This window comes from Ceratotherium simum, chromosome 26 (genome assembly GCF_057802395.1).
Source record: "Ceratotherium simum simum isolate JZ-2026a chromosome 26, ASM5780239v1, whole genome shotgun sequence".
NCBI classification, from domain to species: Eukaryota; Metazoa; Chordata; class Mammalia; order Perissodactyla; family Rhinocerotidae; genus Ceratotherium; species Ceratotherium simum.
Window position 1 is genome coordinate 3258182 of NC_141925.1, and position 64166 is coordinate 3322347.

General features: G+C 44.9%; 3 protein-coding genes across 11 annotated transcripts; 1 reads left to right on the forward strand and 2 right to left on the reverse strand.

Moving 5' to 3' along the window:
- Nucleotides 1-9318: 9318 nt before the first annotated feature.
- Nucleotides 9319-22363, reverse strand: ZSCAN32 (zinc finger and SCAN domain containing 32). Of its 5 annotated transcripts, XM_087449516.1 has the most exons (7): nt 22317-22363; nt 20197-20736; nt 18673-18838; nt 16580-16674; nt 15907-16030; nt 11658-12140; nt 9319-10899 (listed from the first exon to the last, which is right to left on the reverse strand). In XM_087449516.1, exons 2-7 carry the CDS (start codon nt 20560-20562, stop codon nt 10040-10042), a joined length of 2094 nt encoding a protein of 697 aa, XP_087305642.1. In that variant the 5' UTR covers nt 20563-20736; nt 22317-22363; the 3' UTR covers nt 9319-10039. The 5 variants fall into 5 exon arrangements, with proteins under 5 accessions (XP_087305642.1, XP_087305643.1, XP_087305644.1 ...); XM_087449517.1 differs by lacking the exon at nt 22317-22363 and having other exon boundaries at nt 11658-12137; nt 20197-22308; XM_087449518.1 differs by lacking the exon at nt 22317-22363 and having other exon boundaries at nt 11760-12140; nt 20197-22308.
- Nucleotides 22364-22609: 246 nt separating this feature from the next.
- ZNF174 (zinc finger protein 174) lies at nt 22610-29632 on the forward strand. 3 transcript variants are annotated; one of them, XM_087449527.1, is made up of 5 exons: nt 22610-22661; nt 23134-23799; nt 24836-25058; nt 25325-25390; nt 28230-29632. In XM_087449527.1, the coding sequence occupies exons 2-5, from the start codon at nt 23392-23394 to the stop codon at nt 28829-28831; spliced, it is 1299 nt and encodes a 432-aa protein (XP_087305653.1). In that variant the 5' UTR covers nt 22610-22661; nt 23134-23391; the 3' UTR covers nt 28832-29632. The 3 variants fall into 3 exon arrangements, with proteins under 3 accessions (XP_087305653.1, XP_087305652.1, XP_087305654.1); XM_087449526.1 differs by lacking the exon at nt 22610-22661 and adding an exon at nt 22708-22966; XM_087449528.1 differs by lacking the exons at nt 22610-22661; nt 25325-25390 and adding an exon at nt 22711-22966 and having other exon boundaries at nt 28230-29624.
- A 19744-nt stretch (nt 29633-49376) lies between these two features.
- ZNF597 (zinc finger protein 597) lies at nt 49377-58090 on the reverse strand. Of its 3 annotated transcripts, XM_087449536.1 has the most exons (5): nt 57970-58090; nt 57677-57762; nt 56453-56579; nt 54472-54503; nt 49377-50033 (listed from the first exon to the last, which is right to left on the reverse strand). In XM_087449536.1, exons 2-5 carry the CDS (start codon nt 57707-57709, stop codon nt 49986-49988), a joined length of 240 nt encoding a protein of 79 aa, XP_087305662.1. In that variant the 5' UTR covers nt 57710-57762; nt 57970-58090; the 3' UTR covers nt 49377-49985. The 3 variants fall into 3 exon arrangements, with proteins under 3 accessions (XP_087305662.1, XP_087305660.1, XP_087305661.1); XM_087449534.1 differs by having other exon boundaries at nt 49377-54503; XM_087449535.1 differs by having other exon boundaries at nt 49377-54503; nt 57932-58078.
- Between the last annotated feature and the right edge of the window lie 6076 nt (nt 58091-64166).

Genomic DNA, 64166 nt, shown 5'->3' on the forward strand with positions numbered 1-64166 from the left:
AGGCGTTGCAACCTGCAGGTCCCACAGGGGGGTGGTGGACTTCTCTTTGGGACAGTCACCTCTGACTAAATTTAGCCTAAGAACAGCTACTTCCTTGATCAGACCACATTCCTTATTTTGTTCCTGTTCTTATAGTTACATCCATGTTCTACTCTCATGTACAACCTCAGGAACAAGGACCTTAAGGATGCACTGTAGAAGTTTCTAGGTGGCTGAGGAGACATATGACTAGGGCTACTGAGAAGTACTGCTCTCCCCTTCCTTCTTGTCTCAATCAGACCCTGCTATCTCTCTCTCCTGTCAATGTAGCCATCTAGTTATCCTGCCTCTGAATAGGGAGGCACCAGGATACCTCAGAAAGTTCATGACACTAGGAGCGCACAGAACTGAGCATTTTGGAATACTCTGTGACTAATTAGCTATGGTAGCCAGTGGATCTCTCTAGCACTCTGTTTCATCATCTTAAAATGAATATAATAGCTGACAGGAACATTGTAAGGATCAAAATAGATAATGCATGTGGGAGTGCTTAGAGAAAACTGCTCAGTGTTATACTTAATCAAAGATGGAATACTTTCCCTAAGGAGGTTTATCAGTCTTTCACATCCCACCTCCCTACATCCATGTCCTGATGGGACGCTAGTCCTTCGTTGTGCAACTAGAATCTTCATAAATGATGAATGGGTAAAGGGGGGCCAGAACAAAGGCAGAGAGACCAGGTAGAAACCTCCAGTATTCTTTCCCTCACACTCCACATCCCAATCCATCAGCTCCCTCTTCAAAATATATGCAGAATATCCCAATCCAGAATAACACACACTATGCATGTGAAAATTAAGAGTATTTGAATCTCCAACAAAAGAGAAATGATTGAAGATTGAATATATTATGGTACCTGCCTAAATCCATCAGTTTAAAAAAAGATGAGGTCGATATATTGAAACAAAAATCCCAAGATGTAGTAAATGACCAAAATTACAGATTAAAGTTCAGCAAGATACACTAAAGAATTATTTCCTCTGGAGAGGGAGTGTAGTTTGGAGGTAAGGGATGGAGAGATTTCATCTTTAAGTGAGAATGTTTTGTGGTACTTAAGAAATAATAAAAGCTGAGGGAAAAAACGTTGGGTTACAAGCAGGTTCTTGTCCTACGCCTGTCATTAGATAGTCTGTCTCTGTTTCCAGGTCTGGAAGATTGAAAGAGTAATAATATTGACTTCATAGGATTGGTGTGAGGATGAATTAGTATGCACTTGTTTAGAACTGTGCTCGGCACAGAGCAAGTGTTACATTTTTTTCATTATTGTCGTTGTAAAATAGGGTGTGAGCCCAGACGGGGTTGGTACAAAGAGCCATCGAAGTAACACAAGCGGAAGCACCTCGCAAACAGAACAGCAGTAAACCCGATAAGAGGGATTAACGAACGCCCAGATCCAGGGCCCGGGTTGTCAAGCAGCGGGATTGGTCCGAGGGTATGACACAAAGAGGACCCTGTGTCCTCATTGGCGAAGACTGCTGTCAATTACCGGCGGAAACCAGGTGTAGAGGGAGGTTCTTTTAGTGCATCGCTTGCATTAGGCCCGTCGCTCTTTTCGGGTTTAACCCTTGCGCATGCGTCTGGCCTTCTGGAGGTCCCGGGGTGCCCCACGGCAGCTTCCGGTCTAGAGTGTTGGGAAAGATGGTGTGGCTGGTGACTTGTGCGTGTGTGCGAAAGGCTTCTTCTGATGGGGCGAGCCGGAGCGTTGCGGCTCCTCTTTCTACCCTGCCACTCTCTTCTAGCTCCCTGAGTCCTGGACGCGAAGATTAGGAGTGGCTGTGGGCTGGGACTTCCTGCCTTTGTCTGGGGGAGGCGTGGGGACTAGGTCACCGGATGTGCTGGCCCTGTCGCCCTTGAGGCTCCTGTCCATTCCGTTTCCCGTGAGGACTCCTCTGAAAGGCTCTGAGCCTCTTGCCCTGCGGTTTACGTAATAAAACGCTCGTTTGCTGAGACCCTATTGCGTCGTTGTGCGCCCTTGTGCTGCGCGGTGGGGACAGGAAGACATCTCAGACACGCTCCCTGCCCTCAGAGAGCGCCCAAACTGGTGGAGTAGATAAACCAATCAGAAACAAATTCTGGTGTTAGGTGCAGTAGGAAAAGGCGCCCTGAGAGTTACAGACAGCGCCGAGGAGTTCAAAGCGTTAGGAGGCTTCAAGAAGGTCTTGGTGGTCCTGTGGGTTTCTTGCCTTCTTTGATGGTGCAATCCTTGAGGACATAAAATTTTCCTTATTTCTACATTTCTCTCTTTTTTTTTTTTTTCCTATATTTCTGACGCCTGGGCTCAGGTGCCTTTCCTCCCATGGTTGAGAGGAGTGGAAACTGCAGACTCTCTTGTTCAGTTTCCATGGACAGAATGAATTGGGCCTTAGGGAAAGAGTATTCTAGACAGGAATAGTTTAGTGGGCAAAGGCACTAAGGCTGGAAAGGACAGAGCCTGTTTCAGGACCTGGGACCGGTTCACCTATGCTGGACTGTAGAATGTGTACTCTATAGGGTAGTGGGCAGTGAGGCTGGAGGAGTAGATAGGGCCTTGAATGGCAGGGAAAGCCTTGCCATCTTGGAGATCTTGGGTTATTTCAGTGTCAAAAGGAAATCTTGAAGGCTTTGAGGGCTTTGAGCTGAGTAGTTATACAACTGGATTAGATTTCTAGAAAGTCCAGAAGTTGAGATCTGCTCTGTAGGAACACCAGGTGGACAGATGGAAGTCTCTTACACCAGCCTGGTCTAATGAGATATGCCCCTAGACCAGGGGTTTACAACCAGGGGTGATTTTGCCCCTCAAAGACATTTGGCAATGTCTGGAGTCAATTTTGTTGTCACAACAGAGGGTGATACTGACATCTAGTGGGTGGAGGCCAGAAATGCAACTAAACATCCTAGAATGCATAGGACACTCCCCACCCCACCCACCCCCAACAAAGACCTGTCTAGCCCAAAATGTCAATAGTGCCAAGGTTCAGGAATCCTGACCTAGAGTGATAGTAGTGAAAATGGAGAGGAGACAGATGTCAGAGACATCTCACCCAGAAACCAGTCTTAGTCTCCATTTGTATTCTCTATAATGCTTAAGTACTTGACATCCAGTCAATTAATCACGTCTGATGACCCCAGTCTTCCTCATATTTTTTTCACCCATTCATTCATTAGCCACATATTTATTTAGCAGCAGACACTATTTGAGGTGCTGTGATTCAGCAATGAACAAAACAAATTTCCTGCTCTCCAAGAACCTTACATTCTTGCAGGAGATGACAGATATTAAACCTATAAATACATGTCAAGTAGTGAGATATGCTATGAAGAAGTTCCTGTAAGATGGAGTTTCTCTTACTACCACCACAGACCATTAACTCTGCACTTTCTAAGTGCCAAGCACTGGGCGAGATGATTTACAAATAGCATTACTAATCTTTTTCTCTATCCTGCAAGGTAGGTATTGTTATTCTCAGATGAGAAAAAGAGGCTCAGAGAAGTTGAACAATTTGCCCAAAACCAGTTGGTGTGGAGTTGAGGTGGAACTGGAGACTACATCCACCTGATGGTCAAAGTCTATGCTATTTCTATTAGGTAACACTGTCTCATAGGTCAGGCTGATTTGAATGGAGAAGAAATTTATACCTTCCTTCCTACGCTTAGGAAAGTGAAGTAGAAATGAACTCTCACTTTGACTTCTTTCTCTTTCCAGAGTGAAGGTTTTATTGGAGAGGCCTAGCTGGAAGTGATTCTTCGGAGTTGAAGGAACTGAATTTTGGGCCACACATTGGCCTCAGTTGGAAATGAATTCCTCTTTATGGCTCACATTCTCTCAGGTGGCTGATGGCAGAACCTGACCTCTCAGAGGGGTTGGCAAGTTGGATTTCCAGTTCTTGACCATCTGCACAGGGAGATCCAAGCCTGGGTGAGAATGTGCCATCTAGAAAGCATTGAGAAGGCAATGACCTTGGTGCAGGATTTGGAGTGAGAACCCTGGAGACCAAGGCAATGGTGAAAAGGGGAGTCTGTAAAGAGAAAATGGATATCAGGTTGTAGAGGGCCTGGGTTAGGGGACAGGCAGCTGGAACAAGGTAGAGAAACTTGATTTTGCTGCTGCTTCTTAAGTACTTATTTTTCTGATTGGTGTCCTTGCCAGCTTTCCTAAGAGAACAGACTCTTTCCCTTTTGTAGGAAGGAGGGTGGGTGGGAAGCGAGGTTGGACCCTCACCAATCACTGAGTTTTCAGTAGGTCTCTGCTCCCAAGAATGAAGGAAAGGAGATATTTCTCCTCTGTAGAACTCAACCTTTCTCCTCTGCAGGTTATATCCACCTGAACTAGCTCTGCAAATGAGAATCTTCCGGTTCCTGAAATGCCTGCCCTAAGATGGAGGGGTTACAATGCCCAGCAAGCTGTGGGAACTTTGCTTGAGTCCTCCGTGTCTGATTCACACCTCTCCTCAAAATAGATTAATACAACTGGATTTCTGGTCAGGAGAAGACCAGAGTAGGACAAGCTGAGGGCTGAGAGCAGTGCTGCAAGGCATAACAGAGCTGTGGGGCTCGGGGTGGAGGACTGCTGCAGCCCTCCCTGCACTGCCCTGAGCAAACAGGACGCTGATGTGCTCTCTGCTACTGTCAGGTGTGGCACTGGGATCCTGACTCTTCTACTCCCTACCCTGCCCAGCACCACATACCACACTCCTCATTCAAGTTTTTAGCTCTGAATTTCTGGGAATATCTATTCCTGTACCTTTCTTCCCTTGGCCCATAGGATAATCTGGGGTGGAGTTGGGGAGGTAGGGTGTCAGTGATGGGGTTTTATTTCCAGGTGATGGTTTGTGTGCTCCAAGAAGAGCCAGCAACCCTGGGGTTATGTGGGGAGTTGCCAAGCTTTTTGGGGCCCATGAAGCTCATCCTCAGGGGCTTTCCCAAGAGAAGAACCAGAACTCATGCTCAGACCACTCAGACCATGGGGCCTTAAAGAAGAACCCAGCTATTTAAAGAAAATGGTGAGATACAGAGTCTCAGGCTGCAAAAGGAAGAGGCAGGAAGAATCCAGGGATGAGAGTTTGTCAGTGCCCATGACATCATAGACATGACCTTATAGTTCTGTTATGACCAGAATTGGGATGCAGATGTCAGGCTGAGACGGCTTAGTTCCATATGTAGGCTATGTATTCCTCTGGTCCTTCTTTCAGAAAGCCTCATTCCATGAGAGCTCTTAGAAGGGTCATGTATGAATCAGGTCTATGTTTTGGGGCATTCATGGTGACCTACTGCCACCCAAGGAAGAGAGCCTGATCTTAGTTTAGACTGATAAGAAAGTTTTCTGAATGATTACGTGGGAGCTAGGTCAGCCTGGACAGGGTGATCCTGAATCAGAAGACACTACCAGAGGAGTGAAACTTTCCAAAGAGAAAATCCCATTTGGACCTGTCAGGCGGCTTGGCCATCAAGGAAAATGAAAATACAGCTGAAATGATCCATGGCCAGGTATCTAGTAAGAAGCCAAGGTGAGAGGGCAAGGGAGAGTGTGGATGAATGCATGAAGCCCCACTGTGTACTTGGTAACCCCAGGAGCCCCAGAGAGTATACTAATTCTACATCTGACATGTGAGCTTACTGCCACTGTCTCCTGTATCTGGGTGTGAAGTCTTGACTCATAACAAAAATCCAACTGGAGATTCCAATGGACAATGCCTTGATGGCTAACCATCGATGACCTCCGATGGATAACACCTCGATGGTAAGGGGGACTGTGTGACCATCCCCTCTAACAAGTGAGATCTCTGATGGGTCTCCTTTCTTTCTTTCTTTGTAATGGGTCTCTTTTTGCCTTTTCTACCTTCAGGCTATAGAAGCTTCTTAGGAACCATGACTAGTCTATACTGTGTAATACCTAGCTCTTAATCTAGTGCCAGGCATAAGAGCATGCCTGGGAGATAGCTGGTGGTAATGGGTGTGACATGAAGCCTAAGCTGTGCCTGGGTCCTCCTGAGAAGCACAACCAGACTGCCCTGATGGTATAAGGTCTGTGTTCCAAGGTTGCACAGAAATTGTTAGCCAGAAAGACTATCGAGAATGACAGACTGAAGTAATTAAAGGCTTTAGAATTGATTTCACCCATGTTCAAAATCCAGCTCTTTCACTTTAGTCATTATGCAAGTCACTTAATCTATCATAGCAGGTATGTAGGGGGCTACCAGGAAACTCAGACTTTACTTACAATTCTCTGTAAATCCCAAATTTATGAAAAACTCCAGAGGTGGCACTAGAATGCCCAAGTATATGGGGAATGCCTGAGCAGCTTCAGGAGCACAGCTTCCTCCAGATACCAGAGCAGGGCAGCACCAAGTTCAAAATCTTTCAGGCTAAATACCCTACTACAAGGAGTCGTGGGGGTAGTTGCTAGAGTTCTGTGTTCTCCACAAGTAAAGAACGCTCAGTCCTTCTCTTTGTCTCTACCGCAAAGTCAAGCCAAAGATGAGCAGCAGGACTGCAAGGAGGCTGGAACTGATAATGGTGAAAGTGAGCATTCGCATGCGATGAAGGGAGCGATGAAATGGCTACACTCTAGCCCAGGATCCCAGAAGTCCTGGGCTGTTCCCAAACTGACTGGTAAGCTGGTCTCCTCCTAGGAGAGGCATTAGAAGAGCTGGCAAAAAGGAAAGTGGGCTAAGGAGGCTTCAGGGGCCCAGCTCTTGTTTTGATTCTGACCATCCATCCACCACCTTAGGCTGAGAATCTACAGTATATGTGTGACAAGGATGACAATCTGTAGGCTTTGCCCTGCTTCTCTGGGTTGTGAGAAGATCTGATCCAGCCTGTAGGAAGTGGTTAGGAATCCCTGAGAAAAAGGAATAGTGTCAATTGAAGAATTGTATCAGTTAGTTAAAATGTTTCAGTGAGAAAGGGAGGTATAGAAACTATATGGAGAGCCCCAGTATTTGATTTATAGGGGGAAGACTAACTGGCTTTTTAATGGATATATGAAGGGCTGAACCAAACCAGGAGGGTAATGTTACACATCAGAGGAAATCTATAGAGTTTAGGGTGCTGCCTCTTGTATATGTACTTCAAACTCATTCTCAACTGGTTAGTGTGGTGATCAGGCTGCATTAGGCAATGGGAGGCAGACACTAAGGTAACATATCAACTGTAGGAAGCAGCTACCACATGTGGGGTTGGGGGCACATAGGGAAAATGTTGGGTTTATCATAATTGGGAAGCTTGCAAGAGAGGTCCTGCAGACCTGGGACTCAGATCTTAGAGGGGTGCTGCCTGACTGGTGCTGGTACAGGTTTCCCCTGCTATCCGAAAGTAAGATTGTTGCTATGAAACCTTTCGTAAGCCAAGACAGGTCAAAGCGAAGAGGCAAATACCATTAATTTATATGAGAAAAATTTTTGAGCGTTCCCAGACCCAAAAAATAACCTACCAAATCATATAAATAACACATAAAACCTAAAATAAGACAACATAGTGAAAGCAGGTATGATAAATACACAGCCTGTATAAAGTAGAAATAATGTACGTACAATGTAGTTTCACTTACCAGAATCGGGAAGAGGGTGAGCACATTGGAAGGCTGAGAAGTGGTGGTGGTGATGCTGGTGTGTTAGGCTCAGCTGTCAGAGGTTGGAGTAGTGGGAGGTACAGAGGAGACTGGGGTGTAGGAGAGAGAGGAAGAGGGTCGTCTATTAACATCTCATTGCCGTCTGAATCCATCACTAACATCTACACCTATGTCTGCTTGCCTCCAGTGGAAGGTCAAGGTTACTTGTCCACCATGCCTGATGTTTCAGGCTTGAAATAAGACAGTATGCTTGACTGCTTAGCCACTGTAACAGCTCGCTGCAAAACAAACACTGAATGCTATTTTTGCTTTTTGCCTTTTTTCGCAGAAGCGAAAATCCTCTTCAGATTTCTTTTGGTTAGCAAAAAGAGGTACTGATATAGGTCTTTTGTAAAAGGGAAGTGCTATAAAGCAAACTTTCAGATAGCGGGGGAAACCTGTACTTCCGAGGAGTCCGATGAGGCTGGTTTTGGAAGATACAGTGTCTACTTAGTTCACGCCTTTGTATTTGGCTCCTACTACAAAACCAGGTAAATTATAAGCAATCAAATATTTCCTTTATGAATGTATAAATGCATTCTACAGTTCTTACCTGTCTACTCCAGTCCATCCAGAGTAGCTGACAAGCAACGTTTGGGGGCTTTAGTACTCTGTGTTCCTTTTCCTACCTAGTGGATTAGAGGATAAAGCAGTCTGGAGGGTGGAGGCAACATAAAAATGCAGAGTTCAACAGTTGCATCCCAGTCCCCTGCCCCAGCCCCAGCTGACCCAAGAGTGGTAGGAACCTGCTAGTGAGGCCTCATTGAGTACCTCTACTTCCTTACACTTCCATTGACTTTCACTAGCTCACCTCATTTATCAAATCCAACTTATCTGAATTCGTATCCAAAGCCCTTCAGTAATCGATCCACCCCCGGGGCTGTCTCCCTCTTCCCCACCTTGAATCTCCAGTGATGTCAGGCTGACCCAAACTGGTCACATTCAAGCCCACCTCTCCGCCTTTGCCCAAGCGTTTCAAAAACGTTATTCTTTCCTCTGTGTAGAGCAGAAGTAAGTATGTGATGCTGGGAACTGGCCTGCATAGCTTGTCCTAGGGCCACACTCCAGAACAGTGTATGTAGAATAGCCCAGGCAAGCTTCAACCTGAGGAAACACTGAAGTATATTCTTACATCCTGCCTTTGCTTCTCCTTCTTCCCCAAAAGTAAAAAAAAAAAAAAATTTGGCTGAGGTACAATGTACATTCTCCTTTGCTCATATTTAATTCCTCAAAAAGGCTCAAGCAGAGACCGTGACACTTGCTTTTTACCATAGTTTAGTTAAGGTAGTAACACCCTGTACGCGGAGGCCAAGAACCATGGACAACATACCCATCTTTTAACACTTTTTACCCATGGTGATTTTACAGAAGCTTAAATATGCCCTTGATTGGAATCAGCAAGTTTTAAATTCTGTTCTTGGTGCTCCTCACACCCCCCCTTCCTTTCACCTACAATCAGAGCCTCCAGTAGCCCCTGTATTTTCCTTACTCCTGTGATCTCCCTTCTTAGTGACAGCTCTAACTCTTCCCAACCCAATTCTATTCCTCCTCTCCCCATTTCCTACCCCTTATTCCTTCTCTGCATGTCCTACTGCCTTGAAGCAGGTTCTACACTTAGATCCCCTTCAGGACCCTGCAGGCTTCTGCATGAGTGTGTTTCTACTGGAGAAAATTACAACCAAAGGCCAGGGAAGTGGAGGGAGAAACACTTTTATTTTCAGCAGAAATAGTAATGCTTATGAACTTGTAGAAACCATTTACTGTAAGAGACAAGAAACCAGGAACTGGGGTGGGGGTGATGCTAAGATGAGAAATCTTACAAAGATTAACCTACATGTTACACTTGCTCTAAGATAAGTCGCTTAGATTTAATATTACCCACTGGCTTAACCTATCCTTCCTCTCCTTTGTTCCCATTTTGGTGGTGGCTGGGTTACAGAGTAGTGATCTTCCCTGAAGGTAGCAGTAGTACATAACAGTAGGGGCATAGAGGTCAATTATTGGTTTAGTATAGATCCAGGCTGTTAACTTCTAGGTGTTGCTTCCCACCATGAGAAACAAATCCTTCCCTGGCATGGCCCAGAAACACTTTTCAGGCCACTGGCCACCCACTGTCTGTTCAGAAGAAAGATACCCTGGTTTCCTCGCAGGACTTATGGATCCTAAAGCCTTCTTACCTTTAAGCAAAACTGAAGTCCAGTGAGACAGGACTTTGGAGTTGAGGGCAGAGCTAGAAAGAGTTCATCATTCTTATCCTGATTCTTACTGCTGGGCAGGGTTCTTAAGTGCTTAACTGGTTTTCAATGACTCTACTGCTAAGCCAGGGATTGGCTAGTAGAACTCTCCATAAGCAGAAGGAAGCTCTAAGGAACATATGTTGACCTAAAGAATTAATCTGTCAGGTTTCCTGCACACTCATGGCATCTCTCCTCCTTCCTGTGATGTGAGTATCTCTTTCATGTGTACCCCCCAATGGCGGGTGAGGGCAGAGTTCTTGGTGAAGCTTTTTGCACAGTGAGAACACCTGTAAGGCTTTCCCCCAGTGTGGGTTTTCTGGTGGGCCCTGAAGTGAGAGCTGTTGTTGAAGGTTTTCCCACACTGAACACACTTGTACAGGCTCTCCCCAGTGTGGACTCGCCGGTGGGTGCTACACTGGGAACTGTTGTTGAATCTCTTTCCACAGACAGTGCACTGATAAGGCTTCTCCCCAGTGTGCGTCCTCTGGTGGACAACGAGGCTGGAGCTCTGGTTGAAGCTTTTCCCACATTCCCCACACCAATAGGGTCTCTCCCCTGTGTGAGTTCTTAGGTGTGCCGTGAGGTTGGAGCGCTCACTAAAGCCCTTCCCACATTCACTGCACTTGTGAGGCTTCTCTCCTGTGTGGACTCTCTGATGCCGAACAAGATAAGAACCTCGGCTAAAGCTTTTCCCACATTCGTGACATTGAGAAGTTTTTTCCAGTTCAGGAGCTGGCTGGTGGTGAGAGGGAGAACTCTGAGAGCACTTTCTCCCACACAGGAGATGTGCACAGGCCTTCTTCCAAGTAGGAAGTCTCTGGTGACTCATCCTCTCCTGGGATGGGGGTTTCTCCTCACTCTCCCCCGGAGAACATCTATGTTGCCTTCTTGACATTGGTTCACCCTTCCAGCCTCTTTTTAGCTCAGAGTGCCAAAAAACTTCACTAGACTTTCTCTGTAAAGCCTTGTTCATGTCTGCTTCCTCTGAGTCATTCCATTTCAGATTCTTCTTTTTAATCTCATTCTTGATCTCAAAATCTGAAAGAACAGAAATACAATGGACTGGAGAGAAGGAAACAAATGGAATGAGAAAAGAGTTACAATAGAACTACATTAAGAAGAAATCCTAATTAGATTTCTTCATGTGATTCAGTCTTCTGCTAATTAAAAGCCTAAGTTTCTCTTTCCAATTGCAATATTTTTAAGGTCCAAATTTGTGGTCACAGGCAAATATACCCTAACTCCACCAACTTTTCTCCTATTTCTTTTTGGATGATCTGACACAATGATAAAACTGAAACAAAGAGTCAAGTTCTGTGTCATCTGTCAATCTGTCTGTACATGTATCCTCAATACTTCAATGGCCAAGTTTCTGTGAAGAGAAAAACAAAAGGCCACCCTGAATGGCCAGCTCAAACATGAAGAAAGCAAGTTGCTGAGTAGCTAGCAAGTGCAGCTTTAGGTCATGAAAGGAGGATCAGTGCTGGAGGAGGAGGGAAGGAGAGAGAGTCTGGGCTGGAGGCCTAAGTGGCAATCTAAGGAAGCAAAGTATGTGGAACTCCATGGGAAAAAATGACATGGACTCTGTGAAAGAGGATGACAAAGGCAAAATTGGAGTCTAAAGAGCAAGGGAAAGAATCTTCAAACACCATGAAAACCAAGACTCCCTGGCCTGTATCAAGTCAACACCAAGATGATGACAAGGCCAGGAGCAGAAATGGCTCCCTCTTCATTGCCAGGCTAATGGTCTCTAAGTGGACTTTCCACCCTTTGACTGTCAGAGCCAAGAGTCTTACCAAGTCTGTTTGGGAACAGGACTGACAGGTCAAATCTGCTAACTTCCTGGCCAGGATCCCTGAAGTCCTTTTCATCCCCTGCTGCAGCACCCACAGTGGTACCTTCTCCAACCTCTGTGGGCTCCCTGTTCTGCAGACTCAGCTCTCCAGCCTCCATATCACTTCCCTCTTGGCCAGGAACAGCATCACTTGCCACAGTTGCTGCAGAGGACCAGGAGCTTGAAAGGGCATCCATTTCCTCATGAAAGATACAAGGCTCAGGCACATGGCCTCTCCTCACTTTGTGGTAACGCGACTGTAGGATTTTGACCTTAGTGCGACACTGCTCTGCGGTCCGCAGAAAGCCCTGCTCCTGCACTTGTTCTGCTGCGGCCCTGTAGATCTGGATGATCTGCTCACGGGTCAGGGGTTTTTCATGAAACTCAGAATTACTGAGAACGGCCAGGAGTGTCTTGGTCTCTTCATAGCCCCAGTGCACACCTGCTGCCAGGGCACAAGAAACACAGCGATCAGATCAGAGAGGACCAGATACCACAGTGCAGGCTTTTAGCAGCCCAAGAACTTACATCCTAGTTTCTCAAACTATGCCACAACTGGCTGCTGTCATTCCTGGGAACATATCTCACTGTGGGCTTTTTTCCTAAAACAAAAACTTTCAGTGTAGTGGAAAAGACATCCTCTTCAGCTGAGAAGGAGTTGCAGAAATAAAGCTGCCTTTTTTATTTCTCTTTACCCTGAATCCCACTCATTTCCCCTGCGATATGACTCACGATAAGGGTAGTGCTTGCCTGCCTCCAGTTGTGGGAATCCCTGAGGGCCTACGGCCGCATAAGAGGGCATGGTGAACAGGCGAGACTCGGAGGGAAGCAAAGAGTCAGAGGAGAGAAGAGCTGGTTATAGGATACTTCTGCCTACTGCCACCTCTGATGCCCGAGTACCTCTTGATCTGACCCATCCCCAACTATTTATATCTCCTGTCATCAGTGTAGATGCAAGAAACTAACTTACAGCACTTACTATCCCAAGCTGAGAATAAGAAGTAAACGTCTGAATGGAGCAGACAAGATGGCTAGTTGCTCCAGACCACTGCACACACTCCTCAAAGGGGTGCTTGTCTGGGCCGGTCAGTGAGGGCTCATTTGTCTAGAGCTGTCCCGGCAAGTGGGTTCTGATAACATCTGGTCATGATGCTCCGAAGGGCACGCAGCAGCCCCTTCTCATCACCCTCTCTCCTCCACTCTGCTCTGAGCCATCATCTCAAACCTGGATAACTGCTGTAGCCACCTACCCAGTCTTCTTGATTCTACTCTTGACCTCCTACAGTCTATTTTCAACCCAGCTGTCAAAGTGGGCCACCTCCTTCACTCAATTCAACTAACATGTATGAGCACCTACTATGCCACTGAGAAATGCAAGTATCAACATGACATGGATTCTGCCTTCAAGGAGGCCACAGTCCTATGAAAATCTGTGTAACAAAAAGGAGACACAAACAAATGTTTAGGTAAAGGGCCAAATACATTGAAATACTCAAAGTGATCCTTTTGAAAGTGTTACTCCTCTGCTCAGAAACCTTGCAAAGCCACCCCATTTCACTCAGAAAAAGTCCAAGTCCTTACAAAGTTCTATATGTAGGGCCACAAGGCCTGAAACAGTGCTTCTCAAATTATCTGCGAAGAACCAGGGTTTTTTTTTATTTTTTTTAGAAATATAATAAACATGCAGTTGGATAGTACAGTGATGTACAGTGATGAAATTTTTAAATGCTTCCTCTCCATTTCAGTTCATGTCACTTTCAATAGCACTGCCCCATGTGACATGACTCTGATCTTGTTTATTGCTCTCATCCTCTCTCAATCTGCACTAGTCACACTAGCCTCCTTGCCTAGACTCACTCCAGCCTCAGAGCCTTTGCACTGGCCATTCCCTCTGTGTGTTACACTCTTCCCCCAGAGAGCCACATGGCTTGTTCCTTCTCCTCCTTCAAGTCTTTGTTCCAATGTCATTTTCTCAATGAGGACTACTCTGACAACTCAAACAAAAACTGCAACCCACCCTCTGCCCCTGCACTCTTGATCACTCTTATTCTGCTCCATTGTCCTGCAGCTGCAATGGAACCTGTTAACTAGACTAAAATGACAGCCTCTTGAATTCACACAATGGCACCTGCTAGGACATCACCCACTTTCCATAGAGAATACAGCACTCATTCCCCAGGCTAACGTCACCTTCATTCTTTTATGTTCTAGTGACAAAATCTAGATATAGCACCTAGCCAGACAATTCACTACTTTCATGACAGAAACACACCTGGCTTTGGCTTTCCAATTTCAAAACTCAAACGAAAACTCCCTGGGTTATCCAGACAACATAAAAGTTTAGGTCCTACTTTTCCCTCTGTGTAACCTGCACATGGCCAAATGAATGGCTTCACACTGGTACCCACTATAGCCTTTATCCCAATGTACCCATAGAGTGAAGGAACAGGAACCATCTTCGATTCAGAGCTGGAAAACATGGCCCCGTGTGGGGATGTTTGCTTATAGGTGATCAGTACCAGAACACACGTGCAGAGAGGTCCTCACTCAGGTGGCTCTGGAGCAGGCTGTAGGTGCCGGGGCTCCCACTTTCCTTGACTGGCTGCCTGCTGTCGGACGGGTAGCTATCTGAGCCCTCCACCATGTCCCTGTACCCCAACTCTTTCCATTTCCATGGGCCTTGACCTGGCCCTTTGGCCTCAACAGCCCCATCTGCCAAGGTCCTGGGAGAACTGGAGAAGACCTGTGAGGCCAGCAGAGCTCCCATTCTTCCTGAAAGGCACAGTGCTCTGGGTTGTGGCTTTGCCTCCCTCGACAGGAACTGGCCCAGAGGCTTCTGAACTTGGTTCAACACTGCTCCAGAGTCTGGTGGAAACCTTGTTAACACAATAGCTCAGTGACTTCCCCGCGTAGCTGGCTGCTTTATTGGTGCACCTGGAGTTTCTCATAAAACCGAGGCTCACTGAGAACACACAGGAAAGTCCTGGCTTTCTCAGCAGCCCAAGGCATGCCTGCCACTTTCCCGTCTGCCGAGGCCAGCTGTTTCACGTCACCCTGATTTTTTCTTCCCCCTCTGCTGGCGTCTCATCGGCTTCCACTCGTCTCACTTGTGCAACTCAAAATTCTTCCTTGCTCTGTAGCTATGAATATGGGGGGTACAGGTCCCTAGTGTTCTTTCTGATCCAGCCCAGAGATGACACGTGGACCATGACTGGGAAACCCTACAAGTGAAGAAGCAGGGAGGAGACATCAAGGCCCAAGCCAGCTGCAGAGCATCTGTCTGTGAATCTGACATTCAGGGAGGCTGCACCGAGGAGCAGCAGCTCAGATGGGACAGAACTCATTTGAGGAAGGCAAGAGATCAGTCCTGAGATTTTTGAAAAAGGGCTCCTGGTGCCTCCCAAAGGGCCTGAGCGCAGAAGTAGATTGTCACAGTCAGGTTGTTTTTTGTTTTGTGTGTGTGTGTGTGAGGAAGATCAGCCCTAAGCTAACATCCATGCCAATCCTCCTCTTTTTGCTGAGTAAGACTGACCCTGGGCTAACATCTGTGCCCATCTTCCTCCACTTTATATGGGACGCCGCCACAGCGTGGCCTGACAAGTGGTGCATTGGTGCGCACCCGGGATCCGAACCTGGGTCGCCAGCAGCGAAGCGCGCACACGCAACTGCTACACTTCGGGGCCGGCCCCAGGTTGTTTTGTTTTTTAATCTCCTCTGCCACTCAGGACATAGCATAGCTGTGTGTGTGGGCACACATTCATTCATCTCTCATCTGTTCCTCCCAGTCTATGGCTTCTGTCTGTCTCCTGTGCTGTGTTTCTCTTGCTGTCTCTCTGTCTCCCCTCCCCCTCTATCCCTTATCTCCCTGCACTCTCTGTCCCCATTGCTTTCAGTCTCATGCCCTCTCCCTTGTTCTTGCTCACTGTCACACATGTTGTCCATCCCTGTCGTGAGCCCTCTGACTCTCTCACTTTCCCTTTCTTTCAGTCTCTGTGTCTCTCTCTGTCTCTGTCACAGTGTCTGTGTTTTCCTATCTCTGTGTCTCTTGCCTACTCTCAGTATTTTCCTGTTTATTTCCTTCTTTCCCTCTACCTAACAGGCTCCCCACTGCCTCTGCGTGTCTCCTTCCTTCTTAGATTCTTTCAGTCTCTCTTTCTCTCTGAACAACTGAACACATCTATTCTGGACCTAAAGGGAATGCAGATCCTTACCCAGCGAGACATATCTGTCATTCTTCTGCGTAACACCCCTGTAGAGGGCCCTCTGTGCAGGGCCACAGTGCGTCTGTCCTTCCTGACAGAGGGATATGGCGCTGTCCTCACACATGATTGGTCCCTGTAAAGACACCGGAGTCTGCTGCTACTGATAAAATAGCCCTGCTCTAGCCTGGGGTGGGGCTAGACAGGACCACAGTCATCAGATCAGGGGCTGGGCAAAGTAGAGGGAGGTCAAGCCTCCGAGGCAAGGATCAGAGTAAGGACCCATGTGATGATGGCAGAGTAGACAGAATAAGAAAACAAGCCAAGGGGCCGGCCCCGTGGCTTAGCGGTTAAGTGCGCGCGCGCTCCGCTGCTGGTGGCCCGGGTTTGGATCCCGGGCGCGCACCGACGCACTGATTCTCCAGCCATGCTGAGGCCGCGTCCCACATACAGCAACTAGAAGGATGTGCAACTATGACATACAACTATCTACTGGGGCTTTGGGGGGAAAAAAATAAATAAATAAAATCTTTAAAAAAAAAAAAAGAAAACAAGCCAAGAGAAGCTCAATGGACCACGTGAGCCATCTTTCTAGCATCTCGGGAAAAGTAGGGGTTTTAGGGTGACAGTGAGTGCAAAGTGACATGGGAACTTCAAGATACAAAAGGTGTCAACCACAGCTCACCTGGGCCCCTTCTATCCAGAGCACAGCACCTGTCTCCTGGTCTTGAAGACCCCTCTTCTGGGGAAGGTTCCTAGGAGCCTGCGGAGTAAGCCAGGCTGGGAGAGAAACAGCCTCTGTTAGAGGGCAGCTTCTACCACAGCCACAGAGAAGCGTTTCTGAGTGGGGTCCCTGGGACAGCAGCAGTAGCATCTGGGAACCAGTCAGAGATGCATATTCCCGGGCCCCACCTCAGATCTACTGAATAGGAAATGCTGGGGGTGAGGCCTGGGAATCTGTTTGAACACGCCCCCCAGATGAGTCTGTAGCACACTGAAGTTTGAGGACCACTGCCATAGCCAATGACCTCTCCATGTGTTGAGAAGCTCCTTTCACGAGATTCTTCTTGGCATAATAGCTTTAAGAAAAAGAAAAAAGTTTTTTTTTCATTCTAAAGAAATATGTGCACATTATAGAAAAAAAAAATTTTTAATAGAATATTCAGAAGGAATCTCCCATGGCCCCAACACCCAGAGATAAACATAGTACTGTTACAAATACCACAGTAACTCAAACCTTTTATTTTTCCTCAGACCAAGATAATATATTCTTTCCAAGATCCCCAAACTTCAAGAGTCCTACAAAGGAAATGGTTCATTTTGGTGAACTTCAAGGGACACTCAGAGTTCTGTGAGGTTATAACACTTGGGATCTGAGCAGCCCATGGGCCCGGTGAGCAGAGGGAGCAGCACCTGGAACACACTGAGTCCTGCCCCATTTACTTAGACCTTAAAGCCACAGAAATCACATACCACAGAGCATAGACGTTCCCAAGGAAAAAGGAAATAAATGCTAAGTGGCAAAGTTTACAAATATATTGATAGAGTATTTACCTCACTCAAAAATTACAAAAGCAAGGGCCAGCCCCAGTGGCCTAGTGGTTAAGTTCAGCACGCTACACTTTGGCGGCCCGGGTTCAGTTCCCAGGCGCAGACCTACACCACTCTGTTACCAGCCATGCTCTGGTGGTGGGCCATATACTGAAAAATAGAGGAAGATTGGCACAGATGTTAGCTCAGGCCAAATCTCCTTCAGCAAAAAAAAAAAAAAAAAAAAAAAAGCAAATAAAACTCACACTATTTTTCATGTCATCAACAGAAGCTTACCAATTTAAACAGCATGAAGACAAAAAGTTTTCCTCTAGGATTTGAGTTATATAAAGATGAGCTGCGTTTTAAAAATTACTTAGCAACCTGTAATGGCAGCTTTCAGTTAAGGAAAAAAGGCAGCAGTGGCCGTTAGACTATCTAGAAATGTACGCAGCCAAAGTGCTTCACAGAAAGAGACCTCTAAAGATAGAGCCTTGGTTTGGCCATGCAATGAAATATTAGTCAGCCATAAAAAGGAACAAAGTGGTGATACAGGCTTGAAACACACTAAGTGAGAAGCTAGACATGAAAGGTCACATATTGTAGAATTCTGTTTCTATGAAATGTCCAGAACAGGCAAATCCACAGAGAGAGAATGACGAGAAACTGCTTAATGGGTACAGGGTTTCCCTTTGCGATGATGAAAATGTTTTGGAACTAGATAGAGGTGCTGATTGTACAATATTGTGAATGTACTAAATGCAACTGAATCATTCACTTGAAAATGGCTAATTTTATGTTATGTGAATGTCACTTCAATTTAAAAAAATTGTTTTAATCAAAAAAATTTTTCTAAAATACTTAGGACCAGTATAAATAACAAATACAACTTTGGAAAAAAGCAAAAATAATAGAAATCTGTTCTGGAAGAACTTAAGCTGGATGGGAAAGGGGGTTTAATGTCTTTAAGTATATGAAGAACTGCTATGCAGAAGGTGAGGGTAAACATGTTCCTCTTTAATATGCCTGATTCAAAAGGAATAGAATTAAATTGAAATAAAAGAGAATTAGGCTAACACATAAATGATCTCCACCCCTATTTCACGTGCTATTACCATCAACTAAAATTTGAAATCTTGTCTTTTGCCTATATTTCAAAGGCATAATCTGGAACCAAGGGGCAGACTGCATTTCCAATAGATGATTGTTCTTCCCCCACCTCAGCTGAGGGCAGAGGCTTCTGCTTACCTTCTGACTGTTCACATGGTCTATGGTGTGAGCTCTGTGACCCCTTCAAATTCCGTTCCCCTGGATGAACCCTCTGTTTCAGGTGGGATCTCAGTGATTCTCTGGCTCCTCCTAAAGGCGCCGTCTCCTCAAAGAGCACTCTCAAGTCTTTCCCAGAATCCAGGACCTGGAACAGACCCTATCATCTGTCACTACAAATTCCTGCCTAAGCTGGACTTTACAACCCCTAAGAGTGGCATTAAAAAGTGATATGAGACATAAGGAAGCAGAAGAGAAATATTCTCAGGGCCAATGTAATAAAATAAAAATGAACAGAATTTGGTCTCAATCACTTCGTCTCAAGTAAGATTATTTACATGAAAGCACCTAGCACAGAGCCCGACACACCAGAAGTGCTAAAAGTAGTGTACACGTGTTGGAAGTGAGAACATCAGCTTTCTCTTTAGAGAGCTCCTGTGATCTCAGCACTACTGCCATTTCTTCTCCCCTCAAATCCAATGCATCACCAAGTCCAGCCAGTTTTATCTTCAAAAGATCCCTTGCATCGATCCTCTTCTCTCCCTCTCCGCACCCTCCAGCCTGGTCCAGGACACTATCCTCTGGACTGGACTGTGGTCATTGCCTTTTAACTGCCACCCTGCATCTTCTCTGCTCCTGGATCCTCTAACCCATACTCTCTACACGGAATCCAGTAGATCTTGTAAAATGTAAGATCACATCCATCCATGTTAACACCATTCAGCGGCTTCCCACTGCACGTAGAATAAAAGCCAAACTCCTCTTTGCAGCCTGAAAGGCCCAGCATAAAGTGGCCACTGCCTTCCTCTCTCATCTTCTCTCATACCACTCTTCTCCTTGATCCTGAAGCTCCAGCCACAAGTCCCCACTTCTTTCTCAAATATCAGCCAAGTCCTCTCCCACCTGAGGCTCTTGGAGGGTGCTGTGCCCTCAGCCCTCCCAGCTCTTGACACAACTGGCTCCTTCTTTTCCTTCACATCTCAGCTCAAATGTTCCCTTGGAGAGGCCTTGCCCCACTACCTCCACGAGTGGATATTTTGGGAAACTCACCGTGTCCTAGACTGACCAGTTTATCCAGGCAGCAAGGACCAGCTCTAATAAAACTTTGTTTAGTGTACAACACATGGCACTCTGCCCTCAAGGAATCTTCTAGCAAGAAATATTAGATGTTAATTCACCAACACCTCTAATTTTCCTGACCCTCTGAGTAAAGAATAGTTGTCCTTTCCCTGGCCTTTTTTGGAGAACTTTTCTGAGTGTTTTTACCACTTTAATTATGGACTCTAAACATTCACTGACTATATGAATGTCCAAGTTATTTCAGCAAATGAGAAATTATTCCCATAGACTAAGGGCACAGGGCCAACCCAAGACAGCTAATACTTTCTGGTGCATATACCACCATGCATTTCTGAACAGAGCGCCTCTCCAGTAAGTGGATTCCTGTGCTCCTCACCCCAATTTCTTCATAACCAAAACCACAAGGTTCTGCCTTCCTTTTCTCACCTGTTGCCCAGGCGCTCTCTGTACATCCTCAACCAGAGCCACAGCTTCCCCGCCATTTTCTGGACACTGCTCCCTCACCCAGGTCCGGATCTCCTCTGGCAAGATGGTCAGAAACTGCTCCAAAACCAACAGCTCCAGAATTTGCTCTTTTGAGTGTGTCTTAGGCCTCAGCCACTGACAACAGAGTTCCCAGAGTTTGCTAAAAGCTTCATGGGGGCCAGCTACCTCCTGGTAGCAGAACTGCCTGAAGCGCTGGCGGGAAGCTTCATAGTCAGGCCTTTTGCTATGAAGGGCTGATTTCTGTCCCTGTGTGCAGTCCTTGCTTGGGGATGGGTCTGCCTGGGGGCTCCTTGTTGCAGCCATCATTTACTTCAACAAACTGGCTCACTGGTTGCCACTTCCACCCTCGGGATCAGATTCTATCTCTTCTCATATCACTGGGAAGTGGTTCTCCCGGATACCAGTGACAGGAGTGTCTTTCCGGAATCAGAAACATGAGAGTGTCACAGGTGTGCAGACTCACAGCTGAAAAAGGCTCAACTTTAAAGAGAGGTGAAGAGGTTGGAAAAAGGCAGCATAAAACTATCCCATATTTCTTCACTCTGCTCCCTGTAATTTATTTCTGTCCTTTTCCTTTACTGCCTCTATAATCCAAGACGAGGATCCAAAGCACTAGAAATATCAAAAAACATAGTTTTCTCCCCAGCCAAATTCCTGTGTCTGCTGATGAATTCCCCAAACTACTCCTCACAGTGTAGCCAGCTGTTCCTTCTCACGGGCCTCACATGCAGGGTCCTATCCCTGCTCTCCTCTACCCTCAAGAGGCCTGCACCCACCTTCCCAATTACCACTTTCTCTTAAGGAGAAAATAGCATATATGTGCCTCTCGAATACCCTCTTCACCACTATTACATTCTCCTCTTCGCCATTATTACACCCTCTTCCTTACCACCACCACCACATGTACAATGTGAATGTAAATGATTGTTTTGGTCTCCTGTATGCTTTTATCTTCCAGTATTCCCTCCCCACTTCTGAGCACAGCATCTTCTTCCTTTGTGAAAGAGCCCCTCTCTATTCCATGGGGTCTGGTGAGGCTGTTCATTACAGTACCCTTCCCCCTATCCCAGGAATGGGCATCTGACATAGGCTGGGCCTGATGGAATTCTCCTGTGAGACTTTACATACAGGTAGGGTGGGAGAAGTTCCAAATTTCCTGGGAATGGCTGAATTGGGAGGATGGAAGACTGGAGCTATCTGCAGTTACGTCCCACTCTCCAGTGCACTCCTCCATCAAAAGGGTGAGCCTGTTTACAGGACTAAAAAAATTATTTTTAAAGAAAGGGATTCAGGTTGCCTTTCTTCCAAAGCACACGAACCACTTTCATTTATATTCCTTTTACATTTCAATGGCTGGAGTGGCTAGAGATAGAGATCAAAGGCATGACTGTTAGCGGTCCTCTTTAACAAAAACGCAGGTCAGAGCACAGGTCCTCAGCAGCAAGGCCAGGATTAGAACCTGTCCCCCTTGCCTTACACATTGTCGTACATCCTGCACCTTATCTGGTTGAAGAATAATTTAATGCTATCCTAGTTTCATGCAAAAGGCGGACCTGCAGTCCTCTTGATCCTGAACATCCCATTCATAGTTAATTTTAAAATGCTGGCGTCTCAGAAATGTGTTTCTCTCTGGCGCTGACCCAAACACTCAGCGGAAAGCAGGATGAGAATGGGGGTCGGGCTGACTGACTTTTCACTCGGCAAGTTATGCACTGAGTACTCCCAGCGCAGTCAGCGCTAGGCTTAGGTACTGTGGCTGAAGTGGAGAGGGAAACAAGTCCGCAGGCTCCCAGTGCAGCGACAAGGGGATGGGACAAGCAGGGCCACAGGCCAGAGGGAGTCTGGGCTCGGCCACAGGGATCGGGACGCGACCTGGCCGTCTCGGGTGGGCCAGAGGCACCGGGACGAAGGGCCGGGGCGCAGGAAGGTGACCGCGGAGCGTGCGAAGGGCGCCCGGCCCTTGCCCAACCGCCCTGAAAAGACTCCCTGCGGCAAGGGGCTCCCAGGCCGGCGTGGGGTCCGGCCCCGAGCCCCCGGTCGCGAGGAAGCAGAGCACTTACCGAAAGCGCGCGCTCGTAACTCCGGTAAGCTCGCTCAGCCGCGGGCGGAAGTCAGCGTCGCAAGTCCCCGCGCTAGTCCGCCCACTGCGCATGCACCCAAGCAGTGCCAGCGGACTACAACTCCCGGGGTGCACTACGACGGCTGGCGCCGTTCCTCTCCAGCAGCGACAGAAGCAGCAGCCAATAGACGAAAGAGAACGCCCTCGAGGAGCCAATCCATCTGGGGAGGAGGCGGGCCCTCCCGCGGCGTAGTTCCTCGGCAGCCAGTGGGCGTGTCCTCCACGAGCGGCTTCGGCGCCGCCCCCAGCCCTGACTCCTGGGTTCCGGGTCCCGTTCCCCAGAGAGGTAAGTGCGCTGCAGGTGGGCGTGGGGTGCGGGGCTGTCGGGGACGCTGCCGTGGCAGGCGCCTGCCGCGGCTCGCACCTGACCACGAAGTTGAGCCTCGCGGCGCAGTGCCGCAGCTTCGCGAAGCCTGGGCCAGCTGGGGCGCGGAGCCGGAGCGGAGCACCCTCGGAGGCCGGAGCAGCTGGGCCTGCGGAGCCTCCCTCCGTCTACCTCGCTCGCGAGCAGGAGGCTTTCGCTGACTCCCAGCCCACGGCGTCGCCGTGACCCCCTAGGCTCACCCTGTAGCTCCTGGCGAGATGCTCCAGGTTGGTCTAAGCAAGATGCGGGAGAGTTGGTGCGGGCTAACTGTATGACAACTGGAACTTTTCCTAGGGGTTCCTGGCAGCCTGTTAGGTCGTATTGCGCATTTCCTCTGAGACCTCGTGTGCTTATCGCTGAAATAAAAGCAGTATTTCCCCCGATTTCCTTTTAGGACGTTATGGCTTTTCTGCTTTGCAAGACAGTTCAAGAAATTGGCGGAAAGACAAACTCTTCCCACTCCCAAGGACTGTGTTGTCTTTAGGTGTTTGGGGTCAGGGCTAGCGAATCAGAAGGCCCTGTCTTCATCGTGTCCTCTCCAACATCCTCAGAGGAGCTTCCTTTCTAGCATCTTTCTAGCATTTTCCAGGGCCATGATCCCGAAGGTTTGAGTTGTTTACAAGGAAAGAGAAGCTGTCTCCTGAGCCCCAAAATGGCGGCTAAGATGGAGATAACTTTGAGCTCGCAGTCCCACATTCAGGCTTCCTCCAAGCAAGAGAGACACATAATAACAAAGCTAGAAGAGAAACGGGGGCCTGCTCTTCAAAAAGACTGCCCTGATCCTGAGCTGTCTCGCCAGAGCTTTAGACGGTTTTGTTATCAAGAGGTGTCTGGACCCCAAGAGGCACTCTCCCAGCTTCGACAGCTCTGCCATCAGTGGCTGCAGCCCGAGGTGCACACCAAGGAGCAGATTTTGGAGCTGCTGGTGCTGGAACAGTTTCTGAACATCCTCCCTCCGGAGATCCAGGCTCGGGTCAGGCATCAATGTCCAATGAGCAGCAAGGAGATTGTGACCCTGGTAGAAGATTTTCACAGAGCAGCCAAGAGACCAAAGCAGTGGGTAAGGCGAGTCCTTTCTCGTGGTCCCCAGAATTTCTTTTTCATCTGGATAGTGTTTGGTCTATGGATCCCTCCCTAGTTAGAGAGAGTCTGGAAATGGACCAGATGGCTTCAAACATTGATTCTGGCCTCTATTTGGGAACCCCTCCGCCAGGGAAATGTAACAGGTTTTTAGAAAACCCAGCCAGGGGCCCTCCAGTGAGGAAGTGGAGAATCAAGTAAAGTTCTTGAATCTTTGCTAATAGGTTCCTCACCCCCCACCCCCACCCCCCCCCACCCCCCGTCCATTCCTCTTGAAGTTTTCCTGCAATCAGGATTCTTAGCAGACAGGGTCATCCTGTGGGTTAGGAATTTGGTTTGGGGGGAACTTCATTGGACCTTGTTCCAGTGAAGTGTCTTGCATATTGCCTCTGGATCAGGAAGTTACAGCTCAGTTGGCCAGTATTCCTTCCAATCCCCACCCCCAAGTCAGACCCCAGTTGGGGCCTAGGCAGGAAGCAGACAACCATGTGCTTTGGGAAATAGAAGCAGTTAGGGAACAGGGATGGGACAGTCCTCTTAGAGCCTTACTACTACTGGGATCTCCTTACCAGAAGAGCCTTGAGCAGAACAATTTATTAGATAAGGGTGGTTTTTAACGGCCTCCGCCATACTGCTTCCTGATCCTACAGGGCCTGTATCCAGCAGAAGTAGGGAGGTGGTGGGCAGAGGGTGGGAATCTGCTGGGCCAGTGTCATAACTGACACTGATATTTGTGCCTGCTCTCTGATGGCTTTGACTCCAGGCCTAGAGAAAAGCCCAAGCTTTAGGGGCATCCTCTCAGGAAGTATAGGCTGATTTGAAGCAGCCCCGTTCTGGTCATGCTGTATGTCCTTCCCTTTGCTTCCTTTGAGAGTTTCAGTGGTCTCTATCAAAGTTGACCTCCAGGCTGTTATCAGGAATTCCCAGGGTAAAGGTATCATTACAGAGCAGTGAGAGGTCAAGCTGCCCTCAGTCAGCCCTCAGGTTATTCTCTAATGCATGGGGCTTGTTCCTAGGTGGCCGTTTGTATGCAGGGGCAGAAGGTGCTCCTGGAGAAAACTGGATCTCAGCTTGGAGAACAGGAACTGCCAAACTTTCAACTGCAAACTCCTAGGAGATATCCCAGAGAGAGCTCACTGGAGGAGCCTTCACAGGCAGGATCTCAGGACCAGCTGAGCCCTGATCATTGGGAAAAATCCCCACTCCTTCGGGAACCAACCCCCAAATTGGTTGGAACAGGTAAACACTGTGTGCCTCTTCTCTCCCTCCCATCAGTCATTTATCTCCATCAAAGCATCTCATGGTTCTGAAAAGCCATAGACTAGCTATTTTTTTTGAATGTTGAATGTAATAGTAGATCTTTATTCCCTAACAAATTTCACTAATTAGAATGGTAGCGATGCTATACATATAAAGTATGTTTTTATCATTTTATGTTAATGACTATTTGACAATCCAGTGCACAACAGGATTATTCTAGTGCCTACTTTTTCTGTCCCTTTCAGAGCTTCTTACAGTGAAAACATATCCACATGTGACCGCTGATGAACTTCCATGCAAGCTGTGGCTGAGTTTCGTCACTTAAAATGCTCCTATGTTTAGAAGGGCCTCAAGAATGTTGTCACTGAGAAAAAGCTCCATTCCATATTATTTTCTGCCTCTTCCTCTTCCTGTGACATTGTCTGTGCTTTAAACTCTTGCGTCCATTTCCCTATCTATCTCTGGTACAATGCCATTGTAATTGCTGGCCCTACTCTCACAGTCCTGTGATCTCTAACACTGAATGACAGTAACGATTTGGCCAGTCTTGGTGATGTGAGTACAGGATATGGTCAGCAGGTTAGAGAAGAGGTTTACAAGAAGACTAGAGCCTTAATTCCTTAAGATTTGCTACATTCAGTGAAACACTTTGGTTTGATTATTCTCAGAACTCAGGGATGGAGAAGACCTGGGGCGTCCAGTAGAAAAGCATTGTGACCCTGGCTGAGGTCCTGCCCCATGACCTATGTCTTTCATGGTCCTGAAGAAAGTAGACCACACACACTCCCTTCTCCTGCCTCAGCAGAGGCAGCTGGGTGTGTGTGCAGTCTCCATCTCCTTTCATTTGATTCCCAAGAGGGTAGATTCTCATGTTCCTCATCCCTAAGATCCAACAGTGCCTTCCTTCAGAGCTGCACTGTCCAATACAGTTGCCACTAGCCGCATGTGGCTGTTTAAATTTTATTTATTGAGATATAATTCACACACTATAAAATTCACCCTTTTAAAGTGTACAGTTCAGCAGTTTTTAGTATGTTCACACACTTGTGCAACCATCACCACTATCTAATTCCTGAATATTTTTATGATCTCAAAGAGAAACCCATTAGCAGTCACTCTCCATCCCTTCCTCTCCAGCCCTGGCAACCACTGTCTACTTTCTGTCTCTGGATTTGCCTATTCTGGACATTTCATTGTCCAGAATCATACACTACATCATCTTTTGTGACTGGCTTCTTTCACTTAGCATGTTTTCAAGGTTCATCCATGTTGTAGTATGTGTCAATACTTCATTCCTTTTTATGGTTGAATAATATTCCATTATACGGACATTTTGTTTATTCATCAGTTGATGGACATTTGGGTTGTTTCCACTTTTTGGCTATTATCAATAATGCTGCTCTGAACATTTGTGTACAAGTTTTTGTGTGGACACATGTTTTCATTTCTCTTGGGTATGTACCTAGAAATGGAATTGCTGGGTCATACCGTAGCTCTATGTTTAACCTTTTGAGGAAATCCCAGACTCTGTTTCAAGGCGGCTTGTGCCATTTTACATTCCTGCCAACAGTCTGTGAGGCTTCTAATTTCTCCACATACTTGCTTACTTACTATTTTCAGTTTGTTTGATTATAGCCATCCTGTTAGACGTGATGTGGTATCTCATGGAGGTTTTGAGTTATTTCCCTAATGACTAATGATGTTGAGCATCTTTTCATGTACTTATTGGCCAATTGTACATCTTCTTTGGAGAAATGTCTATTCAGATCCTTTGCTCATTTTTAAATTGGGTTAGTTTTTTATTGTTGTTGTGAGAGTTCTTTATATATTCTGGATACTAGACCCTTATATATAATTTGTAAATATTTTCTCCCATTCTGTGGGTTGTTTTTTCCCTTTCTTAATAGTATCCTTTGAAGTACAAATGTTTTTAATTTTGATGGAGTCTAGTTTATCTATTTTTTCTGTGTCACCTTGTGTTTTTTGTGCCATCTGAAATACCATTACCTAATCCAAAGTCAGAGGGATTTACACCTATGTTCTGTTCAAAGAGGGATTAGTTCAGCTCTTACATTTAGGTCTTTGATCCATATTGAGTTAATTTTTGTATATGTTGTGAGATAGGGGTCCAACCTCATTCTTTCAGCTCTTACATTTAGGTCTTTGATCCATTTAGAGTTAATTTTTGTATGTGTTGTGAGGTAGGGGTCCAGCCTCATTCTTTTGCACGTGGAAATCCAGTTGTCCCAGCACCATTTATTGAAAAGACTTCTTTCCCCATTGAATTGTTTTGACAACCTTGTTGAAAAGCAATTGACCATAATTGTATGGGATGCTTATTTAAATCTGAATTTAAGTTAATTAAAATTAAACAAAATTTAAAATTCAGTTTTCAGTCACACTAGCTGCATTTCAAGTACTCAGTAGCCACATATACCTAGTGGCTGCCGTATTGCATAGCTCGCGTGCGTGCGTGCAGACACACACTAATTTCCCGCATGGCAGGAATCCTATGGGATAGCACAGCTCTAGATCATCTGACTTGCCCACAGGCCATTCCAGCTCACTTCCATCCTGATCCTCACTCCTGATGGTCAGCAGTTGGGGAGTTTGTAATTAGGATACATGTCTAGCCCATATTACAGTTTCCAAACACAAATGCCGTCAACATTGTAATGAAAGAAAATGCCACATTCACTGGATTTACCATTATTTGAAGAGACGGTGGTGGTCATTCACTGTCCATGGAAGTGAGAGTCTATTTGCAGTGTTGAAATTTCAACTCTCTTCTTTCTTTTCATTCCTTAGTTGATACTCAGGTCTGATGGGTTTGCTTTTCCCTATTTCTCCTTTCCTAAACCTTTCCCTAAAGAGAATTGAAGAACCTGGTTCCTAACTTTAATATAAATCAGAATCATCTCAGGAGCCTGTTAACTGCAGATTTCCAGGTCACACCCACAGAGATTCCAACTCAGCAGCCATGGGGATGCAAGGGCAGCCTTTTTGTTTAACAAGTGCCCTAGATGAGTCTAACGCAAGTTGCCAGTGGAGGACCACACTTTGAGAAAACTTGCAGTATACTTCATAACTCTTTTGCTGAGGTTCTTTCTTCGAAGCCCAGAAAATGATACATATTCTTTCTAATTATAGAGGCCACCAGAATGAAAAGTGACAACAAGGAAAACCCGCAACAGGAGGGGGCTAAAGGAGCAAAGCCCTGTGCATTGTCAGCTGGCAGAGCCAAAGGGAATGGTCTCCAGAGTCCTGAACCGAGAGGGACGAATATGAATGAACCCCGCTTGTCACGGAGGCAGGTCAGCCCTCCAAATGCCCAAAAGCCGTTTGCTCACTACCAGAGACATTGCAGGGAACTGGAATACATCAGTAGCCCCCTAAAGAGCCACACACTGAGAGAGCTGAGGAAAGGCAAAGGAAGTAAAAGAAGTCTGAGCAGTCATGTGCAACGTCTTGGCCACCAGCTGACCCGCTCAGTAAGGAAACCTTACAAATGTGATGACTGTGGGAAAAGCTTCACATGGAATTCAGAGCTGAAAAGACACAAGCGAGTCCACACGGGGGAGAGACCCTACACGTGCGGCGAGTGTGGAAACTGCTTTGGGCGGCAGTCAACCCTGAAACTGCACCAGAGGATCCACACTGGAGAGAAACCGTACCAGTGTGGCCAGTGTGGGAAAAGCTTTCGCCAGAGCTCAAACCTTCACCAGCATCACAGACTCCACCACGGGGAGTGAAAGCAGAGCTTCGTGCTTTCTGTTCAGAAGGAAGGCGTTTGTATTTCTCCTTCCCCTTACTTGCATGTAAATCACAAAGACTGCCTGCGTGACCTACAAGGAAAGCAAGCAGTCCGTGAGGAATGATGGTAGACATTTGGCTGGTGAGGGGTCCCAGAAGAAGCTGACCAAGGACCTGACCATGCACAGTGACAGGGTGAAGAGATCCAGGTCTGGGTGTTGGGTCACAGAGAACCCAGGGTCTCAGTTGGAGAGTGGGGTGTAACTACTGAGGGAGAATCAGGACGATCCTGCCGGTGCCCCACCTTGATGTTAAATCTTCCCTCTGCTGCTTTATTTATCCTCTAAATGTGTTCTGGGGTAAATTCTATAGTTATGCATTGGCTGTCATACCAGATAATCTTTATCTCACACACACTTCTTTAATAAAGATGAGTGATCCACAAGAATTTCAAGGCAAAAGTTTGTTGGAATATAAATCCCCTGATATTCTTCCCACAATTCCTGGCTATTTATAACAAAGGACATGTGAAGTGAGAGTATGAACATGTTTGTGTGAGGAGAGGGTTTCCAAGTAATTAGTGCTTTTATCAAAATAAATAAATACACGCACACACATATTGAGGGATCTTTTTATATCAAAGCACCTTTGATTTAGGAAAAGAAAATGTACACAGCTGCTCCCAAGGGACGGGGAAAAGCTACAACAAGAAGCAAGTAGTGGATGTAGACTGCTAAGGTGTCAAAGGGGATCCTTACTACTCTTTCTCCCTTAGGCCAGGAGGTTTAAGAATAACAAAATGATTGGGGTGATGAAAATGTTCTAAAACTGGATTATTGCAGTACATGTACTAAAAATCATTGAAACAGGTTAGTTTTATGATATGTAAATTATACCTCAAGTTTCTAAAAAGGACAAATTACATTTATATAAAATGTTAGCCCTGGAACTAGGCCTGAGAGATCATCTAATTCCACCCCTTCATTCTCTCAAAATGGAAATTAAAACCCAATCAGTAGGGCCGGCCCTGTGGCTTGGTGGTTAAGTGCGCGCGCTGCGATGCTGGCAGCCCGGGTTCGGATCCCGGGTGCGCATTGAGGCACCACTTCTCTGTCCATCCTGGGGCCGAGTCCCACATACAGCAACCAGAAGGGTGTGCAGCTATGACATACAACTATCTACTGGGGCTTTGGGGGCAAAAAATAAAAAAAATAAAAAAAAATTAAAAAAAAAAAAAAAAAAAAAAACCCAATCAGTAGGGCCAGCCCCGTGGCTTGGTGGTTAAGTGAGCGCGCTCCACTGCTGGCAACCCGGGTTCGGATCCCGGGCTCGCACCGACGCGCTGCTTCTCTGGCCATGCTGAGGCCACGTCCCACATACAGCAACTAGAAGGATGTGCAGCTGTGACACACAACTATCTACTGGGGCTTTGGGGGGAAAAAATAAATAAATAAAATCTTTAAAAAAAAAAAAAAAACCCAATCAGTATACAATTTTTAGTCACCCTGGGCTAGCCAGCTGATCTCAGTTGAGAGAAAACTTTTGGTAGTTGGGTGCCCTTACTAAAGCATCAGTATCTTCACATCACTGCCAGTCACCTCAGGGCTGTAGCTTGTGGTGTTCTCACCCCCTCCCCAAGAATCTCATGTTCCTCCTCACTGCAGAGGGACAAGTGTATGCACACACACGTATCTCTGGGTCTTTGCATATACCGTTCCCTCTGCCCTTAAGACCTGCTGCCCTCCCACTGCTCCCTCCCTCTCCCATCTCACAAGAGTTGCCTGCTCTGCAAAACCTTCTCTGACAAGTTCTAGGCAGACATAGACTTATTCAGGTGTCGCTCCCTGCTCCAGTCCACACACCAGTAGTGCTCAACCTGGGAGCAAATTTGCCCCTGGAAGACATTTGGCAATGTCTGAAAACATTATTGGTGGTTATGACTTGGGGGAAGGGAGGGTGTTCCTGGCCTTTAGTGGGGTGGAGACCAGAGATGCGTCTAAACATCCTACAGTGCACAGGATGGCCCCCACAACAGAGAGTTATCTGGTCTAAAGGGTCAATAGTGCCGAGGTTGGGGAACTGTACTGTACAAAATAAAAGCTGTTTAAGGACAAGAACTTTGTTTTTCCATCAGTTTAGCTTTTGAACCTAGCCCATGCCCAGCCTAGAGAAAGAGGTGTTCAGTAATTGAGGAGTCGAGGGCCCCTGCTTTACCCTTAGGGGTAAAGCATATCTGCCTGAATCAGAGACCCTGGCGACAATCTGTTGAATACAGTGGACAAAGCCTCTTGTGTTTGGAAGCCCAGTGGTGGCCTTTTAGACTCTAATCCATGGTCTGCTTCCCAGCAACTGTGTTAGATATTAGAAGGGTTTATCTTCATTGTTAGGCCTGCCCCTTAGCTCAATCCTGTCCCGTGCCTCTCACCGGTCAGGGCCTCTTGATTCCTCATTCTGTTCCCACCTCACCCCACCTCCTTGTTCCCGGCCAATTTCACTGTTCTTTCTTTCTTTCTTTCTTTCTTTTTATTGTAACATCGGTTTATAACATTATATAAATTTAAGGTGTACATCATTATACTTCTATTTCTGCATACATTACATCATGTTCACCACCCAAAGACTAATTACAATCCATCACCACACACATGTGCCTAGTCATCCCTTTCACCCTCCTTCCTCCCTGCTTCCCCTCTGATAACCACCAATCCAATCTTTGTATATGTTTGTTTTTTGTTGTTTTTCTCTTCTACTTATGAGTGAGATCATACGGTATTTGACTTTCTCCCTCTGACTTATTTCACTTAACATAATACCTTCAATGTCCATCCATGTTGTCACAAATGGCTGGATTTCATCGTTTCTTACGGCTGAGTAGTATTCCGTTGTGTATACATACCACATCTTCTTTATCCATTCGTCCCTTGATGGGCACTTAGGTTGCTTCCAAGTCTTGGCTATTGTGAATAATGCTGCAATGAACACAGGGGTGCATGTATCTTTACGCATTTCTCTTTTCATGTTCTTTGGATAAATACCCAGCAGTGGAATAGCTGGATCATATGGTAGTTCTATCCTTAATTTTTTGAGGAATTTCCATACTGTTTTCTGTAGTGGCAGCACCAGTTTGCACTCCCACCAGCAGTGTATGAGAGTTCCCTTATCTCCACATCCTCTCCAACACTTGTTGTTTCCTGTGTTGTTAATTATAGCCATCCTGACGGGTGTGAGGTGATATCTCGTAGTTTTGATTTGCATTTCCCTGATAGTTAATGATGTTGAACATCTTTTCATGTGCCTGTTGGCCATCTGTATATCTTCTTCGGAGAAATATCTGTTCAGGTCTTTTGCCCATTTTTTAATTGTGTTGTTAGTTTTTTTTGTTGTTGAGATGGATGAGTTCTTTGTATATTTTGGAGATTAACCCCTTATCAGGTATATGGTTTGCAAATATCTTCTCCCAATTGTTAGGTCGTCTTTTTGTTTTGTTGATGGTTTCCTTTGCTATGCAGAAGCTTTTTAGTTTGATGTAGTCCCATTTGTTTATTTACTGGTCAGACACAGTACTTGAAAATATGTTGCTGAGACCAATGTTGAAGAGCGTACTGCCTATTTTTTCTTCTAGAAGTTTCATGGTTTCAGGTCTTACATTCAAGTCTGTAATCCATTTTGAGTTAATTTTTGTGTATGGTGTAAGATAATGGTCTACTTTCATTTTTTTGCATGTGGCTGTCCAGTTTTCCAAACACCATTTATTGAAGAGGCTTTCCTTTCTCCATTGTATGTTCTTAGCTCCCTTGTTGAAAATAAATGTGTGGGTTTATTTCTGGGCTCTTGATTCTGTTCTATTGATCTGTGTGTCTGTTTTTGTGTCAGTACCATGCTGTTTTGGTTACTATAGCTTTGTAGTGTATTTTGAAATCAGGGAGGGTGATACCTCCAACTTTGTTCTTTTTTCTCAGGATTCTTTTGGCTATTCAGGGTCTTTTGTTGTTCCATATAAGTTTTAGGATTCTTTGTTCTATTTCTGTGAAAAATGTTGTTGGAACTTTGATAGGGATTGCGTTGAATCTGTAGGTTGCTTTAGAAAGTATGGAGATTTTAACTGTGTTAAGTCTTCCAATCCAAGAGCACAGAATATCTTTCCATTTCTTTGTGTCTTCAATTTCTTTCAACAATGTTTTATAGTTTTCAGTATACAGATCTTTCACCTCTTTGGTTAAGTTTATTCCTAGGTATTTTATTCTTTTTGTTGCAATTGTAAATGGGGTTGTATTCATAATTTCTCTTTCTGCTACTTTGTTGTTAGTGTATAGAAACACAATTGATTTTTGTATGTTGATTTTGTATCCTGCAACTTTACCGTATTCATTTATTATTTCTAAAAGTTTTATGGTGGATTCTTTAGGGTTTTTCTATATATAAAATAATGTCATCTGCAAATAGTGATAGTTTCACTTCTTCCTTTGCAATTTGGATCCCTTTTATTTCTTTTTTCTTGCCTGATTGCTCTGGCTAGGACTTCCAGTACTGTGTTAAATAGGAGTGGTGAACGTGGGCATCCTTGTCTGGTTCCTGTTCTTAGAGGGATAGCTTTCAGTTTTTCACCATTGAGGATGGTATTAGCTGTGGGTTAGTCATATATGGCCTTTATTATGTTGAGGTACTTTCTTTCTATACCTGTTTTATCATAAATGGATGCTGTATCTTGTCAAATGCTTTCTCTGCATCTATTGAGATGATCATGTGATTTTTATTCTTCATTTTGTTAATGTGGTGCATCACGTTGATTGATTTGCAGATGTTGAACGATCCCTGCATCCCTGGAATAAATCCCACTTGATCGTGGTATGTGATCTTTTTAATGTATTGTTGTATTCAATTTGCTAATATTTTGTTGAGGATTTTTGCATCAATGTTCATCAGTGATATTGGCCTGTAATTTTCTTTTTTTGTGCTGTCCCTGTCTGGTTTTGGTATCAGGGTAATGTTGGCTTCGTAGAATGAGTTAGGAAGCTTCCCCTCCTCTTCACTTTTTTGGAAGAGTTTGAGAAGGATAGGTATTAAGTCTTCTTTGATTGTTTGGTAGAATTCACCAGGAAAGCCATCAGATCCTGGACTTTTATTTTTGGGAGGTTCTTGATTACTGTTTCAGTCACTTTACTGGTGCTTGGTCTATTCAAATTCTGTATTTCTTCTTGATTCAGTTTTGGAAGGTTGTATGACTCTAAGAATTTATCCATTTCTTTCTAGATTATCCAATTTGTTGGCATATAGCTTTTCATAGGATTCTCTTTTAATCTTTTGTATTTCTGAGGTGTCTGAAATACAAAAGTCTCTATTTCATTTTTTTCTGCTCTGATTTTTATTATTTCCCTCCTTCTACTGATTTTGGGTTTTGTTTGTTCTTCTTTTTCCAGTTCCTTTAGGTGTGCTGTTAGATTATTTGAGATTTTTCTTGTTTGTTGAGATAGGCCTGTATTGCTATAAACTTCCCTCTTAGAACTACTTTTGCTGTATCCCATAAATTCTGGCATGTCATATTTTCATTTTCATTTGTCTCCAGGTATTTTTTTATTTCTTCTTTGATTTCTTCATTGATGCAATCGTTGCTCAGTAGCATTTTGTCTAATCACCACATATTTGTGGCTTTTCTGATTTTCTTCCTATAGTTGATTTCTAGTTTCGTACCATTGTGGTCAGAAAAGATGCTTGGTATTATTTCAGTCTTCTTATATTTATGGAGACTTGTTTTGTGGCCTAACGTGATTAATCCTGGAGAATGTTCCATGTGCATTGAAAAGAATGTGTATTCTTCGAGTTTTGGATGGAATGTTCTGTATATATCTACTAAGTCCATCTGGTCTATTGTATCGTTTAAGGCCAATGTTTCCTTCTTGATCTTCTGTTTGGACGATCTATCCATTGGTGTAAGTGGAGTGTTCAAGTCCCCTACTGGTATTGTGTTACTGTCTATTTCTCCTTTTATGTCTGTTAATAATTACTTTATGTATTTAGGTGCACCTATGGTGGGTGCATAGATATTTATGAGTGTTATATCCTCTTGTTGGATTGTTCCCTTGATCATTATGTACTGCCCTTCTTTGTCTCTTGTTACAGTTTTTTGTTTTAAAGTCTATTTTGTCTGATATGAGTATTGCTACCCCAGCTTTCTTTTCATTGCCATTTGCATGGAGTATCTTTTTCCATCCCTTCACTTTCAGTTTGTGAGTGTCTTTAGGTCTGAAGTGTGTCTCTTGTGTGCAGCATATATATGGCTCTTGTTTTTTTATCCAATCAGCCACTCTATGCCTTTTGATTGGAGCATTTAGTCCATTGACATCTAAAGTAGCTATTGATAAGTATGTACTTACGGCCATTTTTTTACTTTTTTTCTGGGTGTTTTAGTAGTTCTGTTCCTTTCTTCTTCTCTTGCTCTATTGCTTTGTGGTTTGATGGCTTTCTTTAGTATTATGTTTGGGTTCTTTTCTCTTAGTTTTTTGTGTATTTATTATAGGTTTCTAGTTTGTGATTATCATGAGGTTCATATATAGTAACCTATGTATATAGCAATCTATATTAAGTTGATGGTCTCTTTACTTTGACCTCTTTGTAAAAGCTCTACTCTTTTACTCCCCTCCTCTCACGTTTTATGTTTCTGATATCATATCTAACCTCTTTTTTGTGCATTTGTATCTTATCATGGAAATAGATAATTTTTTCCTATTTGTGGTTTTCTCTTTCCCCCTTAAATAAGTCCCTTTAGCATTTCTTGTAGGACTGGTTTCTTGGTGATAAACTCGTTTAACTTTTGCTTGTCTGGGAAACTCTTTATCTCTCCTTCCTTTCTGAATGATAACCTTGCTGGGTAGAGTATTCTTGGCTGTAGGTTCTTTCCTTTTAGCGCTTTAAATATATCGTGCCACTCTCTTCTAGCGTGTAAGGTTTCTGCTGAGAAGTCAGCTGATAGCCTTATGGGGTTTCCCTTGTATGCAAATGGTTGCCTTTCTCTTGCGGCTTTTAGGATTCTCTCTTTATCTTTAATTCTGGACATTTTAATTATGATGTGTCTTGGTGTAGGCCTCTTTGGATTTATGTTTTTCAGTGCTCTCTGTGCTTCCTGTACCCAGATGTCTATTCCTTTCCTTAGGTTAGGGAAGTTTTCAGCTATTATTTCTTTAACTAGATTCTCTGCCCCTTTGTGTCTCTCATCTCCTTCTGGGACACCTATAACACGGATTTTAGTGCACTTGATGTTGTCCCAGAGGTCCCTTAGACTGTCCTCACTCTTTTTAATTCTTTCTTTTATCTGTTCAGCTTGGGTGATTTCCTGTAGTCTTTCATCTAGCTCACTGATCCCTTCTCCTGTATCCTCTACTCTGCTTTTTAGTCCCTCTAGTGAATTTTTCATTTCCAGTATTGTATTCTTCATTTCTTTTTTTTTTTTTTTTTTATTTTTCCCCCAAAGCCCCAGTAGATAGTTTTATGACATAGTTGCATATCCTTCTAGTTGCTGTATGTGGGACACGGCCTCAGCATGGCCAGAGAAGCGGTGCATCGGTGCACACCCAGGATCCGAACCTGGGCCACCAGCAGCAGAGCGCATGCACTTAACCGCTAAGCCGCGGGGCCAGCCCGTATTCTTCATTTCTGATTGGTTCATTTTTATATCTTCCAATTCTTTGTTGATGTTCTCACTGAGTTCATCCATTCTTCTCCCAAGATCAGTGAGCATCCTTATGACTCTTTGTTTGAACTCTCTGTCAGGTAGATTGCTCATTTCTGTTTCATTTAGTTCCTTTTCTGGGATTTTGCCCTGTTCCATTACTTGGAATGTATTCCTTTGCCTCCTCATTTTACCTCTTTCTCTATGCTTGTATTTATGTATTAGGTGGGTCAGCTACGTCTCCTGATCTTGGAGAAGTGGCCTTATGTAAGAGATACCTTATGAGGCCCAGCAGTGTACTTCCCTCTCATCACCAGTTCCAAATGTTCCAGGAGTGACTCCTGTGTGGGTTATGTGTGTCCTGTTGTGGCAGGATTTGCTCTTGCCATAGGTGCCGAGGGAGGCTGAGCTGGCCCTCTGGTTGTAATGCTCAGCTGTGTGTGGTTGTTGTGGACGCTTCAGTCTCTTTATTGGGTGTGGGGAGCCCCAGCACAGTTGGCTACAAGGTCTAATAGCACCTTCCTGTTGCAGTTTTTCTATTAGGTGAGTAGGCCCCCAGCGTGGCTGGTTGTTAGGCTCAGGGGCTTACAATTGCAATAGGTCACCAGCGTATAAGGCTCTTGTCAGCCCTCTGAGGAGTACAGCTGAGTTTGGGGCTGGCCCCAGACACGGGAGCACCCAATTGTTTCTGGCTTTGGAAGGTGGGGTCGATCCCCTATGTGGCTGTTTGAGAAGCACAAGTCTTCTGCAGCTGACAAGCCCACCGCCCACAAGGCTACACACACAGTCAACACAGTCCTGTCCCGTGCACGCACCCCAACCCCCTGAAGTGGACCCAGTTGCCCCAAGGCAGAGGCCCCACGCACTCCACCAATGCCCCACACTCTCCACCCACTCCTCATGCATGCCCTCCTCCACAGAGGTGGACCCACTCACCAGGCTGCAGAGAATCCAGACACGTAACCCATGCAGGCCCACAAGTTGCCCCAGGGCTTCTTGTTGGGTGGTGCCAGTCCCTAGGGCGGGCTGCTTTCCTTGGCTGAGCTGGATTAAATCTGTGCTCTAGTGGGTGGGGCGGACCCTGGGCTAGCAGGCATCTGCCAGCGTCTGTGTCAGGTCACAACAATGGCTGTCACGAATGTCCCACTCCCTGGAGAGGTCTCACCTGTCACCAAGATGCACCCAGAGCCTATCAAGTGAGTCTCTTTTCACCAAAGGACTGTGCACCTTTCTTTCTGGTGATTTTAGGTTGCTTTCCAAAATGAGCGGGCCCTTTCAGAGCCAGTTTTAATTTCTTTATGCCCCAGCTTTTCTGGGGGTATTACCCGTTGTTGTTAGTAGCCAGCAAAGCCAGATATTATGACACTCGTCTCGGTTGTGCTGGGTCCATAAAATGCTTATAGTGGCAACACTTCCCGGCTCAGGTCCCCCACTCCTCCAGGGAAGGCTGCATACCTTTGGATTGCTCCTGGGCAGCTGTGAAGCGTTGTGGCTTGTGAAGATGGCGTTTTTTTCTCTCCAGAAGGGAATTTCTGCTTCTTCCACCTCAGTCAGGATTGTCATTTGTTGCAGGGGTTCCTCTTATTTCGTTTTCAGTTCTCTCTGAGCGGTAATTGTTCCAAGATTAGTTGTAAATCTGCTGTGTCTGTGGGAGGAGGTGACTTCAGAGACCGCCTATGCCACCATCTCAACTTCTCTCCCACTGTTATTTCTTAAGAACTTCCCTAATCATATTTATGTCTGTATTCGTTTCCTATTGCTGCTGTAACAGATAACAGCAAGCTTAGTGGCTTAAAAATAACATAGACATCTTCTCTTATAGTTCCAGAAGTGAGAAGTCTGAAATCAGTTTCACTGAGCCGAAATCAAGGTGTCAGCAGGGCTGGTTCCTTCCAGAGGCTGTGAGGGGTGAATCTGTTTCCTTGCCTTTTTCAGCTTCTAGTGGCCACTTGCATTCCTTGGCTTGTGGCCCCTTCCTCCATCTTCAAAGTGCATCCCTCCAATCTGTGTCATCATGTCACTTTCTCCTCTGGCTCTGACCTTCCAGCCTCCCTCTTATGAGAACTGTTATGATTATATTGGGCCCACCCAGATAATTGAAGATAATCTCCCAATCTCAAGATCCTTAACTTAGTCACATCTGCAAACCCCCCCCGACCATTGTTTTCTTTTTTTTGAGGAAGATAGCCCTGAGCTAACATCCATGCCAATCCTCCTCTTTTTGCTGAGGAAGACTGGCCCTGAGCTAACATCTATTGCCAATCCTCCTCCTTTTTTTTTTCCCTCTTTCTCCCCAAAGCCCCAGTAGATAGTTGTATGCCATAGTTGCACATCCTTCTGGTTGCTGTATGTGGGAGGCCACTTCAGCATGGCCGGACAAGTGGTGCATCGGTGCGTGCCCGGGATCCGAACCCGGGCCGCCAGTAGCGGAGCGCGGGCACTTAACCACTAAGCCATGGGGCCAGCACCAGGCAAAATCTCTTTTGCCATATAAGGTAACATTCACAGGTTCCAAGAATTGGGATGAGGACATCTTTGGGGGCCATGATTCAGCTGACCTCACCCTTCTATTGAATCAACTTGGTTAGTCAAAGAAGATCTCTCTTAAAAGTGAAGAAATGTAGATTTCCACTTTTTTTTTTTTTTTTTTTGGTGAGGAAGATTAGCCCTGAGCTAACATCTGTTGCCAATATTCCTCCTTTTTGCTTGAGGAAGATTATCCCTGAGCTAACATCTGTGCCAGTCTTCCTCTATTTTGTATGTGGGATGCTGCCACAGCACGGCTTCATGATGGGTGTGTAGGTCCACGCCTGGGATCTGAACCCTGTGCCACCACAGTGGAGCACACGACTTAACCACTATGCCACCAGACTGGCCCTCCATTTTTCTTATTTATAACAGTTGGGAGGGTAATTCTTCCTTAAATAAGAGCTTTGTTTGCTTGGTATGTTTTGAGGAACCTGTATGTGTGTTTTCTCTCTTCTGATTACAAAATCAATAATTGCTGAATCTTCATGTCTTTGAGTTCCTGTTCAACTGTGGACCTTGAATAAATGTGACAAAGTCAAGACTCTGAATATCACTCATTCCCAGAAGGTTTTCAAGCCTGTGATGCTGCCTCACCTCCCCTAGCCCAGTTTTTCTTTGGCAGGTAAGGCTCAGCTCCAGGTGAGGGGAGCCCAGGAGGCTCTGAAGGCCCCTGGGTGCTCAGCCACATTTGCAGGTCTGTAGTCAGTTCTTCAGATGTAGGTTTCCCCCGTCCCCCTCACCCATGCATGGTTCCACCAGAGGGCCTCAGCAGAAAACACTGACCTACTGGTTTGCAATCAGCTACCCTATATAAGAAAATCATTTTTCTCCTCTCTTGTGCAGCCCTCACCCATGGAGCAGCCTATAATGTTCACCATCTTCTCTAGGTTTGCCCTGTACTTACCTGTTTTGGGGGTGGGATGACTCCTGCTCAGGTTATGTGGTCCCTGAATTACCCCCAGGGAGACAGAGGGAGAGGGGAAGCATCTGTGCATAGGTGGGGCATCTGGACCTCACAGACTTCTCCAAAAAGCATTTCCATCTACAGCAGGTAAGGACTTGTGAAACCTCTCCCATAATACCATTATCACTCCCAACAAAATTAACAACTCGCAAATACCATCCAATAAATAGAGTTGAAATTTCCCCCAGATGTTTCTAAAACAAAATGCTATTTTTTACAGCTTTATTGAGATATATTTCACATATCATAAAATTCATCCATTTAAAATGTACAGTTCAGTAATCATAGTATATTCAGAGATTGTGCAACCATCACTGCAACTAATTTTAGAACATTTTCAACAGCCTAAAAAGAAACCTCATCATCATTAGCAGTCAGTCCCCATCTCTGTGCCCCCTTGAGCATCCCCCCCACCTTTCACTCAGCATGATGTCTTCACGGTTCATCCGTGTTGTAGCATGTATCAGCACTTTGTGCTTTTTATCGCCAAAGGACATTCCATTGTATGGATAGACCACATTTTGTTCATCCATTCTTCAGTTGACAGACATTTGGGTTGTTTCTGCTTTTTGGCTATTATGAAAAATGCTGCTGTGAACTTTTGAGTACAAGTTTTTCTGTGAACATAGGTTTTCATTATTCTTGGCTATACACCTAGGAGTGGAATTGCTGGGTCACTGGAATTGCTGGTAACTGTGTGTTTAACTATTTGGTAACTGCCAGACTGTTTTCCACAGGGGCTGCACCGTTTCACATCTCCCTGGCAGTCTGTAAGGGTTCCAGTTCTCCACATCCTCACCAACACTTGTTATTGTCTGTATTTTTGATTATGGCCATGCTAGTGGGTATGAAGGAGTGTCTCATTGTGGTTTTGATTTGCATTTCCCTGATGGCTAACAATATCGAGCATCTTTTCATGTGTTTACTGGCCATTTGTGTATCTTCTTTGGAGAAATGGCCATTTAAAACATCTGCCCTTTTAAAATTGGGTTGTAAGAGTCCTTTAGATATTCTGGAATCAAGTCCTTATCAGATATATGACTTACAAATATTTTCTCCCATTCTGTTATATTTTTGCACAATTGCAGTACATCTCTTTAAAGCAGCTGTCACCTGCCAAAATACAAAAGTGACCAATACAGTCACAATTCCTGAATTGCCAGTGAAACAAGTGTGAGGCAAACCTCTCCAAATGTTACTTCTGGCTCTAAAAACTCATCCAGGACCAGATAAGGGCAGAGCCAGCTGGAGGAACCCCAAGAACGTACCTTGGTCCTAGTGGTGACTTGGGGTTAGTCAGATCTGAGCAGCTCTATAAAACCAGAGGAATAGACTTTGTACCAGGCTAAAACCAAGGGAAGGCTTTGCACCCAGCTTTGTCATTCTCCAGCCCTGAAACCTGGATATGTCATTTAAATTCTCCAAGCCTGTTTCTTCCATGGAAATGGGGAGACTTGCCCTGCTTACCTCACATGACTTGTGAAGTGAACACATGTATGTGAAAGGATTTTGTTTTCTGGAAAGTGTCATATAAAAGGAAGATGAATTATGTGTCAAGTAAAACTGAGCATCCTGAAATCTCCTCCCGTCGGCTCTTCAGATCCAGCACTTGTGCCTGGAATGAGCAAAGAGGCCACGGGGATTTGAGGGAGGAGAGGTCCTATTTTCCTGGATGTGGGACTTGCTTACACTGTAGTCACAGTAGAGAATGTCCTGGAAAGGCAAAAGAATTTCTCCAAGAATGTTCATGAATAAAATTGGGATCCTAGAGAGAGGTGCCCCAAAGCAGAGTCACTCCCTTCTTCCATGGCCCTTCATGCTGCTCTTTACTATTTCTTTTTTTACATTGGCTTTTAATTTTTTTATTGTGATAAAATATACATAAAATTTACCATTTTAACCATTTTTAAATGTACAGTTTAGTGCCATTAAGTACATTCACAATATTGTGCAGCCATCACCACTATCCATCTCCAGAACATCTTTCATTTTTCCAAACTGATAGTCTGTCCCCAGTAAACAATAACTCCCCATCCCCCAGCCCCTGGCACCCACCCTTCTACTTGTCTGTCTCTATGAATTTGTCTACACTAGGGGCCTCATATAAGTGGAATTATACACCATTTGTCTTTTTGTGACTGGCTTATTTCACTGAGCATAATGTCCTTAAGTTTCATCCATGTTGTAGCATGCGTCAGAATTTCATTCCTTTTTAAGGCTGAATAATATTCCATTGTATGGATAGACCACATTTTGTTTATCCATTCATCTGTCGACGGACATTGGGGTTGTTTCCACCTTTAGGCTATTGTGAATAATGTGCTCCTTACTTTTTGCAAACACATAATTTTCAAAAACCCAATGAAAAGTTTGCCAGAGGGCCATAGAGTCTTGTGAGAGTGGTGCCATACATTCGTGTTCCTGGAGTACCTGCAAGCAGGAATGGGGCAGAGGTCAAGGGTTTGCCCTAGAAGATGGAGCAGAGGGTTAGGGACAAGGAGAGAAACCAGAGTGGTAGAAGGAGGGCGTCCCCAACAGGAGCATCTTTAAGAAAGGCAGAAGATCCAAAGATGAAGGTTACAAATTAGGGCTTACCTGGGCCCCACTGGGAGGTGTGAGGACACAGGCATAGGGATGTGGACATGTCTGTGTGTGAGGGGGGAGACACCTATACTGAGGACTCAGCCTGGCCAGGAGAAGACAAGAGCAGTGTGCTTTCATCAGCGGGAGGGAACGCCTGAGCTGATGGATTCTGAGTGTGACACAGTATTAGGAAATGGCAGAACCCAGGAAGCAACACTGCAGAGTGGTTCATGTGGAGTGTGGGGGTTCAGGCCAAAGACTGTCCTGAGGAAGAGTTTTAAGGCAGTTGTTTTACCTTTTGAAAAACTTTAAGAAAGGAGTGTCGAGACAGTTCAGTGTAGCCAAGTGTTTTGGTCTGTTTGGGCTACTATAACAAAATACCACAGACTTGGCTTACAAACAATAGACATTTATTTCTCACAGTTCTGAAGGCTGGAAGTCTGAGATCAAGGTGCCAGCATGGTCAGGTCGTGTTCTGGTGAGAGCCCTCTTCCTGGTTCACAGCCGCCGTATACTCACTGTGTCCTCTTATGGTGGAAGGGGTGAGGGAGCTCTCTGGGTCTCTTTTATAAGAGCACCAATCCCACTAATGAGGGCTCCACCATCATGACCTAAGTACCTCTGAAAGGCCCTACCTCCTAATACCATCATCTTCAGGGGTTAGGATTTCAACATATGAATTTGGGGGGGTCGGGGGGGGACACAAACATTCAGACCATAGCACCAAGTGTACAAGAACTTTGGCTCTGGACAGACCTAGATCCAATCCTGGCTCTAGTTCCCCTTTCAAATGTTTCTTCAACTTAATGTTTAAATGAGAGGATCCAAGTTAGGTGCTTCTAGCATGGTAAGTGCCCCAGCACTCTAAGGCAAAGGCTCCACCAGGCCTAAATGCCTCGCCCCTCAAGAGCCTGGTCCTCCTTTGGGGTGGCTCTCATAGGTCTGGTCCAGCCACCACTGGAAGTGCAGACCAGTGGGCAAGGCTGGCCCAGGCAAGGCGAGCCCACAGCAAAACTGGAAGGGTCATCAAGTCTGCCTCTGACTTCCCCACACTCCTCTTTGCAAACCTTTTCAAAATTACACCCTATTGCTGGAAGAAAAACCAAGATTGTCCACACTCTACCTGTTGCAGATGGGCAACATAGGCTGAGGGTATCCCCTCTGCCTACTTCTTCCAAAGAGAGGAGCTTATCACCTATCTCATGCTCACTCTCTGGCTCTCCTCTGGCCCTTCTCACCCAAGTATCCTGGTTTCGTGGGCTCTCTCTGCAAGTCCTCCATCAGAGTTACTGCCACTTGTCCTCATGTGAACCCAGTGTGGATCTCGGACAGGATGGTCAGGAGAGCTCCAGCTCTAGCAGCTCCAGGATCTGCTCCTTGGTGGGCATCTCTGGCCTTAGCCACTGATGACACAGTCCCCAGATGTGGCTAAGAGCCTCCCTGGCCCAGTTAGCTCCTCATGGCAGAGGGGTATGATGCCCTGACAACAGTGTTTCAGCACCAGGATCATGGATTTGCAGGTTAGGTTCCTGCCTCCAGCTGGCATCTTTTATCAGGAGGCTTTTCAGTTCTGGGGGATGGGGAGATCCAGGGCACCCAAGTTTGCAGCCATCTTGTGGCTCAGGGGACAGCCTCATACCAGCAGGGACTGGACCTGGGAATGTCACTCCCTGTCTCTCTGTAGGGTGTGTTTGGACATCTGGGTTCTCCAATTTCTGGCTGCTTTTCCCTAGAAACAGACAGTACAGGTAAGCAAGAAAAGCTTACTATACATGGGGTCAGCTGACACATTAGCTGAGGCCCTTGTAAGGTTCTCCATTAGAGATGTCAGCCCAATGACCTGTGCCCTTTCCAGAAGTCTCCAACTAAAACTCAAAGTCATTGTTTAGCTCTCAGCTCTCCTCAGAAGAAAACAGGCTCCCTGACCTTCCTGGCCAGGTGAAATCCCTCTCATAGCATTTACCACAGCTGCAATTGTCATACTCACTTGTGATTAACGCATCTCCCTAGAAAGGCTAGAAAAACTGTAAACTCATGAGACAAGAGATCTTCTCTACACAAATCCACCATCAAGTCACCCAAACCAGAAGCTTCAAGTCATCTCTAACTCCCTGCCCTCTCACCCCACCAAATCGTTACTCGCCTCCTAAATCTGTCTCGAATCCACTCCCTCTTGCTCATTCCCATGACCCCGACTACAGGTCCGCATTTCTCACTCGCTCTACTGCAGCAGCCTCCTGAGTGTCTGTCGTCTCAGGGCTTGTCCCAATCTGCAGCATTTGGCTGCAGTTATCCCCACAATGCAGGTCACATCGAAACCCTGTCCCTGCCTTCCTGCCCCACCATCGTAGCCAGACGCCCCTCACCCGGGGGCGGCGTGCGGGGGAGCAGACGGCCGCCTAACCGGCGCGTGGAGCGGTAAGCCGGGCGCGGTGTCTCCTCCGCTGGGCTCCAGACTTGCACGGCAGCAGTGTATGGGTCCCCCGGGGCCTTAACTCTCCCATCCCCGGGGTTCTCCAGGTACGTCCGGTCAGGACCCGACAGGCTTGGCATCCACCCCCGCCCGGAGCCAGCCCTAGCCAGAACGGCCCAGGCGGACCCATGTGGCATTAGCCCCATACGGCACAGCAGCCTGAGGGTGAAGGGCGGAGCCTCGGCAGGAAGTACCCTGTCCACTCCCCTCTGACTGGACCGTCTGGCGCCCAACCCGAGGAAGCCTCGCCTCCCATTGCCTGTCGCAGCTGTCAGTGTGAATAGGGGCCGTGCCGCCGTGGAGCCCTCTGGGAAATGTAGTTCCAGCTGGCTCCACGTCCTTCTCGGGGGTTGTTGCGCAGTTGCTAGCTAAACATAGTTAGCCCGCGCCAAAAGGCTGTCCTGGAGGTTCACTCATTAAGCTCGTTCATTCTTGCGTCAATATTTATTGAATGCCTACTACAATATCTGTTGAATGCCTACACCAGGCACCATTAGGTGCTGGGGGTACTATGTTCAAGTGAACCCAGACAAGGTGCATGCTGTCTTAGAAAGCCCAGTATAGAGAGAGAAACAGACTTGAGTCAAATAATTACACAAATGGAAAACTGCAACCATAACTACTAAGAAGAAAACAAATAGGAATCCCGTGATGGGAAGTGACTAGGGAAGGCTCTACTTGAGATAGGAAAGTCAGGGCCCCTCAGCCTTCTCCTGGCAGGACAGTCACCTGATGTTGTAATAAGTCTCCTTCGCTGTGGCAGTAATGATTCCTCAGAGATATACCTCACAGCATCTCCCTTGACCTTACACACTTTGAGGTAGACTTCTTGATTATTCTCTTGGCATTTGAGGAGCCTGAGACTCAGTCATTTTTGGGAGTTTGCACAGCTCATAGGAACCTGGGCAATTTAACAGCATGCCTTCAACAATGCACCTTAGACTTCCATCCTGTCTCCTTCTACTTCCCAACATATCCTACAACCCAGCCCTATTTTCTGCATGTGTAAAACCTGAATGAGAATGGTGAAATAATGGAAGAGAAGTGCTTAGCACAGGAGGGCCAGGCACAAAATAAGCACTTGACCGTGTGAGCCATTTCCATCACTTTTCTAATTACCCCTCTGATTCTCTACTCTGACTTACCTGTTACTTTTCACCCCAGCACCCATCCTCTCTTCTTCTTAAAGTGTCCTAAGTATCCCAGGGATTCACCTCTTCTCTCACACTTTGTCTATGTGATTTTGGTGGGGCTGACCCCAACTACAGCTCCAGGAGGGCACATGAGAACCAGGCCTGGCTAGTATACTCCATCCTCCTGGCCATAGTTGTTGGTTCTGGGGTAGGCTCATGAACCAAATCAATCAAATGAAACTTAATAGGAATGTGGACCTGCTGGCCAAGTCGCTGTTGTTCCATGATATTCAGGCTGTCGGCAGTTCCCTCTCTTGGAATTTCCTGGGCAGCCTAGCCTTCAAGTGTAGCACCATTCTGCCCACCTTGGGTGCTTACCCTTCCCCCACTGAGGGGACCTCCTAGGATGGAACAGCACAGGCAACGATGTTATTGAGCCAGTTATCCTCTGGTCCAGTGATGTGAGCTACTTTAATCACTAACACTTTACTCCCAGAAGGTTCAAGTCAGTAAGTTGTAGACTCAACTTGTTCAAGTCTCTTTCTCTGTTGTATTAGTTCAACACAATTCTATTTGAAATACAAACACCTGGGGCGAGCCCGGTGGCATAACGATTAACTACACGTTCCGCTTCAGTGGCCCAGGGTATACCAGCTCAGATCCTGGGCTCGGACCTACTCACTGCTCACTAAGCCATGCTGAGGTGGCGTCCCACATAGAAGCGCTACAATTCTACAACTATGTACTGGGGCTTTGGGGAGAACAAAGAAAAAGAGGAAGATTGGCAGCAGATGTTAGCGCAAAGCCAAGCTTCCTCAAAAAAAAAGAAAAAAAATAAACATCACTTTTACCTCGCTTCCTTCAAACGTGGCTTGTAGCAACTGTGCATCTTCACTAAACTATTCCTTTCAAGCCTAGAGAGCATGATAATGTTTTTATCCTGAGAACTATCTTAGTCAAGCTTTTTGCTAAATTCCTTACAGCTTCTCCGGGCCACTGTTATAACTCCTGTCTACTTGTAACTGACAGCACCAGTGCCTAGTCCCTTTCCTCCAGTCAGTCTTGTAGCTGTATCCATATAAAAGTGACAGAGCCTAAGAAGTTTCATTCTTTCAATGCACGATTTTAAGCACTTGCCATGTGCCTGGCCCCTGCCCCCACAGACACATTAAACACTAGTTACATAATTACTATTCAATTACAAGCATGGTAAGTGCTATAAGGAAGGGAAAATAAAGGAGGTAGGGATGGGAGGATGTTTCAGGTAAAAGGAAAAGTATGTTCACAATTCTTGAGGAATTAAAGAGCTTGGTATATTTGATGAACTGAAAGAAAATCAGTGCAGCTGGAGAAAGAGAGTAAAGAAGGGTGCAGCTGGAGTTGGAGCTGGCAGGGAATGGTTAGAAAGGTCACATTGAAAATTTTGGGAAGCCAGGGGAAGATGTCAAGTTGGATAGTGACATGATCAGAGAACAAGAGTGATGTGAGAGAGGGTAGAGGGCTATTTCAGTCAACCCAGGCCGAGTACTGTTAGATAAGGGTGGAGACAGAGAGAGGCAGTCTGGTTTGAGAGAGATTTTTGAGGTAGAATCCACAAGACTTGATGATTGAATGGATGAGGAGCAGAGAAAGAGACAGTGTGTGTTGGTAACATGAGCAATTATGTGTTAAGTCGTGCCACATACTGGAGGGCAAACAGATCAGGGGCTAAAAGCATGAGTTTGGTTTTGGGCAGGTGTTTCGATGCCTCAGAGACATACAAAGGAAGATCTCTCGTAGGCACTTGAATATAGGGATCTGGAGTGCAGGGGATAGGAGAAATCTGGGCTAGACATCAAGTGGGGTCTTCGTAATCATGGAAGTGGCTAAGCTCACTTGGGGAGACCATGTACTCAGGTGAGCCCAGGGTACACTCTAAGTAACCAGAAGCATGTTAGAATACGGCCGCGAGGCACACAGAGAGCCGACGAGGAGACTGGCGCTGATTCTAGAGAGAAGATACTCTACCCAGGAGGGCAAGTAAGAAGCACAAAGCATGCCGTTCAACAAGGCAGACAGAGGCAGGGCGAGCCCGTAGCTTAGCACTGTCAAGCCGGGTTAGGGCCGGGGAGGTAGCGCGGGGCTTCTTCTCCCATTCCCAGAATGGTCAGTGCCTAGAGTCGCGGGACGGCGATTCGGGCCGGCCCCCGACAGTCACACCGGCGTTACCCTCCCGCTGGTGCGGAGGGAGAGAGCTGAGGCGGTCCCTCGGCAAACGCTCTCGCTCTCGCCGCCTGGTTTCTGCGGAAATCCGCTAGCAGTGGGTGGTGGGGGTGGGCCGGGACTCCCGCTGAGCTCGCCGCTGGGGCCCCACCGCCCACGCACCTCAACAGTCCCGGGGGACTCAGCAGCGCCACCTGAAGAGTAGCGGCGGAAGTGAGCGCGCGACTTCCGTCTCTCAGCCTTGCGTGCCGCTCTAGCACGTCTCATCTCGTTGGCATTTCCGCCGGCCTACGCGGCTGGTTGCCAGGCGCGACCCGCAGAGTCTCTCCGAGGCTGCGCAAAGCCTTCTGGGAGCCCTACACAGCTCACCCCCACCTCCCACCTTCGGCTCTAGGCCGCGACCCAGGCGGGCAATCGCCGCCCTCGTGGCCGGAGGTACCTGGCCCTGTACCGCCGCCATGGAGCAAAGACTGGAAAGGAAATCGACGTCTAGTGCTGTCTCCCGGAGCAGCGATGTAATTTTCTTCTAAGTTCTGGGAAGCAAACGATTTTACCTCCATTATTAAATGGCTTGTTGTCATTCATTCACCCTCTCCAAAACGCAATCCCGCCAGTCTTCAAAATTCACCTCATTGCCATCCAAAACCGCTGAAGTGTAAAAAAAAAAAAGTTCACCTCATTGCCATCATTATAAAAAAGCATTAGATGCCAAATTGCACATCGGATAGACATAATCACTGCCTAATGAGAGTTTGCATTCTACAGCTAAGACTGATGAGAATGCACCAAAAACAGTAAAATCAAAACATTAAACAGACATAAACAGTACAAGTGCATAAAACAAACATACTTCTGAGGTATCCAAAGGAACTAGAAATTGCAGCATATTCTCAGGTTTATATAAATGTATATTTATGTCATATCCCCATCCTCCCTAGATTGTTGATGCAAGGAGAGAATGTCAAAAAATAAAAGACAAAACACTAGTAGTCAGATGGGCCATGAAAAGATGGGTAATGGTCATGGTGATATCAGATCAATAGCTCTCTCAATCTACAACACTAAGATAAACATAAACACTTCTAATGAAGATCACGTAGTTACTTTTTAAACAGATGGTTATAGCAAAAGCACTTTCCTACTGAAATCCTATAGGGATAACAAGTTTAATGAACAATTCAAAATAGACTCTATTCAGGTAAACTATAACCACACATATGCAGTAAATTGGCAGATTACTTTGAGCAAAATCTTCAGTATCAGAATGTATGATATGCTGCAACTCATCAGAACAATGCCACTTAATTATATGAGATCTCAGGAGTCAAAGACTCAAAATGGCACTTACTGTGAAATGTCACTTGTTTTTATTTTTATTTATTTTTTATTTTTTATTTTTTTTAAGATTTTATTTATTTATTTTTTCCCCCCAAAGCCCCAGTAGATAGTTGTATGTCATAGCTGCACATCCTTCTAGTTGCTGTATGTGGGACTCGGCCTCAGGATGGACGGAGAAGTGGTGCGTCGGTGCGCGCCCGGGATCTGAACCCCGGCCACCAGCATCGGAGCGCGCGCTCTTAACCACCAAGCCACGGGGCCGGCCCCATCACTTGTTTTTAGTTTTAACTCCTTGCATTACTGGGCTGGTCATTTTCTGTGTTAAATGGGGAGATGTGAATAAACTATTACCTAATGCAACAAAGCTCTAAACAAAACTATTTTGAGTCCAACTCCTTCAAGAACAACAACTAAATTTCACAATTTCCTTAATGACAAAGTATAAACTGTTGACATCTGAATTCTATTGGATTAATGCTGTTTTCATCAGCGATGACTGTTACAGACCCTGATATGCTGACAATCACATTAAGGACTTGTTTGATACACATTTTCCTCACTGCATCCACAAAAACCAAGAAATTTATTCAAGACTCAATTTCTTCAGTACAGAATTTTCACTCTGTATAGTGTGTCAACATCCATGCTGCAAAATGTAGCGAACCAACCATTCAAAGCAATAAACCCCTGCATTTCGTTTTTCATCCCTATATTAACTTTTATCCAGTATTTGTTAATGCTAACATGGTAGGGTAATAATATCTCTGGGTTAATGACAATCTGTGGAATCTATCTTCATCAGCTGACACTGTAAACAGAAGGGTAAAAAAGCTATCACCATAAAAACAGCATGGATCTCACTGGCAGATACTGACCTCTTCCTTCAGTTCCTTGGGCTCAGAGCAACTTGAATCACATCCAGCAAATGTGTTTAGGTTCAGGTGCACAATAAGACAACTGAAAATATGCCTCTTTCACAGTAACTGACACTCAGTTTTTGTGGTTTTTTTTTAACTTTTTAATTTTTTTCTGCATACCAATCATTAACAATATTACACCGAAAAGATATTTTAATTACTCATGTGTATGTTAATGTTTTTGTAAAAGTGCTATTTTTCTAATCTCTTTTGGAGGTTTGGCATTATCTTCCAAAATTTGGAAAATAAAGAAAAAGGTAAAAGCTGAAGTTAATTAAGGAAGGAATGAAGGAAGCCTCATCTGGAAAGGTGACTTTTCATAGTGAGGTGCAGAATAGTATTGAAGCCATAAACTCTCACCTTCCCCTATACTTTCTTAGGAACAAAGGAACGGATGACAGCTTCCATCTTTATGTCAACCCAAGTCTGTCCAAGTGCCTCCTAAGATAGTCTTCCCTACTTCTTTCTGCAGCAACTTTGCTAATAGGGGCCTCTTTCCCAATTTCATTCCCCAGCCTGCAATTCTTCATTCAGTCAACTGAAATATGAGAGCCCCTAATATGTGCTGATAAGGCACCATGCCAGCTGCTCCCACCAAAGGCAGAAGCAGGACAGCAGGGAGATAGTGCTTTCTGATATTTAGCAAAGATCATTATATCCTAGAGCTGTCTGATAAGAAATCTAACTGGAGATCATTTTTCTACACAACTCTAAGCACCTCAGACAGAGAGACTCGCTGAAGAAAAACCTACAGAAGACCTCAATTTTTTATTTAAGACCCTGAAGCCCCGGCAGACTGGTGTCCTATATCCTAAGAGTGGAGACATCAGAAACAGAGGCAAGTGTGACCTTGACATACAGAGCACAGGGTCTCAACTGTGGATCTGCCAACAAGAAACAAGACACGAACGACAAAAAGCAGAAAAGGAGTAGGTGAGCTGGGGTAGTACTATTGGTTTCTATTTTCCTTACTCACCAACAGATCTTCCAGCTTAAGAGCTTACAGCAGTAACCAGCCTCTTTTTGTACATTCAGTTCTTAATCCGCTGTTCTGCAGGAAGACCAGATCTTCCAGGTACTACTTGCCATCCAATCAGTCCTCAAAAGGCCTATTATTGCTCATGAGGTTTCCCAGTGATAATCTCTTTCTAGCAAATGCTGTATTTAAATAGAATAAGACCATTCTCACATCCCAATCAAATGCCCATTTAAATGCTGTTTTGCTGACAGGTGTACAATCAATTATGCTTTAAAGAGAAATTCTATATGAATGTATATTTACAAGATTCCCTGGTTCTCTAACATTAATAACCATTCCACTTAATAATATTTTGCTCCAGTATTTATATGTAACAGCAGTATCTAAAGACCTGTATAGTGTCAGGTATTTTGGTTAAACCTAACAATTTTCTGTATGCATTTTTCTTTGGAGATGAGGAGAAATTTTTTTTTTTAACCAAAATCCAACTAAAACCTAACGACTATACTCTGAAGTTTGCAAACTCTGATCTGATCACAGGATGGGAGTTTGAACTTGAAGTCCTGGAGAGTCCTTCTGTTGCTTTATAACCACAAATGTACATCATGCTTGAGATAAAGCACAAAGGGAGTGAAGGGGTTCCAGGATGCACATGCACAGAGCACCTCCATGATGACCATCCTCACCCATCTCAGCCTCCCCAGCTGCTTGTGGTACTAACATGTGGTGTAAATGGCAACACATAACACAGTGTCTCAGAATGCACGGCCTTTGGCATCAGAGAGACTCAAGGTTAAATGCCAGCTTCAGCACATTGCTATTGTTGTATCTTGTGCAAGGTACTAACTTTACCCTCTATGGGCTTCACTTTCCTCATTTATGAAATGAGAATAGTCCTTTCTCTGCCTCAGATTTATTCTGAAGATTAAATTAGGTAATATACCGAAAGCATCTAACATGCTCACTAAACAATAATTACTATTATTCAAAGCAAGGCAGGTAACATGCTTCGGTAGAGACTTAAAGGTAAATCCTCTTAGAGAGGAGCAACTGTCTTTCCCTCGATCAAGTCCAGGCACCAGAAAGGGCTATAGTCAGATTGCCAAAACTCCCTGCAAATGAATCACAAAGGCCAGTGGCATCAGATCTGAGAATGGGAACTCCCCAGATACTAACCATCATCATGACACCAACTAGTACACCTGTTTGGGAACTTTTCACATGGGGAAAAAAAAAGCTCCTAAACCCCTCCAGAAATTCATGTGTAAAACAATAATAGTCTCATACAAATATTACATTCAGATAGTTACAGCAAAAAAAAAGTATAAAACAGAAATAAAAGTAATTACTTTCCTAGATACTGTATCTGTAGAACTGGCAAAAAATAAATAAATTCTCCTCCTTCTAAAACTTACTGAGAAACCATGTAAACAAAATTAAAAGAACTCTAGCAACAACCTTCATTTTAACGAAAACTGAATTTTAAAAAAAAGTTCTATATTGTTCTCTGGCTCATACAAATGGAATCTGAACAGTAATTGAGTTACTGAGTTAGAATCCTGGCTCCGTTCACTACCTGTGACATTCATTATGTTTCCTCACTTATAAAACAGAAATCATAGTGCCTAAATCAAGGTTGTGATGAAAGTGAAATGATATATTTCACAGAACGTGTGTAAAGGGCTTAGCACAATGCCTGGCATGTAAAGGGTAACTGGTGCCCAGTTTTCAGTTTAGATACCAAAACCACAAGCATTAATGAAAACTTGCTATATCTACGTGGTGTTTTTTATATGGGTTCGCTGATGAGTAACGAGATGCGTATTCAACCTGAAATTTTTCCCACACATGGTACATTTAAAAGGTTCCTCTCCTGTGTGGCTCTTCTGGTGGCATGCAAGCTCTGAGCCCAAAACAAAACTTTTTGCACATGTTTTGCATTTCTGGGGCTTTTCCCCTCTATGAATGCTCTGATGGGAAATAAGCTCAGAGATAAGAAGAAAGGTCATTGCACACTCAGGACATTTTAAGGGTTTGAATTTTGAGAATGAAAGCAAATTTTCCCCACAATCACTGCAGTGTTCAGAATCATCCTTGTGTCCCTTCTCAGGAAGGGCATGGTGTGAGGGCTGCCTGAAGCATTTCACACACTGAGTGTATTGGTACTGGGAGGCTGATGTGTGCATTTTCTCATGCAAAGCAAGATTTGCTTTCTGACAAAAATATTTACCACAGTTAGTGCATTCATAAGCTTTTATGGCAGCGTGGGTTTTCTGATGCTGTGCCAATCCTGGGAGCCACATAAAACCTCTCCCACATATGCCACATGTGTAGGGTTTCTCCTTCTTGTGGGTATTCATGTGCCGAGACAGATGTGAGTGCTGGCGGAAGCTGCTGCCGCACTCAGCACAATGATAAGGCTTCTCACCAGTATGGATTCTCCTGTGTGTCCTCAGGTTGGCTCTATGATTGAAAATTTTCCCACAGTCACTACATTTATACTTTTTCTCTCCTGAATGAGTTTTCTGATGCAAAACAAGGTATGAATTATCACTGAAGCTTTGGTCACATTCAGGACACTTGAATGAATTTTTGGCTTCTTCCCTGGGAAATTCAAGAATTTCAGAAAGTGCTTTGGTTCCTAAACATTGAGACAGTTCTATTAATGGGGTATGGTTTTCAATGGTAACTAAAAGGCTTATGAACCTTTTTTTGCAAGCAGAAGTTCCACCAGATATTTTCCTTTCAAGATTTCCAACTCCATTCTCAGAGGATTCTTCTGGGTAACAGACAAGGGGTACAGCAATGGAGTACTTTTCTAGGGCAAGCTCTTCAAGTCCCATAGATTCTAGATTTACCTGCTGATTAATCTCAGTCTTGCCTTCCCCTCCTGTTGATAAAAACAAAACAAAGCAAAACATAGACAACGCCCTCAAGTGGTAGTGGGGAAAGAACAAGCTAAAGTAGTTACACTGAGGACCAGGAAACTGTAGACGGCTTATCCTATAACCCGGACACTAATAATACACAATATCAGGAGCCAGCAGGCTCTGCTGGCTTCCCAAAGGATCTAGTTCTAGTTGAGCCTGCGAGGGGAGGAAGCAGAAAATAGCTATAACTAAGTCAGCGTCCAATGGGATAGAAGAACTAACAGCCATCTTGGTAGACAATGTCTAGAGGTGGGGTTTTCCAGTTAGTCTATTTAGGTCTCAAGAGCTTTTCATCATTTAAGATCTCAAGTAACAGCAGAGCAACCACAACTGGAATAGAGATTGGGATTCACATTTATCAAGAAAGAAAAAGAGAAAGTGAGTATCTTCCTGCTAGCTGAGAAACACTCTGGTTTTTAGAAATAGTTTTATTTTCACCAGAAGAGTTCTCCAAAATTTCTTTACCTCTTACCAAGGGAAGATCAAGGTAGAGCTGCTACCCATACTACAGGCAAATAATAACCAGTATCACTGCTAGAATGGCTGACAAAACTCAGGCCTGCCAAAAAGCATTACTTTTTAATATTTTTCCAAAAATTCTTAATTTATAAAGCCAATATATCAATACCAAAAGGGTCTTTCCTTCCAAAGAAGCAGCCTTTTGCTTGCCTCAGCTCACTGCTTGAAAGGGTTTCTGGGCTACAGTGCAGTGTGTGGAATCCAAACGGTACCCAGTGGTTTTGCTGATTTGAGGAGAACAAGTTCGGGGATGCCAAGGTGGCTAGAATTTGACAGCAAAATACCAGAGAAGAGGCAGGTGCCCAGGTAGAGAGCTCTGGGCATCTAGATGGGGTTCTCTTAAGACTTTAGCTGAGTACTAATCTGTAAGTGCGTGTGAGGAAACTACCCCAGGCCAGGGAAAGAACCACCAAAAAGGAGTAGACAGAACACTCTCCAGAGTTCACATAATAGTTCAATAGTTCATGTTCCCACCAGCCAAAGTGGAAAGACTCCCTAACACGTATTGGGCAGTATCCTCAGAAAGACAGTGCCTTAGCAGCAGGCCAAATCAGCCCTAAACTAAAGGTTGCTCTGAACACACCCTAACAAAGCAAAAAGCAAGCCTTGAAAGGATGATATTGATCCCAAGTAACTTAAATGCATCCCACAACAAAGTCCAAAAAAATTTTTTAAAATACAACAAAAATCAGCATCCAACAACAAAAAATTCACAATGTCCAACATCCAATCAAAAATTATTTAGGCATATAAAGAGGCAGAAAAATATGACCCATAACTAAGAGCAAAATCAATCAACAGAAACAGACCCTGAAATGACACAGATGCTAAAACTAGTAGAAAGAATGTTAGAATAGCTATTATAAATATACTTCATATGTTCAAGAAGGTAGAGGAAAACATGAACATGATGAGAAGAGAAGTGGAAAATATTAAATATGAGTTATGGGATACTTCCAATAGTCAACCCTAGTCAGGGATAAGATCTACTCAGGTATAGGAACATTTCTGCATATAGCTCTCCTTAAGTGAGAAAGGTGTAGCACCCCCTTTAGAGTTAATCAATTTCTAATCTTTAGCACACGATAGTAACCTGTACTAATGGGGTTTTTGTAAGTAAAATTGTGAATTGACTATAACAAATATTTGTGAAGATTACCAGGTACTGCCATGTCCCATGCAAAACTAGTACTGTACTAAACAGGATTTTTGTCTTTTAAAAATCATCTCATCCTTTGAAATGATTCTCGCATGCAACTCTCATGCAACTTCTTATCATATCCACATAAATCACCCCGGGACAGGCCCATACCAACATATGGATGGGACATGAAATCCTAATCCTAGAACTGACCAAAGTTCCAAAATGCAAGAAAAACAACTGCCTTACCTATCAAGGCCATATCCTCGAAACTCTCCTGTGTAGTGTCTCTGCTGAGGGACCTCTGGGCAGGGTGCAGACTCACACACTCCTCTTGAGAAAAATACACAGCCAGATCCTCAAACAGCACTGGTCCCTGAAACAACATGAGAGTCCATCTCAGGACAAGAGGCCCGAAGGCCACCCCCTCACTCAGTCTAGGAAGGCCAAGAAAAGCCAGAAACATCAGATGCAAGGGAGAAGAGGGCTTGGTATAAAAGGTTCCCAAGTGCTGGGCATGGGGTATAAATGGGTTCTAAGAGCTGGTGGTGAGGATTGGGAAGGAGGGAGTAAAAATGGACATCATTTTTGAGGCAGTAGTATAAGGACCAAGACAGCAAACTGTGAGAAGTTCTAGAAGAGACTACTAGAAACGATGAGGGAACAACTCTTGAGGAGGGAAACCATTAAGTAACGATACTCTAAGGGAAAGGAGAAGACTGAGCAGCCTAGGAAAAAACATGAAAGGGATAGGGGTTCCAGTGTTCTCCCAACATCCTTCCCCTTGCTAGTCCCTCTCCTTCTTCCCCATGACAATCATTGCTAAGTTCAATGTAGCATCACATCCAGGCTTATTCCTTCTTCCCTAAGTTTACCAGTCCTATAAATCAACAGAACTTTGGTGTGATTAAGAATCACCTGGGGCGTTTGTTTGTTTGTGTGTTTGTTAAACATGTGTGGAATGAAGCCTAGGAATCTGCAAATTTGAGCAGCATTCCAGAAAGACAATTTGAGGTAGTCTGTTATAGCCTTCTCCAATGGGCCCTGCTCCCAGTTGGCGGTTCTAAAAAAAGATTTTTTTTTTAAATTTTTATTTATTTTTTCCCCAAAGCCCCAGTAGATAGTTATATATCATAGCCACACATCCTTTTAGTTGCTGTACGTGGGACGCGGCCATGAGGCGGGAGAAGCAGTGCGTCCTGCGTCAGTGCGCACCCGGGATCCCAACCTGGGCCACCAGTAGCGGAGCCCACGCACTTAACCACTAAGCCACAGGGCCGGCCCCTGAAAAAAGAATTTGATAAACCATTTCTCCTATGCGTTTGGAAAGAAGAGAGCTTGGTGAAAGCGCTATTTGGGGATCAGCCATTGCATCACGACGGGTATGCCTAACCCTCTTCCAAAGGAGAAGGATAAGCAGAAGTGGAAAAATAGCGATCGGAACTTGGACTGAGAAAAGGGACCTGGTCTCACCTGGGCCCTCATTGTTGGGAGGGTGGACGCCATCTCGGTGGGTGGGAGTGCCTTCTTCAAGTCGTCACAGGGACTTCAGGACAGAGCTGGCAGGGGAAAGAATAGTCATTGAAAAGGCCAATTCAGCTGCAAAGCTCCTTCACGCACCCCCAGGCTTCCTCGATTCCCCAACCCCTTTAAGACCTGAGCCAATGGCTTTTCTGCCCGGCCCAGCTTCGCAAGGGCCGACTCCCGGGCCGGCCGGGTCCCACTTACCGCCCCGGGACTAATGATCTTAGAAAGCCTCCTGCTACCTGAGCAGAAGCAACAGAAAGCGATGCCCGACCGAGATTCGAGACCGAGAACCGCGGGCACGGAGAGTCTCCCACGCTCCCACGTTCCCCTAAGCTGGACCTGCCGGGAAAGCCGCCGGAAGCGGCGCGCCCCCATGCTTTACGCAACCCTGCCCTGTGATTGGCCAGCTTGATCCAGGTGGGGGCGGTCCCTCTCGTGTGTTGACAAATAGAATTCCCTTAACTGAAGACTGATGGCTCACCGGGCATACTGGGAGATGAAGTTTTCCCTCAATTTCTCCAAGCAAGTATTTCCGGTTCCGCTGCTTGGGTCTCCCTGGTGAGCTCCGTGTCCTCTGGCGCTATGCAGTGGAGCATTCGGGTGACCCCGGCGCGTAATGTTTCAGGGAAGAAGAAAAGCAGAAAAGTCGGAGAGACTCTGGAACCGAAAAGAGTAGCAGTACCGAAATGTGGATTCGGCCGGCGGTGCCATGTGGGCCTGAAACTTGGGTCCGGCCGGGGTGAGGTGAATGGTCCAGGCGTGCGTACGCTGTGTCTTGAGCGGACTGTGGGTCCGTGGCATGTAAAGAGGTGTCTTCTGCGTGGACAAAGTTCAGATGCACGTAGGCCGGGTTAATGGCCTCCGACCGAGTGTATTCTAGGGGCACTATGCCCCGCGGCTGCATTCCAATCGAGCCAGATCAGGCTCAGAGCCACAGCGGACCTCAAGCGGGAGTAGAGCCGTCGGTTTGCTTCGCTGGACGTTGTATGCCTCCTAATACCTCACATTCGACATAACCCATTGTCACGTATTTTCCACTTTACTGACGCTGGGTACCGTGGTGTAGGGATTTGGAATTAGAAAATTGAGCTCCTTCCCAAGCTCTGCCACTAACTGCTTGGGTCATTTTGGGGAATATACAGCTTTGCTTTCCTCAGCTGCAAAGAGCTCAGAATGCCTCTCCTCAGAGGGTAGTTTCAAAGAATTTGTCAGTTTACAGAGGTGTTTGTTTGAAAAAACAAGGATGATAGATACCTAAATAGAAAATTCTGAGTAAGTCTATATATTCTTATTCTAGTGCCATGCACGTGCCTGTACCTAAAAGGTTACTCAAGGAATGGTTGCATGGTTATTGAAACAATATTATCAGAGTTGACAAAATAAGTAGTGGGATTTGGTGGAATATCAGATAGGATAGTTTCAGCTGCAAGTAACAGAAAACCTAACAAAATGTTGTTCAAAGGTGGGGCAGTTACAGGTTAGTTAATTCAGTGGCTCAATGACACCATTCAAGTCCTAATGCTTCCATATTTCTCCTCTGCCATCCTTAGTACATTGGTGAATGTGACAATGGAATCCACATAATACATGCAGACATGCATTGTGTTATGTACCCATCCAAAACCAGTCATTATTAAGAGTAAAAAGACTACCTATCATAATTGGTTTTGGCCCATCGTTATTCACCCCCTGACACTGGAGGAAGGACTCAGCCTCCCCTGACCATCCACCTGCATAAAATCAGGGCTCTGTTGGAAAAGAAAAAGAAGGAAGTAGAACAGATGTCAGATAGGTAACTAACAGTATCTGCTGCAAGTGACATCTGTGGACAGCTAGCTAAGAGCTAGGCCCTGTGGGAATGAGTCACAAAAGAGTGACTTGGGGGGGTCCCTGGAGGAAGGAAAAAGGTGCTGAAAGGACAGGTAGAAGAAGGATAAGGACAAACTTCCCTACAGGCTAGACCAGTTCAAAGCATATATGTTGAAGAAGAGCTAACAGCTTGGTACATGGAGGGCTAAATCAAAAGCATGTTAATCCTCAAGTCATGTCATCTTTCCCCTCTTCTTTGTGCTTGTATTTAATGGTATTCTTATTTCAGGGATGTCTCATTTGGGGCTCAGATTCTCCTGATTCGGGGTTTTGGCCCTTTCATCAAGAACAAGAGGATCTCATGGCCCTTTCCTTTAAACTCTGTTCTCAGTATTACAAAGCGATAAACAGAGTTTCCAATGACTAGAAATGAAGCTTGTGGTATTAACTCTATGGATAACTGGAGAGAGAGGGTTATCCCTGATATGGGAGAGGACACAAAATCTTCCCTAGACCTAACCACCAAAACTAAACAAGTAGATCAAGAAAGAAGCTTGAAAGCTCAATCTTGCTAAAAGTAAACAGATGAGATACAAAGTCTACGATAGATCAAGATTGAAAGTATAAGACTGAATTATATGCCTAACTTGATTTTTTTTAAATAAGAGATGCTTGACTATATATGCATTATATGTTCATGAGACAGATTTTAACATCAAAAATGAAAAATCCTTCTGCCATAATGTTTTGACAAGTTTCTTCACTTCAGCCTTTAACATATCAATCATAATCATAATCATAATCTGTATGTATTGAAATTCTTTCTATAGCCAAACATCTGCTTTTTCTCTGAAGATCACATCTTTTTTTAAATTAAAAATAACTGTTTATTATTACAAAAGCAGAATATGTGCATTTTAGAAAGTTAGAGAATACAGTTAAGAAAAAAATTAGAAAATAAAAGCGCCACATTCTTATCACCCAGAGATTACCACTGTTTACTCTTTAATATTATGTATTTAGTACTATGTTTATGATCCGCAGTTGGTTGAATCCACGGATGTGGAACCCACATATGCTGAGGGCCAACTAAGGGACTTGAGCACGTGCAGATTTTGGTATCCTCGGGGAGGAGCGGGGTCCTGGAACCAATGCCCCACGGTTACCAAGGGGCGACTATATATATTTTCCTTGGGAATTTTGAATATGATTTCCAGAATGAATTGTTCACTGGGTTTTGTGTTTTTAACATTCCCAGACGGTACTGCTTTTTGGGGTCCATTACTTAAAAATAAGTATGTCTCTGGTTTTTATAGCCTTTAGTGTATCTATCCTTCATGAGATGTCATTACTGAAGAGAACTTGGTAGGGTCTTCTCACGGTGCACCGAAGAAGTCTAGATAAGCAAGATTATCTTTTTAAAATATCTTTTTAAAAGCAAGAGGCTTTTCTCACAGGTACCCAGAATGCCTGACTGAGAATTTAGAAAACTGGGTTCACTAGTATCCAGTCTCTAATTGAGGGAACAATTGCTGCAGCTCATGCCTACAGGTTTTACTTTTATTAAGAAAAAGAGGCTCTCCTGATTTTGAAGCTAGGACCACTTCTAGCCGTGCAGGAGTTCCTTCATCAGAAAGAAGCTCAGGACTCTAAAATGTACCTCCAGAACATTAATCCCATTACAAGAAAGCAGCATTGCTCGTGTTGACTCCAGCAGAATTCTTTTTCAGTCACTGAGGCCAGAGATGCTTCCAAAGAAAGGTTCTGGACCTACTAATACTGATTACAGAATAGAGTAGAAGCCACAACGAGAGACTCCTGGAGAGTAACAAGATCCACAGAGAATGCAGGTTAGGCACAATGAGGATGGAGAAGATACGATGGGTTGGATAGTAGGTTAGAGGACTACATGCTTAGATAATTAATTTTCCCCCCAAAGGGCTCATCAAATTGAGAGTTCTGCGGTCAGGGGTTTAATTGTCTGAGACAACTGGCCTAGGAGTTAAAGAGACGGCCTGGCAGGAGTGAAGTGATGGCCTTGCTTCTTTCTCCCCTGCAGCCTACGGAGAGGCTGTACCAGAAGGAACGAGGCACTGAGCCAGCCAGAGTGGGGAGAAAAGTTCCAGGGAGTAAGTCAAAGCCCACTGTGTCCTGCTGTGGATGATGTGCTCATAGTCAGTGGAAACCTACTCAAATGAAACCCATTTTATTAGTCAATATTTTTCTTAATTATTACTACCGAATGATAGAGGGGGGTTAGTGAAACAAATGCTTTTATTTTGCTGGTAGGTGGGTAAATGAATATATTCTTTTGTAAAGTAATTTGTCCCTATTGTATGCATCGTGAGGTTTAAAGGTATTCCTATCATTTGACCCTGTAAATCTAATTCTAAAAATCTGTATGTATTAATTGGGCATCTAATTTCACTAACTATACAAAGAGACCCAAAATAACATTGGCTTAAACAAATAGAAATCTATTTTTCTCTCACATATAATCCAAGCTAGTATGACAGCTGCGCTCTGGAAAGTTGTTGGGGTCCAGGCTACTTCTGCTTTGTGCTCCACTATCGTTGGGTGTTTTCTTTCACGTCTCTGGTCCAGTATGGCTCACTACCACACGTACACTGCAGTCAGAAGAAAGGGGAAAAGAAGACTAGGACGCATAGTATTTTTTCTGGGTAACCCACGTCCAGCTAGAAAGCACAAGTGCTATTACAATGAGAAAGAAGGAGAAAGTAGACACTGGGGACAGCTGGCAATAAGTGCCGTGTTATCCTAAGGAAATATGTTGAAAATGGAAAAACATGAATGGAAAAACATGAAGATGTTAATTGCAGAATTAATTACAATAGAGAAAAAATGGAAATGACCTAATATCTAAATATTTTTCCTCTTCCTTAGGAAGAAATATTGCACCCATTTGAGATGATATTTATAAGGAGTTTTTAATAACATGAGGAAATGTTTCCATTATAAATTTAAAAATGAGATACAAAATTATATATAAAGTACCATCATAATTATTTAAAATGTCCTGAAAAGAGCAGTAAGGAAACACACTAATATTGAGTGATCATCTTTGGACAAAGAACAAAGGGTAATTTTTTTCTTCTTTATACTTTTATGTATTTTTCTTATTTGTTACAGTGAGTATGTATTACTTGCATAATTAGCAGAGTAATTAAGCCCGGGCTCTGGAATTAAACTGCCTGGGTTGAAATTGCTCCTAACACCTTAACAGCAATAATATCTTGAGTTAATTATTTAACCTTTCTAAGCCTCAGTTTCCATATCTGCAAAATAGAAATAATGATTGCAACTACCTCATGTGATTGTTGGGATGATTAGATGAGTAATATATGTTAAGCAACACTTAGCATAAATATAATTGAAAGGATTTTTAACTAAAATTATTATATATCAATGCTTTAGCAATCAGATACATCAGTGTAGTCCACATAGAGCCTCCTGTCATGAAGTGTTTCCCAAGAACTTGGAAGAGGAGAATAAGGCTGAATTTTGAGAATTAAACTGGGAAAATGGAGACGAAATCAGGTTTCTGTAGAAGTAAGAAGTTACCTTAAACAAGCTCTGGAAAGGTAATTACGTGTGATTTATGGATCTGAAAAGGAATGTGTTTACAGAGAGGCCTAGTCTGAATGGAGCCAAGAGAAAGAAGAGTCAGCAGGAGCCTGGCTGCCCTTCCAGTACTGCTCAGACACAAGGATTGTTGGACTTGTGGGAGAAGCATTCCTGACACTAGAGGAGGGCCTGGTGTGTGACACCGCGGCCTGAGTAGAAAATCTCTCTTCAGGGCCGGCCCAGTTGCGCAAGCAGTTAAGTGCGCACACTCCACTGCGGCGGCCCGGGGTTCGCCAGTTCGGATCCCAGGCGCTCACTGACACACTGCTTGGCAAGCCATGCTGTGGCGGCGTCCCATATAAAGTGGAGGAAGATGGGCACAGATGTTAGCCCAGGGCCAGTCTTCCTCAGCAAAAAGAGGAGGATTGGCAGATGTTAGCACAGGGCTGATCTCCTCACAAAAAAAAAAAAAAAAGAAAAATCTCTCTTCAGACTCTGTTTCCCTTCCTCTGATACCAAGACTTCCTTGGACACCAAGAACTTTCTGGTTAGCAATCTAGCTTCCCAGGAACACTAATAGAGGAAGAGGTGCCTGGAGTGGGGATACGAGTATTCCAGTGATTTTAACTATAAACAAGTAAACCAGCATTTGGTTTAAGCCTCAGTCTTTTGTGAGTCTGACCAGGAAGCCCAGTCTCAGGGTACACGAACAATATTAATTGGAGAACCAGACCCTCCCAATGTACTGCCCTGACCCTCTGAGACCAGGCGAAGTGGCCACATGGTTGTCCTCTGCCACCTCTGTCTTGGTTCTAATTGAATCAAGCAGTATCATCCTTGGTGATACAACTTACACCCTTACATCATTTTACACCAAAGGGAATTTCTTTGGAAGAAAAATATTCCTGGTTGTACTGGCTTTTGATCCATGTAAATATTAATAAACCCTTCAGAACCATGAGTCGGAATAATCCACTGCACCTCAAGCCACTCTCATGGAGCCTTTGTGCCCTCCTGGAATGCTCTCAGGGTAGTCCAGAGT

Coding starts and splice junctions, on each gene's coding strand:
- ZNF174 (XM_087449527.1), top strand. CDS start 23,392: ATGGCGGCTAAGATGGAGATAACTTTGAGCTCGCAGTCCCACATTCAG. Junction 23,800..24,835: donor CCAAGAGACCAAAGCAGTGG/GTAAGGCGAGTC, acceptor GCTTGTTCCTAG/GTGGCCGTTTGTATGCAGGG. Junction 25,391..28,229: donor TCCATGCAAGCTGTGGCTGA/GTTTCGTCACTT, acceptor TTCTAATTATAG/AGGCCACCAGAATGAAAAGT.
- ZNF597 (XM_087449534.1), bottom strand. CDS start 57,709: ATGGCGTCCACCCTCCCAACAATGAGGGCCCAG. Junction 56,580..57,676: donor TCCCAACAATGAGGGCCCAG/GTGAGACCAGGT, acceptor ATGTTGTTTCAG/GGACCAGTGCTGTTTGAGGA. Junction 54,504..56,452: donor CGAGGATATGGCCTTGATAG/GTAAGGCAGTTG, acceptor TTTTATCAACAG/GAGGGGAAGGCAAGACTGAG.
- ZSCAN32 (XM_087449516.1), bottom strand. CDS start 20,562: ATGATGGCTGCAACAAGGAGCCCCCAGGCAGACCCATCCCCAAGCAAG. Junction 16,675..18,672: donor ACCATGTGAACAGTCAGAAG/GTAAGCAGAAGC, acceptor TTTCTCTCCCAG/CCTGGCTTACTCCGCAGGCT. Junction 10,900..11,657: donor CCTGTTCCCAAACAGACTTG/GTAAGACTCTTG, acceptor CTGTTCTTTCAG/ATTTTGAGATCAAGAATGAG.